The 72,089-nt window shown below is 38.8% G+C and overlaps 3 protein-coding genes and 1 pseudogene across 3 annotated transcripts; all 4 read right to left on the reverse strand.

The window, feature by feature from the left end:
- Nucleotides 1–11,004: 11,004 nt before the first annotated feature.
- On the reverse strand, nucleotides 11,005–14,281 carry LOC134845242 (fructose-bisphosphate aldolase C-like). The gene is made up of 5 exons (XM_063862171.1): nucleotides 14,212–14,281; nucleotides 13,517–13,892; nucleotides 12,764–13,022; nucleotides 12,337–12,539; nucleotides 11,005–11,361 (listed from the first exon to the last, which is right to left on the reverse strand). Exons 1-5 carry the CDS (start codon nucleotides 14,235–14,237, stop codon nucleotides 11,275–11,277), a joined length of 951 nt encoding a protein of 316 aa, XP_063718241.1. The 5' UTR covers nucleotides 14,238–14,281; the 3' UTR covers nucleotides 11,005–11,274.
- A 5,079-nt stretch (nucleotides 14,282–19,360) lies between these two features.
- Nucleotides 19,361–22,209, reverse strand: LOC134857707 (fructose-bisphosphate aldolase C-like). The gene is made up of 5 exons (XM_063873749.1): nucleotides 21,939–22,209; nucleotides 21,223–21,598; nucleotides 20,462–20,720; nucleotides 20,035–20,237; nucleotides 19,361–19,651 (listed from the first exon to the last, which is right to left on the reverse strand). The coding sequence occupies exons 1-5, from the start codon at nucleotides 22,133–22,135 to the stop codon at nucleotides 19,361–19,363; spliced, it is 1,326 nt and encodes a 441-aa protein (XP_063729819.1). The 5' UTR covers nucleotides 22,136–22,209.
- Nucleotides 22,210–28,882: 6,673 nt separating this feature from the next.
- On the reverse strand, nucleotides 28,883–30,531 carry LOC134857723 (fructose-bisphosphate aldolase C-B-like; annotated as a pseudogene).
- Nucleotides 30,532–46,454: 15,923 nt separating this feature from the next.
- On the reverse strand, nucleotides 46,455–47,639 carry LOC134857739 (uncharacterized). The gene has a single exon (XM_063873750.1). The coding sequence runs from the start codon at nucleotides 47,637–47,639 to the stop codon at nucleotides 46,455–46,457; it is 1,185 nt and encodes a 394-aa protein (XP_063729820.1).
- Between the last annotated feature and the right edge of the window lie 24,450 nt (nucleotides 47,640–72,089).

Consider the following 72,089-nt stretch of genomic DNA (forward strand, 5'->3'; position numbering starts at 1 on the left):
TTTCTGCCGTGCTCGAGGTATGTTTCGACCGTGCTCGAGGTATGCTTTAACCGTGCTCGAGGTATGTTGAAACCGTGCTTGAGCTATGCTTCGAAGCTGCACGTGGTTTGATTCAACTGTCGCACGAGGTATGTTGTTAGCATGCTCGAGGTATGCTTCGACCTTGCACGAAGTATGTTTCGATCGTCGCTCGAGGCATGTTTCGACCGTGCTCGAAGTATGTTTCGACCATGCACGAGGTTTGATTCAATTGTCGCTCAAGGTATGTTCCTACCGTGCTCGAGGTATGCTTCGACCGTGCACGAAGTATGTTTCAACCGTCGCTCGAGGTATGTTTCGACCGTGTTTGAGGTACGTTTCGACCGTCGCTCGAGTTATGTTTCTGCCGTGCTCGAGGTATGTTTCGACCGTGCTCGATGTATGCTTTAACCGTGCTCGAGTTATTTTTAAACCTTGTTTGAGCTATGTTTCGACCCTGCACGTGTTTTGATTCAACTGTCGCACGAGTTATGTTTCTAGCGTGCTCGAGGTATACTTCGACCATACACGAAGTATGTTTCGATCGTCGCTCGAGGTATGTTTCGACCGTGCTCGAAGTATGTTTCGACACTGCACGAGGGGTGATTCAACTTTCGCTCAAAGTATGTTCCTACCGTGCTCCAGGTATGATTCGACCGTGCACGAAGTATGTTTTGACTGTCGCTCGAGGTATGTTTCGCCGTGCTTGAGGTATGTTTCGACCTTGTTTGAGAAAAACTTCGACCATGCTCGATGTATGTTTCGATCGTGCTCGAGGTATGTTTCAACCGTGCTCGAAATATGTTCCGACAGTGCACGAGGTAGGGTTCGACCGTCGCTTGAGGTATATTTCGACCGTGCTGAGGGATTGTTTTGACCGTGTAAGGTTAAATTTCGACCGAGCTCGAGTTAATTTTGACCGTGCATGAGGTATGTTTCGACCGGATTCGAGGTATGTTTCAACTGACTTCAGGTATGACAATACACGAGGTATATTTCGACCACCGCTCAAGGTAGGTTTCTACCGTGCTCAAGATATGCTTCGACCGTGCACGAAGTATGTTTCGAACGTCGCTCGAGGAAGGTTTCAACCGTGCTTGAGATGTGTTTCAACCGTGCTTGAGGTTGCTTTCGACTTCCTTCGAGTATATTTGACCAACGCTCAAGGTATGTTTCTACCGTGCGCAAAATATGCTTTGACCGCGCACGAAGTATTTTTGGACCGTGCATGAGGTATGTTTCGACCGAGTTCGAGGTATGTTTCAACTGACTTCAGGTATGTTTTGACGATGCAAGAGGTATATTTTGACCACCGCTCAAGGTATTTTTCTACCGTGCGCAAGATATGCTTTGACCGTGCACGAAGTATTTTTGGACCGTGCATGAGGTATGTTTCGACCGAGTTCGAGGTATGTTTCAAGTGACTTCAGGTATGTTTTGACGATGCACGAAGTATATTTCGACCGTCGCTCGAGGTATGTTTCGACCGTGCTCGAGCTATGATTCAACCGTGCTTAAAGTATGTTTCGACGGTGCACGAGTCAAGTTTTGACCGTGCTCTGCTCGGGGTATGTTTCGACCGTGCTCGAAGTATGTTTCGACGGTGTTCGAGAAAGTTTTCGACCATGCTCGAGGTATGTTTTCGACCGTGCTCGAGGTGAGCTTTAACCGTACTCGAGGTATGTTTAAACCGTGCTTGAGCTATGTTTCGAACCTGCACGAGGTATGTTTCGACCGTTCCGATGTATGTTTTGACCGTTTTCGAGGTATGTTTCGACCATGCACGAGGTATGTCTCGACCGTCGCTCGAGGTTTATTTCTGCCGTGCTCGAGGTATGTTCCGACAGTGCACGAGGTAGGGTTCGACCGTCGCTTGAGGTATATTTCGACCGTGCTGAGGGATTGTTTTGACCGTGTAAGGTTAAGTTTCGACCGAGCTCGAGTTAGTTTCGACCGTGCATGAGGTATGTTTCGACCGGGTTCGAGGTATGTTTCAACTGACTTCAGGTATGACAATACACGAGGTATATTTCGACCACCGCTCAAGGTATGTTTCTACCGTGCTCAAGATATGCTTCGACCGTGCACGAAGTATGTTTCGACCGTCGCTCGAGGAAGGTTTCAACCGTGCTTGAGATGTGTTTCAACCGTGCTTGAGGTTGCTTTCGACTTCCTTCGAGTATATTTGACCAACGCTCACGGTATGTTTCTACCGTGCGCAAGATATGCTTTGACCGTGCACGAAGTATTTTTGGACCGTGCATGAGGTATGTTTCGACCGAGTTCGAGGTATGTTTCAACTGACTTCAGGTATGTTTTGACGATGCAAGAGGTATATTTCGACCACCGCTCAAGGTATTTTTCTACCGTGCGCAAGATATGCTTTGACCGTGCACGAAGTATTTTTGGACCGTGCATGAGGTATGTTTCGACCGAGTTCGAGGTATGTTTCAAGTGACTTCAGGTATGTTTTGACGATGCACGAGGTATATTTCGACCACAGCTCAAGGTATGTTTCTACCGTGCTCAAGATATGCTTTGACCGTGCACGAGGTATGTCTCGACCGTCGCTCGAGGTTTATTTCTGCCGTGCTCGAGGTATGTTCCGACAGTGCACGAGGTAGGGTTCGACCGTCGCTTGAGGTATATTTCGACCGTGCTGAGGGATTGTTTTGACCGTGTAAGGTTAAGTTTCGACCGAGCTCGAGTTAGTTTCGACCGTGCATGAGGTATGTTTCGACCGGGTTCGAGGTATGTTTCAACTGACTTCAGGTATGACAATACACGAGGTATATTTCGACCACCGCTCAAGGTATGTTTCTACCGTGCTCAAGATATGCTTCGACCGTGCACGAAGTATGTTTCGACCGTCGCTCGAGGAAGGTTTCAACCGTGCTTGAGATGTGTTTCAACCGTGCTTGAGGTTGCTTTCGACTTCCTTCGAGTATATTTGACCAACGCTCACGGTATGTTTCTACCGTGCGCAAGATATGCTTTGACCGTGCACGAAGTATTTTTGGACCGTGCATGAGGTATGTTTCGACCGAGTTCGAGGTATGTTTCAACTGACTTCAGGTATGTTTTGACGATGCAAGAGGTATATTTCGACCACCGCTCAAGGTATTTTTCTACCGTGCGCAAGATATGCTTTGACCGTGCACGAAGTATTTTTGGACCGTGCATGAGGTATGTTTCGACCGAGTTCGAGGTATGTTTCAAGTGACTTCAGGTATGTTTTGACGATGCACGAGGTATATTTCGACCACAGCTCAAGGTATGTTTCTACCGTGCTCAAGATATGCTTTGACCGTGCACGAGGTATGTCTCGACCGTCGCTCGAGGTTTATTTCTGCCGTGCTCGAGGTATGTTCCGACAGTGCACGAGGTAGGGTTCGACCGTCGCTTGAGGTATATTTCGACCGTGCTGAGGGATTGTTTTGACCGTGTAAGGTTAAGTTTCGACCGAGCTCGAGTTAGTTTCGACCGTGCATGAGGTATGTTTCGACCGGGTTCGAGGTATGTTTCAACTGACTTCAGGTATGACAATACACGAGGTATATTTCGACCACCGCTCAAGGTATGTTTCTACCGTGCTCAAGATATGCTTCGACCGTGCACGAAGTATGTTTCGACCGTCGCTCGAGGAAGGTTTCAACCGTGCTTGAGATGTGTTTCAACCGTGCTTGAGGTTGCTTTCGACTTCCTTCGAGTATATTTGACCAACGCTCACGGTATGTTTCTACCGTGCGCAAGATATGCTTTGACCGTGCACGAAGTATTTTTGGACCGTGCATGAGGTATGTTTCGACCGAGTTCGAGGTATGTTTCAACTGACTTCAGGTATGTTTTGACGATGCAAGAGGTATATTTCGACCACCGCTCAAGGTATTTTTCTACCGTGCGCAAGATATGCTTTGACCGTGCACGAAGTATTTTTGGACCGTGCATGAGGTATGTTTCGACCGAGTTCGAGGTATGTTTCAAGTGACTTCAGGTATGTTTTGACGATGCACGAGGTATATTTCGACCACAGCTCAAGGTATGTTTCTACCGTGCTCAAGATATGCTTTGACCGTGCACGAAGTATATTTCGACCGTCGCTCGAGGTATGTTTCGACCGTGCTCGAGCTATGATTCAACCGTGCTTAAAGTATGTTTCGACGGTGCACGAGTCAAGTTTTGACCGTGCTCTGCTCGGGGTATGTTTCGACCGTGCTCGAAGTATGTTTCGACGGTGTTCGAGAAAGTTTTCGACCATGCTCGAGGTATGTTTTCGACCGTGCTCGAGGTGAGCTTTAACCGTACTCGAGGTATGTTTAAACCGTGCTTGAGCTATGTTTCGAACCTGCACGAGGTATGTTTCGACCGTTCCGATGTATGTTTTGACCGTTTTCGAGGTATGTTTCGACCATGCACGAGGTATGTCTCGACCGTCGCTCGAGGTTTATTTCTGCCGTGCTCGAGGTATGTTTCTACCGTGCTCGAGTTATGTTGCAACCATGCTCGAGGTATGCTTTCGACCGTGCTTGAGGTATGCTCTAACCGTACTGGAGATATGTTTAGATCTAGATTGAGCTATTTTTTGACCCTGCACGAGTTATGATTCAACTGTCGCACGAGGTATGTTTCTACCGTGCTCAAGATATGCTTCGACCGTGCACGAAGTATGTTTCGACCGTCGCTCGAGGAAGGTTTCAACCGTGCTTGAGATGTGTTTCAACCGTGCTTGAGGTTGCTTTCGACTTCCTTCGAGTATATTTGACCACCGGTCAAGGTATGTTTCTACCGAGTTCGAGGTATTTTTCAACTGACTTCAGGTATGTTTTGACGATGCACGAGGTATAGTTCGACCACCGCTCAAGGTATTTTTCTACCGTGCTCAAGATATGCTTTGATCGTGCACGAAGTATGTTTCGACCGTGCATGAGGTATGTTTCGACCGAGTTCGAGGTATGTTTCAACTGACTTCAGGTATGTTTTGACGATGCACGAGGTATATTTCGACCACCGCTCAAGGTATGTTTCTACCGTGCTCAAGATATGCTTTGACCGTGCACGAAGTAAGTTTCGACCGTCGCTCGAGGTATGTTTCGACCGTGCTCGAGCTATGATTCAACCGTGCTTACAGTATGTTTCGACGGTGCACGAGTCAATTTTTGACAGTGCTGTGCTCGGGGTATGTTTGGACCGTGCTCGAAGTATGTTTCGACCGTGTTCGAGGAAGGTTTCGACCATGCTCGAGGTATGTTTTCGACCGTGCTCGAGGTGAGCTTTAACCGTACTCGAAGTATGTTTAAACCGTGCTTCAGCTATGTTTCGAACCTGCACGAGGTATGTTTCGACCGTGCTCGAGCTATGATTCAACCGTGCTTACAGTATGTTTCGACGGTGCACGAGTCAATTTTTGACAGTGCTGTGCTCGGGGTATGTTTGGACCGTGCTCGAAGTATGTTTTGACCGTGTTCGAGGTATGTTTCGACCATGCAAGAGGTATGTTTCGACCGTCGCTCGAGGTTTGTTTCTGCCGTGCTCGAGGTATGTTTCGACCGTGCTCGAGTTATGTTGCAACCATGCTCGAGGTATGTTTTCGACCGTGCTTGAGGTATGCTCTAACCGTACTCGAGATATGTTTAGACCTTGATTGAGCTATTTTTCGACCCTGCACAAGGTATGATTCAACTGTTGCACGAGGTATGTTTCTACCGTGCTCGAGGTATGCTTCGACCATGCACCAAGTATGTTTCGAACCTGCACGAGGTATGTTTCGACCGTGTTCGAGTATGTTTCGACCATGCACGAGGTATGTTTCGACCGTCGCTCGAGCTATGTTTCTGCCGTGCTCGAGACATGTTTCGACGGTGCTCGAGTTATGTTGCATTCATGCTCAAGGTATGTTTTCGACCGTGCTCGAGGTATGCTTTATCCGTACTCGAGATATGTTTAGACCTTGATTGAGCTATTTTTCGACCCTGCACGTGTTATGATTCAACTGTCGCACGAGGCATGTTTCTACCGTGCTCGAGGTATGCTTCGACCATGCACCAAGTATGTTTCGAACCTGCACGAAGGTAGGTAACGACCGTGTTCGAGTATGTTTCGACCATGCACGAGGTATGTTTCGACCGTCGCTTGAGCTATGTTTCTGCCGTGCTCGAGACATGTTTCGACCGTCGCTCGAGCTATGTTTCTGCCGTGCTCGAGACATGTTTCGACCGTGCTCGAGTTATGTTGCATTCATGCTCAAGGTATGTTTTCGACCGTGCTCGAGGTATGCTTTATCCGTACTCGAGATTTGTTTAGACCTTGATTGAGCTATTTTTCGACCCTGCACGTGTTATGATTCAACTGTCGCACGAGGCATGTATCTACCGTGCTCGAGGTATGCTTCGACCATGCACCAAGTATGTTTCGAACCTGCACGAGGTATATTTCGACCGTGTTCGAGTATGTTTCGACCATGCACGAGGTATGTTTCGACCGTCGCTTGAGCTATGTTTCTGCCGTGCTCGAGACATGTTTCGACCGTCGCTCGAGCTATGTTTCTGCCGTGCTCGAGACATGTTTCGACCGTGCTCGAGTTATGTTGCATTCATGCTCAAGGTATGTTTTCGACCGTGCTCGAGGTATGCTTTATCCGTACTCGAGATATGTTTAGACCTTGATTGAGCTATTTTTCGACCCTGCACGTGTTATGATTCAACTGTTGCACGAGGTATCTTTCTACCGTGCTCGAGGTATGCTTCGACCATGCACCAAGTATGTTTCGAACCTGCACGAGGTATGTTTCGACCGTGTTCGAGTATGTTTCGACCATGCACGAGGTATGTTTCGACCGTCGCTCGAGCTATGTTTCTGCCGTGCTCGAGACATGTTTCGACCGTGCTCGAGTTATGTTGCATTCATGCTCAAGGTATGTTTTCGACCGTGCTCGAGGTATGCTTTATCCGTACTCGAGATATGTTTAGACCTTGATTGAGCTATTTTTCGACCCTGCACGTGTTATGATTCAACTGTCGCACGAGGCATGTTTCTACCGTGCTCTAGGTATGCTTCGACCATGCGCGAAGTATGTTTCGACCGTCGCTCCAGGTATTTTTCGACCGTGCTCGAGTTTTGTTTCGACCGTGCTCGAGGTATGTTCCAACCGTGCTCGAAGTATGTTCCGACCGTGCACGAGTTATGGATTGACCGCCGCTCGAGGTATGTTTTGACCGTGTACGATGTATATTTCGACCGTGCTCGATGTATGTTTCAACCAAGCATAAGACAGTTTCGAACGTGGTTGAGATATACTTCGACCATGCTCGATGTATGTTTCGATCGTGCTCGAGGTATGTTTCAATCGTGCTTCAGGTGTGTTTCGAGCGTGCACGAGGTATGTTTCGACCGACACTCGAGGTATGTTTCGACGTGCTCAACTGTGTTTCTACCGTGCTCGAGGTATGCTTCGACCATGCACCAAGTATGTTTCGAACCTGCACGAGGTATGTTTCGACCGTGTTCGAGTATGTTTCGACCATGCACGAGGTATGTTTCGACCGTCGCTTGAGCTATGTTTCTGCCGTGCTCGAGACATGTTTCGACCGTCGCTCGAGCTATGTTTCTGCCGTGCTCGAGACATGTTTCGACCGTGCTCGAGTTATGTTGCATTCATGCTCAAGGTATGTTTTCGACCGCGCTCGAGGTATGCTTTATCCGTACTCGAGATATGTTTAGACCTTGATTGAGCTATTTTTCGACCCTGCACGTGTTATGATTCAACTGTTGCACGAGGTATGTTTCTACCGTGCTCGAGGTATGCTTCGACCATGCACCAAGTGTGTTTCGAACCTGCACGAGGTATGTTTCGACCGTGTTCGAGTATGTTTCGACCATGCACGAGGTATGTTTCGACCGTCGCTCGAGCTATGTTTCTGCCGTGCTCGAGACATGTTTCGACCGTGTTCGAGTTATGTTGCATTCATGCTCAAGGTATGTTTTCGACCGTGCTCGAGGTATGCTTTATCCGTACTCGAGATATGTTTAGACCTTGATTGAGCTATTTTTCGACCCTGCACGTGTTATGATTCAACTGTCGCACGAGGCATGTTTCTACCGTGCTCGAGGTATGCTTCGACCATGCGCGAAGTATGTTTCGACCGTCGCTCCAGGTATTTTTCGACCGTGCTCGAGTTTTGTTTCGACCGTGCTCGAGGTATGTTCCAACCGTGCTCGAAGTATGTTCCGACCGTGCACGAGTTATGGATTGACCGTCGCTCGAGGTATGTTTTGACCGTGTACGATGTATATTTCGACCGTGCTCGATGTATGTTTCAACCAAGCATGAGACAGTTTCGAACGTGGTTGAGATATACTTCGACCATGCTCGATGTATGTTTCGATCGTGCTCGAGGTATGTTTCAATCGTGCTTCAGGTGTGTTTCGAGCGTGCACGAGGTATGTTTCGACCGACACTCGAGGTATGTTTCGACGTGCTCAACTGTGTTTGACCGTGCGCGACTGTGCTTTGCTGTGCTCGAGACCGTGCTGGAGGTATGTTTCGAAATTGTGCTTGACTCAAACTCGTGTCTCAACTCTTCTTTTTCCGTCGAGCACTGACATGTGCTCGTCTTTGAAATTCGAAACATAAAGTGGTGAGCGCTTCGACCCGGGTAAGAGTGAGAACCTCGACCCTAATAAAATTGAATGGTCGTATGTAAACCAGCCGAAAAATAAACGAGCTACCATATAAACAAGCCAATAGAACATAATTATTTAATAATATATATGTAACAATACTGTAACAGTTACAAGTATCATGCAAATTTCATTCATATACTCATTTATAACTTTTCGGCTGGCTTATGCACTCTGGCTCATAATTCAGCTGGTTTATATGCACTCTAATGAAGTTTATGAAATTTGCTTCAATTAAAAAAAAATTCTAGCAGCTAGTTTTGGATAGCGAGAGGAGATTAAATTCATTAATTTAAAAAAACTAGAACGAAGAAAGCAAAATTACACAAAACTTAGGCCATATTTCTTGAGAACGTTAAGATAATTAAGTGGCTATTCATGTAGCCCAGCTAGCCACGACGAGTGTTCATTGAAAACCTTGGTTGACAAAAAGTGCTACTTATACAATTGTCATGAATAAAAAAAATGCTTATCATACAGTTCCGAACCATTTCATAGAACAAATACATCGCATGACATTTTTTAACTAATGAAATCATTAGCATAATTTCTACTAATGAAATTGCATGTTTAAATGTTTTTCCATATTTGGACTGGTATGATAAGCGATAATTAAAAACAGTGTTTTTCAACATCTGAAGATTGATTTTGTTTTTGTTTCGCGTTGCAATTTCATGCTGTTTTATACACAACAAACGAGAGTTTTCTCAAATGGTTAATCACTTCAAGGCGACAAACTTAGGAAAATTAAGCGTATGATCAAAAATAGCTTGTAACTTTGCAATATTTATGCGCTCATGGAAAACGGAAATAAGAAAGAAACCTGAATCATTGATAACAATAGAAAAAAATGAAGGAAATTGAAAATCAAACTATCCGAATTCCGAAAAAAAGTCATTCCAAACTTTATTGCTGCTGAAGTGATCGCGTCTATCTTTTGATTTTTAACGCATTTCCTGCTAATTATCAAGCTTCACCGAGAACTACTGATACGAAAACAAATGTTTTGAAAAAAATCTATATCAAAATCTGACCATTCTCTGATGATCAAATGATTGAAACTCTATAACGATTTAATAGAAAAATTTTCCTGTGCGTTTTTGGTGATTCGTAATTCAAAGATATTCGTTATTCCGATGTAGATGAAAATTTAGTGCTGTGATTATCTTAAGTGCTGTGGCTTTTTAGCTGATTCTAGGATATCGCTTTTGAATAACCAGAAGTTTTTTAGGGATAAATTACGTTGATTAGGCTGATACATTCTTCCAAAACTCACAACGCAAAATATCACGAGCGTTTGCTTTTTTCTCTTTTTCTCTTTCTTTTTCATTTTTTTTGCTATTTTATAACCAGAGAGTCAAAAATTAGCATTTCAACCGTAGTTGCAACAATAGTTTTTCATCATTTCACCCAGCAAATGTACCTAGTTACTATAATAGTCTTTGAACATGTTTAAAGACTTGCCTCTGGAATCCAGGAGCATACAGACACAAAAAAGTGAGCCTATTCAGTGCACATTTCGACCTCGTAATGACAAAAAGCCCTTGAATTTCATAGCTTAGGGTATCATAAAGGAAAGTATAACTAGAAGAAAAGTCAAAAGAGCCAGCGGGAATCGAGTCGACCAGATTGAGAAAATTGGCACCTAAACAGGCAAACCGGATATTAACAAAAACTCAAAAATAATTTACCAGGATTGAGGCTACGGGTCTATGAGATACATACCTCTATTGGCTGCGTTTACGTTCCCTTGGCTCTTAGAAAAAAATATAATGGTTTTAATAGTTCCGAGTAAGAAGGCAGCGTTAGCAATTAGTGGTTACCAGGGAAAATATCTGTTTAAGAAAAAAAACCTGCTCTGGGTTCATAGGTATATTTGCGTAAAATGTTACTAAAATTAACTAGAAAAATTTTATTGCAAGGGTTGGCGGCACCCTGAATTTCAAAAGCTATCGGTTAAAAAAGATATCCATCAAAAATTAACTCCCTATTTTTGTCAGTTTGTGCCGTATTCCGCCTCGGCCGTCCCCGTTCCGGGGTTACAAACCAAGCCTGTGCATATTCTAGTAGTAGCCAGGGAGTCAAGAACCGTTATATCTACCGTTATATCCCACAGGAGCTGCCTACTAACAGCCCACGCAAATTGCTTCGAGATATCTATTTTTGTTTTTGAACAGGTACTTTTTTTGCCGATATTAAAAGGAACAATTTGGCAAAAATGTATGTCTTTAGTCGTTTAGGAGAGCTCGTAAAACGGTGAAAATGTTTTTGGCCGACTTAAAAAGTTGAGTTGACGAAATTATCAAAAAAAAATTTCACTTTTCAAGTTGTCTATTTCGGCTTGTCTAACATGCAACCCCTCCAAAGAACATTAACTAAACTTCAATATTCACAATGTAACGCCTTGAGTAACGGTCATAATCATTAAAAAATGGGAAAATGCAAAAAGTAGCACCCACAGCCATGATGAGTTTTGAGTTGTGATGTGACTTTTGTAACGAATCTGATAATGCAGCTGGGATGATGTCAAACACCACGCATATATTTGAGAAAATGAGAAGAAACAGTTGTTGAATGTATTCAATAGACATGATTGGGCACAAAGAGCGAGTCAGTGCTGGCCTCCCCACTGCCCTTGTACATGCCATGACACGCTTCCCCGTTCGCCTGAATCAGCAGATTTTCGACATTTTTGGTTCACTATGATTATTGGCTTAAAAAACGACAAATTTTGACTTCACAAAAACAATTGCGGAGACCTAATGCAAAGTCATGCGCTAAAATTTGCGACCGAGTGCAATTTCTAATCATGCATGACTTTCAGATTTTGGCTAATCATCTCGAGACACCTTCCTTTTCAAAAAAAATATTAAATACTTTCGGTCTTAGTTCAGGGGCGGATCTAGGATTTTCTCGAGGGGGGGCGGATTTTCAAAAAATTTTCCAAAATTTTGACAACTTTTTTTTTTTTTAGGTCGACCAAATTGATTTTCCGAGCTCTCTCAAAGCACTGTTTTGCCCCTACTTTGGCAAAATTTTCTGCGCCGCAGGCAAACTTTTGAAAAAACAGTCAAAAAAGCCGTTTTTGGGCAATTTTTGAAAAATTTTGACAAAAAAATCGCGTTTTTTTGGCGCGCGCTCCCCCTCAAAGTTAGTATATATTGGCGCCAAAGGCGCCTTTAGAAAAATTTTAGGGTCGGTCGGCCAAAAATTGATTTCTGAAAAAGTATCAAAGGGGGGACCCTTTGGGTCGGCAGGGGGTCGAATCCCTGAACGGGGAGGGGGCGTCCGCCCCCCCCCGCCCCCCCTCCTAAATCCGCCCCTGTCTTAGTTTCAAGTTTTTTGTTTTTGTTTGTGGTTACTATGTTTTAAAATTTACCAAGCGATTATTTTAACCAAACGATAATTTTTTTTTTAATATAACGAACATTTGCCAAACGATAATTTTTTTGATATTGAAGTTTTTTTTTGATATTCGCAACATTTGCCAAACAATATTTTTATAATAATATGATAATGCTTTTGTATTATTCGACACAAGCTCTCAGCTAGATGCGATACAAGCGTGTTATTTATTGTTTCACAAGCGTGTTATTTATTGTTTCATGGCAAGAATTTGAAATGTTATGTAAAAAAAGGAACCTTGGCCCTTTGGAAGAATGCCTCTCCACATGCAGCCCTATTTTCCTCTTTGCCACCCCATGCTTTGATGGAACTGGCCTGGAGAGCCCTGCCGAAGCTGAAGCTCAACTTCCAGGGCTTCTTCACATTCTGCAAACCATTCATTGCATTCAGATTCAGAGAGGCGTCCTCCTCCGACATCCCACCAGAGAGAAACACGACACCTGCAAGTTTGATACGAAAACGAACAGTAACATAAAAAGAACAGATCAATAAAATTAGAAAACAAGGATAAACAAGAAATCAAAATCATCGAAGTTGCATTGTCACATCTGATTTCAGTGACGTGGCTTAATAATTCACGCTGGAAATCAGGGGCCGAGGGCGGAAAACGCTTAACTATATAACTAGTTGCTGCATCTCTTAGTATTTGTATAATGAAAGGTACCAGGCATTGCAGGCGGCACCACCCTGTTGAAGGCAGTGACAGTCCTCAGGGCTATCTCCTGGTGACTGGCCCTCGTGGCACAACTCTGTCCGGGGGTGACCATGTTCGGTTTGAGCAGTGTGCCTTCTATGTAGACATCGTGCTCTATTAACTCCCTGTACTGAGCACTCAGCACCCTCTCCGTCACTCTCTGACACACCTCGATAGAGTGATCTCCGTCTGGCAGGATTTCCGGCTCAACTATCGGCACCAAACCGTTCTACAAAGCAGCGCAACGATTCAATATATAATGTTTAAAAAAACCTATTAGAAGCTTCGAACGTTGCCTTTAAATTTGTGATATAATGGAAATGCAAAAAACACAACATAATGGAACCTAAGAGCCTCTTACTTAGAGACTCGACCCTCGCCACTCAAAGCCCCTCCTTTGGTACTAATTGACGACATCCATTTTCAGCTGACCGACCCTAAACTTTTACTAAAGCGTCTTCGGCGCTAACCTATACTAATTTGAAATGAGCGCGCCGAAAAAAAAAAGTTTCTTGGTCAAAACTTTCCGGCGTGTTTTTGTTTTGAAAATTGTCAGGGGTGCACAATTTTTTTTCAAAATAAGGTTCCTATGGTGTTATGAGAAAGCTCATGAAGTTAGTATGGTCTGGTCGACCTTAAGAAAAGAAAAAATCTTAAGAAATCCACAACACCCTAAAGAAAATACTAGATCAGCCCTTAGCTCAGATGTAAATACTTCCACACCTGCTGGCAAACTCGTGCATATTTGGCCAGATCGGAGGTCACAGCCTTGATATTAACATCACTTGGGGTTCCATCGGCCGTTATCTTCAGCACTCCTCTCCACTTTGCAAAATCACACCCAGCCTTCTTGTACCTTTCACATCTCTCGTCTAGACCTTCAAGCCCTCTGGTCACCACTTCTCCTGGACATCCGTCTTGGCTCACGGTTCCCTGGTCCACTTTGATGCCTAGGGTGATATGGTGGTCCTGTAGCAGCTTCACAATTCGCCCGCCTGTTTCCGGGTCAGTTTGGTACAATGTTTCCTCAAACAGAATGACACCGCCAATGGATGCTTTCACTCTTTCTGCTTCTTCAAACAAAGTCTGCCGATAGACTCTTAAATAAGAATTGAGACCTTCACAATGCTTCAGTTTTATGTTTCACAATCTATTGAACCTTTTGTGAAAATCTATTATAATGTAGAAAACTATATATTGAATTACCGTAAAACTATCTCATTTTTTCTCTTCAGATTTATAAAAATCTATTGGAAAAGCAGGCGAACAGCAACCAAATTTAGGCCAAATTTTGTGGTCCTATAATCGCAGCCATAGTATAATGAGCAATATTTTATGGTTCAAGCGTATCAAATACTATTGAGTCGGTTACAAAACACTAGCTCACTGATTATCACTGAAACCAATATTTACAAAACTTGAATGAAGAAAAGAATAACCTCATAATATTTTCTGTGTTCTCCTAGCCAATAGTCGCCATGCGCTTCCCGAAAATGGCCGTGAACTCATCGAGAGCCAAGATGTCCCTCCCACCAGCTACAAAATTGCTGGCAATGTCTCTCAACTCTTTCTTTTGTTCCGCCGAAAGTGCGTTTGAGGTCTGTGTCCATTTTGAACTGCGCCACGATTCTCCCATTTCGTTTTTCCGAAGTCAAGTTTGTTCCAAAGTCAAAGAAATTTAGAATTATTGCCAAAATTATACTGACCACTTAAAAAGAGACCGAAGTATTGCGAATGACAATTTGGCGAGGTAAGAAGAGAAAATTAAGGGGGTGTAATTGAAGAAGGTGGTGGTGCTTACGTTTGCACAACTGGCGTGTTCAGACGCGCTGTTCTAGAAATAGAGTCAATTTTGAATGCTTCGAGCTAGAAGAAGTTATTGAATTTATGATAAGAATTCGAGCAGTAAAGCGATATCGCCACTAAGACTGAGATTGAAACAAATATGAACCGTCCAATTGAACAGATGACTGGCTGTGGGGGCGTTCAACAGGGGTCTAGGACAACAAGCCGAAGGGACTTCAAGCCGAAATTAAAACTTTACAAGCACCAATATATATGAATTGTCAAATTGAAAAGATGACTGGCTTTGGGGGCGTTCTACAGGAGTCAAGGACAACAAGCCGAAGGGATTTCAAGCCGAAATTAAAACTTTACAAGCACCGATAAATATGAGCCGTCCAATTGAACAGATGACTGGCTTTGGGGGCGTTCAACAGGTGTCTAGGACAACAAGCCGAAGGGATTTCAAGCCGAAATTAAAACTTTACAAGCACCAATAGAGACGCTGTGTCTGTGGCCAAGCTTCCCCAATTAAGTCAATTATCTCGCGATTCGTCAAGAAAACTATCAACTTCAGTAACACAACATTCTAAAACAGCGGCAAAACAAAGATTTACGCGCACAATAACACTCGTGTCGAATTTAAGCGCAGCGGAGCAAGCGGTCGCTAATCGCCAATGCCGCGTTTGAAGTTAGCTATCACAGTTCACAGTTTGTAATTGTTCTGAGTCAGCTAAAAAACCGGTCTGCTAAAATCCCTAGCACCAAGGCAGATAGAATGGTGAATTCCCATAGGTTCCAATATTCATAGCGCCCAAAAAAAAATCAGTCGGATAAGTTAAAAAGTTTATCTTTTTGAGTTCTGATTGGTTGAAATTTGAGCCAATGAATTTTTGGATTGATTGTATACTGTTCAAGTGGCATAAACTCAAGCTGCAGAATAGTGACCGCCGCAGCCGCGCCAACGTGTTGCGAACTTGGCACCAAAGGGTAGGACTCTTAAAAAAATTTTGAGTCCCTTATCGCCGCGAAGCGGTGAGGCGACAATAAACCGAGACTCAACTAATTTTAGTCTTCTGACCAATTGAAAAGATTTGGGACTTATACGACTGCTTTTTTATTTTAGAACCTATGGGACTGATTTTTGATTTTGGGACATATGAATACGCACCGATAGAATCAACGCGTGATTCATGAAAAAAAAAACGTGTTATACAAAGATAGAGGAGTGCGGTCTTTATTTAGACAACCGCGTATTCATACTCGTCAGTAAGCAGACAATTACCATAACTGCGTTTTTAATCAACACGAGTGTTATTGTGCGCGTACATCCTTGTTTTGCCGCTAATTTAGACTGTTATTTTTGTGAAGTTGATAGTTCAATCAATCATCCATCACTTTATTATGTTGGTCTGCTAAAAGTCTCATTTTTCATTTTTATGCTAACAGATTGGTCTGCTAAACGATCGGTCACCCAAAGATAGCACAACGGCTACATACCTATATATACAAACAAACTGAACACAAGACCGCTCGTATCAGGGCGAAGCCCTGAAATTTCCGACTGCCTTTTAAGGTTTATGGAGCAGTAATAACATAAAAAAAAATTAAAAGCTATAAAACAAAATGAAATTTTTTTTTTAATTTAAATTTTTCTTAAATAAAAATCATCACCCCACACGCCATATAAAGTACAAAAGGATAGATTTCGCTACTTGTAACAAATCAACTATGGCTAATAAGCTTCGTTAATCCAATTTGGAACAATTTCTAAGACGGATTAACTCTCCGCTTACGCGTTAATAGCGCGAACTATATCGCGCGTTAATTGTCCCAAAATGGCCAAAATGGCAAAATTTAAACCCCCATAACTTTGCAAAAAAAGAGCACCTGTGAAATATCTTTTCAAATTTGAGCTCAGGACAACCATATAAAAAATTTTGAGCTCAGGACAACCATACCTTTCGAAAGATATAAAAAAATTCCGTCAAAAATGGCTAGTTAAAAAGTCGAAATTTGTCTGAAGGAAAAAAACCCATCGCGAGCACAAATATTCCGTTACTTTCGTATCGAAAATCGGAACAATAACACGCAACCGTTTTATCAACTCATAAGTATAGGACTCCAAATAGATAGCGCCATAGCTCTATATCCTTATTCAATATTCAATGCCTCTTAGAGATTGACGGAGGAATTCAACTTTTGTCGCGATCGAAAACGGTCGCTCAAACGGCACGACATGCGGTCTATGTTACGCAGTCACATGTTAAAAAACGCATCTTAAAAAAAGACCAGCTCAACCCAAATTTGGTAATACCAGAATGATGCCACCAAATAGAAAGTAATTCCATATAGCCGCGACCTATTTTGATCATTCGAGACGGAGTCGAACGAAAAAAAAACCACAATCGGAATGACTCAAAAACCAGAAGCAAATTGGTACTTCTTCACCATCAAAAATTTTCGCAGCAATGCCTCAAAAGCGTTTATGAGACTTGATATTAAATTCCCCGGGCGGAGGTGCTCGACTCATGATTCGACCGAAACAGTCGAACGATGTTCGTTTTTGACTTTGCTCGATTTTACCGGGCATTGTTCGACTTTGTTCGGCTTTACCGGACATTGTTCGATTTTTTATTCGACATTGTTCAATTTTTTATTCGACTTTGTTCGATTTATTGGGAATTTTTTGTATTTACCGAGAATTAGCTGAAGCGTCCAGAACTACAACAAAATCCGACATCATTTGTAAAATACCTCAGCCTGGGCAGCCGCCAAATATAACAGAAAATACCACGAACTTGAGCATAGTAGTTTTGTATAGTCCGTATAGATTCGTAGAGAGTTTAGTTGTGGGACTTTCAGTCAACCAGACCAAAAATGGCTTTGTATCGATGTATGTAAAATGTTAATTCAATTTTTGGAGAGAGCCAAAAGCCCGAAAAAAATTTTGATTTTAATTTAAAAAATTAAATGATCACATTCACTTGGATCTCAGGAACGCTTCAAATATCAATTTAAGCTATGTTTTATTCTTCCGAAAGCTATACAAGTGAAGCAAAAAAATGTTTCTCAAATGGTTAATCACTTCAAGGCGACAAATTTTGGAAAATTATGCGTGTCGACAAATATAGCTGGTAACTTTGCAATATTTATGCTCTCATTGAAAACGGAAATAAGAAGGAAACCTGAATCATTGATAACAATAGAAAAAAATGAAGGAAATCGAAAATCAAAACATCCGAGTTCCGAAAAAAAACTCAATTCAAACTTTATTGCTGCTGAAGTGATCGCGTCTATCTTTTGATTTTTAACGCATTTCCTGCTATTTATCAAGCTTCACCGAGAACTACTGATACGAAAACAAATGATTTGAAAAAAGTCTCTATCAAAATCTGACAATTCTCTGATGATCAAATTATTGAAACTCTATAACGATTCAATAGAAAAATTTTCCTGTGCGTTTTTGGTGATTCGTAATTCAAAGATATTCGTTTTTCCGATGTAGATGAAAATTTAGTGCTGTGATTATCTTAAGTGCTGTGGCTATTTAGCTGACTCTAGAATATCGCTTTTCAATAACCAGAAGTTTTTTTAGTGATAAATTACGTCGATTAGGCTGATACATTCTTCCAAAACTAACAACGCAAAATATCACGAGCGTTTGCTTTTTTCTCTTTTTCTCTTTCTTTTTCATTTTTTTTTGTAATTTTATAACCAGAGAGTCAAAAATTAGCATTTTAACCGTTGTTGCAACAAAAATCTTTCATTATTTCACACAGCAAATGTACCCAGTTACTAAAATAGTCTTTGAACATGTTTAAAGACTTGTCTCTGAAATCCAGGAGCATACAGACACAAAAAAGTGCGCCTATCCAGTGCACATTTTGACCTCACAATGAGAAAAAGCCCTTGAATTTCATAGCTTAGGATTTTTTAAAGGAAAGTATAACTAGAAGAAAAGTCAAAAGAGCCAGCGGGAATCAAGTCGACCAGATTGAGAAAATTGGCACCTAAACAGTCAAACCGGATATTAACAAAAACTCAAAAATAATTAACCATGAATGAGGCTACAAGTCTATGAGATACATTCCTCTATTGGCTGCGTTTACCTTCCCTTGGCTCTTAGAAAAAATTATAATGATTTTAATAGTTCCGAGTACGCAGGCAGCGTTAGCAATTAGTGATTACCAGGAAAAATCTCTGTTTAAGAAAAAAAACCTGCTCTGGGTTCATAGGTATATTTTCGTAAAATGTTACTAAAATTAACTAGAAAAATTTTATTGCAAGGGTTAGCGGCACTCTGAATTTCAAAAATTATCGGTTAAAAAAGACATCCATCAATAATTAACTCCCTATTTTTGTCAGTTTGTGCCGTATTCCGCCTCGGCCGTCTCAGTTCCGGGGTTAAAAACCAAGCCTGTGCATATTCTAGTAGTAGCCAGGGAGTCAAGAACCGTTTTATCTACCGTAATTTCCCACAGCCACAGGAGCGGCCTACTAATAGCCCACGCAAATTGCTGTTTCTTCGAGATATCCATTTTTGTTTTTGAAAACGGTTTTGTACTTTTTTTTGCCCATATTAAAAGAAACAATTTGGCAAAAATGTATGTCTTTAGTCGTTTAGGAGAGCTCCTAAAATGGTGAAAATGTTTTTGGCCGACCTAGAAAGTTGTGTTAACGAAATTATCAAAAAATGTTTTTTCACTTTTCAAGTTGACTATTTCTGCTTGTCTAACATGAACACCCTCAAAAGAACATTAACTAAACTTCAATATTCACAATTTAACGCCTTGAGTAACGGTCATAATCATTAAAAATGGGAAAATGCAAAAAGTAGCACCCACAGCCATGACTTGGTCCAAAATTGTTATGATGAGTTTTGAGTTGTGATGTGACGTTTTGTAACGAATCTGATAATGCTGCTGGGATGATGTCAAACACCACGCATATCTTTGAGAAAATGAGAAGACACAGTTGTTGATTGTTTTCAATAGACATGATTGGGCCCAAAGAGCGAGTCAGTGCTGGCCTCCCACTGCCCTTGTACATGCCATGACACGCTTCCCCGTTCGCCTGAATCAGCAGATTTTCGACACCTTTGGTTCACCATGATTATTGGCTTAAAAAACGACAAATTTTGACATCACAAAAACAATTGCGGAGACCTAATGCAAAGTCATGCTCTAAAAATTGCGACCAAGCGATTTTTTTAACCAGACGATGATTTTTTTTAATATGACGAACATTTGCCAAATGGTAATTTTTTTGATATTTAAGTTTTTTGATATTCGCAGCATTTGCCAAACAATATCTTTTAGAATAATATGATAAGGCTTTTGTATTATTCGACACAAGCTCTCAGCTAGATGCGATACAAGCGTGTTATTTATTGCTTCACAAGCGTGTTATTTATTGTTTCATGGCAAGAATTTGAAATGTTATGTAAAAAAAGGAACCTTGGCCCTTTGGAAGAATGCATCTCCATATGCAGCCCTATTTTCCTCTTTGCCACCCCATGCTTTGATGGAACTGGCCTGGAGAGCCCTGCCGAAGCTGAAGCTCAACTTCCAGGGCTTCTTCACGTTCTGCAAACCATTCATCGCATTCAGATTCAGAGAGGCGTCCTGCTCCGACATCCCACCAGAGAGAAACACGACACCTGAAAGTTTGACACGAAAACGAACAGTAACATAAAAAGAACAGATCAATAAAATTAGAAAACAAGGATAAACAAGAAATCAAAATCATCGAAGTTGCATTGTCACATCTGATTTCAGTGACGTGGCTTAATAATTCACGCTGGAAATCAGGGGCCGAGGGCGGAAAACGCTTAACTATATAACTAGTTGCTGCATCTCTTAGTATTTGTATAATGAAAGGTACCAGGCATTACATGCGGCACCACTCTTATGAAGGCAGTGACAGTCCTCAGGGCTATCTCCTGGTGACTGGCCCTCGTGGCACAACTCTGTCCGGGGGTGACCATGTTCGGTTTGAGCAGTGTGCCTTCTATGTAGACATCGTGCTCTATTAGCTCCCTGTACTGAGCACTCAGCACCCTCCCCGCCACTCTCTGACACACCTCGATAAAATAATCTCTGTCATGCAGGATTTCCGGCTCAACTATCGGCACCAAACCATTCTACAAAGCAGCGCAACGATTCAATATACTCAAATATAATGTTTAAAAAAATCTATTAGAAGCTTCGAACGTTGCCTTTAATTTTGTTGTATAATGGAAATGCAAAAAACATATCATAATGGAACCTAAGAGCCTCTTACTTAAGGACTCGACCCTCGCCACTCAAAGCCCCTTCTTTGGCACTAAATGACGACATCCATTTTCAGCTGACCGACCCTAAGCTTTTGGTAAAGCGTCTTCGGCGCTAACCTATACTAATTTGAAGTGAGCGCGCCGAAAAAAAACAGTTCTTTGGTCAAAACTTTCCGGCGTGTTTTTGTTTTGAAAATTGTCAGGGGTGCACAATTTTTTTTTCAAAATAAAGTTCCTATGGTGTTATGAGAAAGCTCGTGAAGTTAGTATGGTCTGTTCGACCTTAAGATAAGAAAAAACCTTAAAAAATCCACAAACCCCAAAGAAAAGACAAGATCAGCCCTTAGCTCAGATGAAAATATTTCCACACATGCTGGCAAACTCGTGCATCTTTGGCCAGATCAGAGGTCACAGCCCTGATATTAACATCACCTGGGGTTCCATCGGCCGTTATTTTCAGCACTCCTCTCCACTTTGCAAAATCACACCTAGCCTTCTTGTACCTTTCACATCTCTCGTCTAGACCTTCAAGCCCTCCGGTCACCACTTCTCCTGGACATCCGCCTTGGCTCACGGTTCCCTGGTCCACTTTGATGCCTAGGGTGATATGGTTGTCCTGAAGCAGCTTCACAATTCGCCCGCCTGTTTCCGAGTCAGTTTGGTACAGTGTTTCATCAAACAAAATGACACCGCCAATGTATGCTTTCACTCTTTCTGCTTCTTCAAACAAAGTCTGCCGATAGACTCTTAAATAAGAATTGAGACCTTCACAATGCTTCAGTTTTATGTTTCACAATCTATTAAACCTTTTGTGAAAATCTATTATAATATAGAAAACTATATATTGAATTACCGTAAAACTATCTCATTTTTTCTCTTCAGATTTACAAAAATCTATTGGAAAAGCAGTCGAACAGCAACCAAATTTAGGCCAATTTTTGTGGTCCTATAATCGCAGTCATAGTATTATGAGCAATATTTTATGGTTCAAGCGTATCAAATACTATTGAGTCGGTTACAAAACACTAGCTCACTGATTATCACTGAAACCAATATTTAAAAAACTTGAATGAAGAAAAGAATAACCTCCTAATATTTTCTGTGTTCTCCTTGCCAATAGTTGCCATGCGCTTCCCGAAAATGCCCGTGAACTCATCGAGAGCCAAGATGCCTCTCCCACCAGCTACAATATTGCTGGCAATGTCTCTCAACTCTTTCTTTTGTTCCACCAAAAGTGCGTTTGAGGTCTGTGTCCATTTTGAACTGCTCCACGATTCTCCCATTTTGTTTTTCCGAAGTCAAGTTTGTTTCAAAGTCAAAGAAATTTAAAATGGTTGCCGAAATTATACTGACCACTTAAAAAAGAGACCGAAGTATTGCGATTGACAATTTGGCGAGGTAAGAAGAGAAATTTAAGGGGGTGTAATTGAAGAAGGTGGTGGTTCTTACGTTTGCACAACTGGCGTGTTCAGACGCGCTGTTCTAGAAGTAGAGTCAATTTTGATTGCTTCGAGCTAGAAGAAGTTAATGAATTTATGATAAGAATTCGAGCAGTAAACCGATATCGCCACTAAAACTAAAATTGAAACAAATATGAACCGGCCAATTGAACAGATGACTGGCTGTGGGGGCGTTCAACAGTGGTCTAGGACAACAAGCCGAGGGGACTTCAAGCCCAAATGAAAACTTTACAAGCACTAATAAATATGAATTGTCCAATTGAAAAGATGAATAGCTTTGGGGGCGTGAGTCAAGGACAACAAGCCGAAGGGATTTCAAGCCGAAATTAAAACTTTACAAGCACCGATAACTATGAACAATCCAATTGAACAGAAGACTGGCTTTGGGGGCGTTCAACAGGGGGTCTAGGACAACAAGCCGAAGGGGTTTCAAGCCGAAATTAAAAGTTTACAAGCACCGATAAATATGAACCGTCCAATTGAACAGATGACTGGCTTCGTGGGCGTTCAACAGGGGGTCTAGGACATTAAGCCGAAGGGACTTCAAGCCGAAATTAAATTTTTACAAGCACCGATAACGATGAATCGTCCATTTGAAAAGATGACTGGCTGTGGGAGCGTTCAAAAGGGAGTCAAGGGCAACAAGCCGACGGGACTTAAATCCAAAATTAAAATTTTACAAGCACCCCACTTGATAAGAATTCGAGCAGTAACTCGATATCGCCACTACAACTGAGATTGAAGTAACTATGAACCGTCCAATTGAACAGATGACTGGCTGTGGGGTCGTTCAACAGGGGTCTAGGACAACAAGTCGAATGAACTTCAAGACGAAATAAAAACTTTACAAGCAACGATAAAAATGAACCGCCCAATTAAACAGATGACAGGCTTTGGGAGCGTTCAACAGGGGTCTAGGACAACAAACCGAAGAGACTTCAGGCCGAAACTAAAACTTCACAAGCACCGATAAATATGAACCGTCCAATTGAATAGCTGACTGGCTGTGGGGGCGATCAACAGGGGTCATGGACAACAAGCTGAAGAGACTTCAAGCCGAAATTAAAACCTTACAAGCACCCAAAACGCTAATTTATCATCTGTAAAACGTGGCGTTTTTAAAATTTTGGCAAGTTTAGTCAATAATAAGCGTTATTCATGACAACGCAGCACTTGTGGTTCGCATCCGTTAATAACAACAGCCGGTTTTTGAAATGCATAAACTTTAAAAATGAAAAAGGTTTTCAACCATGTTCTAGTTCTCAATTTTCCGAAAGATCATTTGGGGGCTTAAATTTTATGCAAACGCCAATAACTAGTAAAGAAAGATCACGAAATTTAAAAATTCTTCAAAAAAATTTTCAAATTATTCATGTTTCACGACTTCATAAGGAACTATTTGGTTTGAAGTACCTAATTTTACGATTCGGCATGAAGTCCCGTCGGCTTGATATCCGGCCCTCATTCAACAATGCCGAAGTACAACAGTGCCGTAAAAGGCGGAAAAAACTTCAGAATAACTTAAACGCTTTTTCTGAAGAGCGATTAATTACTGACTATAATTATCAAAGTAAACTACTCCAATTTTGGCGCTAAAATGTCAGCAACTGCAAAATAAACAATTATTTTGGCGCCAAAACGTCTAAATTGAAAAATTTCTCTCTGAAAATCTGATTATGTAGCAGTATTTAGATAACCGCGTATTCACACACGTCAGTAACAATTTTTTAACTGTTTAACATTGTTAATCACTGTTTAACAAGGTTTTCATTTACGGCACTGTTGAACTAATTTTTTTTCGGCACTGTTGTACTTCGGCATTGTTGTACTGCCCTTAGGCTGTCGATTATTGAACTCGAATATTGTGATAAGTTGGAAGGCGAGGCAGATGGGGACCAATCGTTTAGCAGACCAATCTTTTGGCATAAAAATTGAAAAATGAGTCTGTTAGCAGACCAATGTAATAGAGTGATGGATAATCGATTGACAGACTCAGAGAGACACTGTGTCCGTGGCCAAGTTTCCCCAATTAAGTCAATTATCTCGCAATTCGTCAAGAAAACTATCAACTTCAGTAACACAACATTCTAAAACAGCGGCAAAACAAAGATTTGCGCGAACAATTACACTCGTGTTGAATTAAAGCGCAGCGGAGCAAGCGGTCGCTAATCGCCAATGTCGCGTTTGAAGTTAGCTATCACAGTTCACAGTTTGTAATTGTACTGAGTGAGCTAAAAAACCGGTCTGCTAAATTCCCAAGCACCGAGGCAGATAGAATGATGAATTCTCATAGGTTCCAATATTCATAGCTCACAATAAAAATCAGTCGGATAAGTTAAAAAAAATTTTTTTTATCTTTTCAAGTTCTGATTGGTTGAAATTTGAGCCAATGATTTTCTGGATTGATTGTATACTGTTCAAGTAGCATAAACAAAAGCTGCAGAATAGTGACCGCCGCAGCCGTGCCAACGTGTTGCGAGCTTGCCACCAAAGAGTAGGACTCTTAACAAAATTTAAAGTCCGTTATCGCCGCGAAGCGGTGACGCGCGCGTAGCGCACCCAACGACGACCTTAAGCCGAGACTCAGCTATTTTAAGTCTTCTGACCAACTGAAAAGATTTGGGACTTATGCAACTGCTTTTTTATTTTAGAACCTATGGGACTGATTTTTCATTTTGGGACATATGAATACGCACCGATAGAATCAACAGGTGATTCATAAAAAAAACGTGTTATACAAAGATAACGGAGTGCGGTCTGTACTTAGACAACAGCGTATTCATACTCGTCAGTAAGCAGACAATTACCTTAACCAATCAGAATCGAGATGAGAACGCAAATTTACTAAATAAATAGTTATTAATTATTCATTTCTTCCTTGTCACGAGTCTGGTTGGTTAATACAGTATTTGTCTAATTACTGACGAGTTTGAATCCGCGAATGTCGCAATACTAGTGCGTAACCAAAGATAGGGTGCTAGGCATTTTAGAAGACCGGTTTTTAGCAGAACGGTTTTCTAGTAGACTCAGAACAATTATAAATTGTGATATCTAACTTCGAACGCAGATTTGGCAATTAGAGACGCTTGCTCTGCTGCGTTTTTAATCAACACGAGTGTTATTGTGCGCGTACATTTTTGTTTTGCCGCTAATTTAGACTGTTATTCTTGTGAAGTTGATAGTTCAATCAATCATCCATCATTTTATTTTGTTGGTCTGCTAAAAGTCTCATTTTTCATTTTTTATGCTAACAGATTGGTCTGCTAAACGATCGGTGCCCCAAAGATAGCACAACGGCTACATATCTATATATACAAACAAACTGAACATAACACGCAATCGTTTTATCAATTTATAAATATAGGACTCCAAATAGATAGAGCCATAGCTCTATATCCTTATCAATATTCAATGCCTCTTAAAGATTGACGGAGGAATTCGACTTTTGTCGCGATCGAAAACGGTCGCTCAAACGGCACGACATGCGGTCTATGTTTGCAGTCACAAGTTTAAAAAAGGCATCTTAAAAAAAGACCAGCACAAACCACATTTGATAATACTAGAATGATGCCACCAGATAGAAAGCAATTCCAAATAGCCGCGACCTATTTTGATCATTCGAGACGGGTGCGAACAAAAAAAAACCGCAATCGAAATGACTCAAAAATCAGATGCAAATCGGTACTTCTTCACCCTCAAAACTTTTCGCAGCAATGTCTCAAAAGCGTTTATGAGACTTGATATGGAATTCCCCGGGCGGAGGTGCTCCACTCATGATTCGACCCAAACAGTCGAACGATGTTCGTTTTTGACTTTCATCGACTTTACCGGGCATTGTTCGACTTTGTTCGGCTTTACCGGACATTGTTCGATTTTTTATTCGACATTGTTCAATTTTTTATTCGACTTTGTTCGATTTATTGGGAATTTTTCGTATTTACCGAGAATTAGCCGAAGCGTCCAGAACTACAACAAAATCCGACATCATTTGTAAAATACCTCAGCCTGGGCAGCCGCCAAATATAATAGAAAATACCACGAACTTGAGCATAGTAGATTTGTATAGTCCGTATAGATTCGTAGAGAGTTTAGTTGTGGGACTTTCAGTCAACCAGACCAAAAATGGCTATGTATCGATGTATGTAAAATACCCTAAATGAGTTAAGGTAAAAAAGATTGAGGTAAAATTTACCTTAACATAACTTTAATTTGACCATAATTTTACCACATCGAATAATGGGAAGTTTTCTATACCCAAAATAAACTATGTTATTTTTCTTCCGAAAGCTATGAAAAAAAGAGAAAAAAAGGTTAATACAAAACTTAAGCTAATCTTAAGAGCGGGCCAGAAGCCCGAAAAAAGTTTTTGTTAACTTAAAAAAATTATATCGTCACATTCACTTCGAATTTAGAATTTTTTTATTTATCAAAATCAAACTTTTTTCGTTTCCTCGATAGCTATCAACAAAGTGCAAAAAATTTTAAGGTAAGACAAAAATTTAATCCAATTTTTGGAGAGAGCCAAAAGCCAAAAAAACTTTGATTTTAATTTTAAAAATTGAATGATCACATTCACTTCAATCTCAGGAACGCTTCAAATATCAATTTAAGCTATGTTTTTATTCTTCCGAAAGCTATAAAAGTGAAGCAAAAAAAAATCTTTCTCAAATTGTTAATCACTTCAAGGCAACAAATTTCGGAAAATTATGCGTATCGACAAATATAGCTTGTAACTTTGCAATTTTTATGCGCTCATGGAAAATGGAAATAAGAAGGAAACTTGAATCATTGATAACAAAAGAAAAAAATGAAGGAAATCGAAAATCAAACCATACGAATTCCGAAATAAACTCATTCCAAACTTTATTGCTGCTGAAGTGATCGTGTCTAGTTTTTGATTTTTAACGCAATCCCTGCTAATTATCAAGCTTCACCGAGAACTACTGATACAAAATCAAATGTTTTGAAAAAAACTTATATCAAAATCTGACTATTCTCTGATGATCAAATTATTGAAACTCTATAACGATTCCATAGAAAAATTTTCCTGTGCGTTTTTGGTGATTCGTAATTCAAATATGTTCGTTATTCCGATGTAGATGAAAACTTAGTGCTGTGATTATCATAAGTGGCTATTTAGCTGATCGCTTAGGATATCGCTTTTCAATAACCAGAATTTTTTTTAGGGATAAATTATGTTGATTAGGCTGATACATTCTTCCAAAACTCACAACGCAAAATATCACGAGCGTTTGCTTTTTTCTCTTTTTCTCTTTCTTTTTCAATTTTTTTTTGCTATTTTATAACCAGAGAGTCAAAAATTAGCATTTTAACCGTAGTTGCAACAAAAGTCTTTCGTCATTTCACCCAGCAAATGTACCCAGTTACTAAAATAGTCTTTGAACATGTTTAAAGACTTGTCTCTGGAGCCCAGGAACATACAGACACAAAATAGTGCGCCTATCCAGTGCACATTTTGACCTCTTAATGACAAAAAGCCCTTGAATTTCAAGCTTAGGGTTTTATAAAGGAAAGTATAACTAGAAGAAAAGTCAAAAGAGCCAGCGGGAATCAAGTCGACCAGATTGAGAAAATTGGCACCTAAACAGTCAAACCGGATTTTAACAAAAACTCAAAAATAATTACCATGAATGAGGCTACGGGTCTATGAGATACATACCTCTATTGGGTGCGTTTACCTTCCCTTGGCTCTTAGAAAAAAGTATAATGGTTTTAATAGTTCCGAGTACGCAGGCAGCGTTAGCAATTAGTGATTACCAGGAAAAATCTCTGTTTAAGAAAAAAAACCTGCTCTGGGTTCATAGGTATATTTTCGTAAAATGTTACTAAAATTAACTAAAAAATTTTTATTGCAAGGGTTAACGGCACCCTGAATTTCAAAAGTTATTGGTTAAAAAAGACATCCATCAATATTTAACTCCCTATTTTTGTCAGTTTGTGCCGTATTCCGCCTCGGCCGTCTCAGTTCCGGGGTTAACAATTAAGCCTGTGCATATCCTAGTAGTAGCCAGGGAGTCAAGAACCGTTATATCTACCGTTTTATCCCACAGCCACAGGAGCGGCCTACTAACAGCCCACGCAAATTGCTATTTTTTCGAGTTATCAATTTTTGTTTTTGAACAGCTACTTTTTTTCGCCCATATTAAAAGGAACAATTTGGCAAAAATGTATGTCTTTAGTCGTTTAGAAGAGCTCCTAAAATGGTGAAAAAGTTTTTGGCCGACCTAGAAAGTTGTGTTAATAAAATTATCAAAAAAAAATTTCACTTTTCAAGTTGACTATTTCAGCTTGTCTAACATGAACACCCTCCAAACAACATTAACTAAACTTCAATATTCACAATTTAACGCCTTGAGTAACGGTCATAATCATTAAAAAATGGGAAAATGCAAAAAGTAGCACCCACAGCCATGACTTGGTCCAAAATTGTTATGATGAGTTTTGAGTTGTGATGTGACGTTTTGTAACGAATCTGATAATGCTGCTGGGATGATGTCAAACACCACGCATATCTTTGAGAAAATGAGAAGACACAGTTGTTGATTGTTTTCAATAGACATGATTGGGCCCAAAGAGCGAGTCAGTGCTGGCCTCCCCACTGCCCTTGTACATGCCATGACACGCTTCCCCGTTCGCCTGAATCAGCAGATTTTCGACACTTTTGGTTCACCATGATTATTGGCTTAAAAAACGACAAATTTTGACATCACAAAAACAATTGCGGAGACCTAATGCAAAGTCATGCTCTAAAAATTGCGACCGAGTGCGATTTCTAATCATGCATGACTTTCAGATTTTGGCTAGGGCTAATCATGTCGAGACACCTTCCTTTTTAACAGCCCACGGCTTTTTAACACCTCCTTTTTAACGACCGAGTGCGATTTCTAATCATGCATGACTTTCAGATTTTGGCTAAGGCTAATCATGTCGAGACACCTTCCTTTTTAACAGCCCCTCCTTTGGTACTAATTGACGACATCCATTTTCAGCTGACCGACCCTAAAATTTTAGTAAAGCGTCTTCGGCGCTAACCTAGACTAATTTGAAGTGAGCGCGCCGAAAAAAAAACAGTTTTTTTGGTCAAAATTTTCCGGCGTGTTTTCGTTTTGAAAATTGTCAGGGGTGCACAAATTTTTTTTCAAAATAAGGTTCCTATGGTGTTATGAGAAAGCTCGTGAAGTTCTCGTGTTCGACCTTCAGATAAGAAAAAATCTTAAAAAATCTACAAACCCCAAAGAAAACACAAGATCAGCCCTTAGCTCAGATGAAAATATTTCCACACATGCTGGCAAACTCGTGCCTTTTTGGCCAGATCAGAGGTCACAGCCTTGATATTAACATCACTTGGGGTTCCATCGGCCGTTATCTTCAGCATTCCTCTCCACTTTGCAAAATCACACCTAGCCTTCTTGTACCTTTCACATCTCTCGTCTAGACCTTCAAGCCCTCCGGTCACCACTTCTACTGGACATCCGTCTTGGCTCACGGTTCCCTGGTCCACTTTGATTCCCAGGGTGATATGGTTGTCCTGTAGCAGCTTCACAATTCGCCCGCCTGTTTCCGAGTCAGCTTGGTACAGTGTTTCCTCAAACAAAATGACACCGCCAATGTATGCTTTCACTCTTTCTGCTTCTTCAAACAAAGCCTGCCGATAGACTCTTAAATAAGAATAGAGACTTTCACAATGCTTCAGTTTTATGTTTCACAATCTATTGAACCTTTTGTGAAAATCTATTATAATGTAGAAAACTATATATTGAATTACCGTAAAACTATCTCATTTTTCTCTTCAGATTTATAAAAATCTATTGGAAAAGCAGTCGAACAGCAACCAAAATTAGGCCAATTTTTGTGGTCCTATAATCGCAGCCATAATATAATGAGCAATTTTTTATGGTTCAAGCGTATCAAAGACTATTGAGTCGGTTACAAAACACTAGCTCACTGATTATCACTGAAACCAATATTTACAAAACTTGAATGAAGAAAAGAATAACCTCATAATATTTTCTGTGTTCTCCTAGCCAATAGTCGCCATGCGCTTCCCGAAAATGGCCGTGAACTCATCGAGAGCCAAGATGTCCCTCCCACCAGCTACAAAATTGCTGGCAATGTCTCTCAACTCTTTCTTTTGTTCCGCCGAAAGTGCGTTTGAGGTCTGTGTCCATTTTGAACTGCGCCACGATTCTCCCATTTCGTTTTTCCGAAGTAAAGTTTGTTCCAAAGTCAAAGAAATTTAAAATTATTGCCAAAATTATACTGACCACTTAAAAAAGAGACCGAGGTATTGCGAATGACAATTTGGCGAGGTAGGAAGAGAAATTTAAGAGGATGTAATTGAAGAAGGTGGTGATGCTTACGTTTGCACAACTGGCGTGTTCAGACGCGCTGTTCTAGTAAGAGAGTCAATTTTGATTGCTTCGAGCTAGAAGAAGTTATTGAATTTATTATAAGAATTCGAGCAGTAACCCGATATCGCCACTAAAACTAAGATTGAAACAAATATGAACCGTCCAATTGAACAGATGACTGGCTGTGGCGGCGTTCAACAGGGGTCCACGACAACAAACCGAAGGGATTTCAAGCCGAAATTAAAACTTTACTTTCACCGATAAAAATGAACCGTCCAGTTGAACAGATGACTGGCTGTGGGGGCGTTCAGCAGTGGTCTAGGACAACAAGCCGAAGGGACTTCGAGCTCAAATGAAAACTTTACAAGCACCAATAATTATGAATCGTCCAATTGAAAAGATGAATGGCTTTGGGGGCGTTCAACAGGAGTCAAAGACAACAAGCCGAGAAGGGATTTCAAGCCGAAATTAAAAGTTTACAAGCACCGATAAATATGGACCGTCCAATTGAACAGATGACTGGCTTTGGGGGCGTTCAACAGGGGTCTAGGACATTAAGCCGAAGGGACTTCAAGCCGAAAATAAAATTTTACAAGCACCGATAAAGATGAATCGTCCAATTGAAAAGATGACTGGCTGTGGGAGCGTTCAACAGGAGTCAAGGGCAGCAAGCCGAAGGGACTTAAATCCAAAATTAAAATTTTACAAGCACCCCACTTGATAAGAATTCGAGCAGTGACTCGATATCGCCACTACGACTGAGATTGAAATAAACACAAACCATCCAATTGAACAGATGACTGGCTGTGGGGTCGTTCAACAGGGGTCTAGGACAACATGCTGAAGGGACTTCAAGCCGAAATTAAAACCTTACAAGCACCCAAAACGCTAATTTATCATCTGCAAAACAAGGCGTTTTTAAAATTTTGGCAAGTTTAGTCCATAATAATGTCATTCATGACAATGCACCACTTGTGATTCGCATCCGTTAATAGCAACAGCCGGATTTTGAAATGCATAAATTTTAAAAATGAAAAAGGCTTTCAACCATGTTCTACTTCTTAATTTTCCGAAACATCATTTGGAGGCTTAAATTTTATGCAAACGCCAATAACTAGTAAAGAAAGATCACGAAATTCAAAAATTCTTCAATAAAATTTTTCAAATTATTCATATTTCACGACTTCATAAGGAACTATTTGGTTTGAAGTACCTAATTTTACGATTCGGCATGAAGTCCCGTCGGCTTGATATCCGGCCCTCATTCAACAATGCCGAAGTACAACAGTGCCGTAAAAGGCGGAAAAAACTTCAGAATAACTTAAACGCTTTTTCTGAAGAGCGATTAATTACTGACTATAATTATCAAAGTAAACTACTCCAATTTTGGCGCTAAAATGTCAGCAACTGCAAAATAAACAATTATTTTGGCGCCAAAACGTCTAAATTGCAAAATTTCTCTCTGAAAATCGGATTATTTAACAGTATTTAGCGTATTCACACACACGTATTCACACACATCAGTAACAATTTTTTATCTGTTTAACATTGTTAAACACTCTTTAACAAGGTTTTAATTTTCGGCGCTGTTGAACTAATTTTTTTTCGGCACTGTTGTACTTCGGCATTGTTGTACTGCCCTTAGGCTGTCGATTATTGAACTCGAATATTGTGATAAGTTGGAATGCGAGGCAGATGGGGACCAATAGTTTAGCAGACCAGTCTTTTGGCATAAAAATTGAAAAATGAGTCTGTTAGCAGACCAATGTAATAGAGTGATGGATAATCGATTGACAGACTCAGAGAGACACTTCCCCAATTAATTCAATTATCTCGCGATTCGTCAAAAAAACTATCAACTTCAGTAACACAACATTCTAAAACAGCGGCAAAACAAAGATTTACGCGCACAATTACACTCGTGTTGAATTAAAGCGCAGCGGAGCAAGCAGTCGCTAATCGCCAATGCCGCGTTTGAAGTTAGCTATCACAGTTCACAGTTTCTAATTGTTCTGAGTGAGCTAAAAAACCGGTCTGCTTAATTCCCTAGCACCGAGGCAGATAGAATGGTGAATTCTCATAAGTTCCAATATTCATAGCTCCCAAAAAAAAATCAGTCGGATAAGTTAAAAAGTTTTTCTTTTTGAGTTCTGATTGGTTGAAGTTTGAGCCAATGATTTTCTGGATTGATTGTATACTGTTCAAGTAGCATAAACTCAAGCTGCAGAATAGTGACCGCCGCAATCGCGCCAACGTGCTTAACAAAATTTAGAGTCCGTTATCGCCGCGTAGCGCGCCCAACGGCGACCTTAAACCGAGACTCAGCTAATTTAAGTCTTCTGACCAATTGAAAAGATTTGGGACTTATGCAACTGCTTTTTTATTTTAGAACCTATGGGACTGATTTTTCATTTTGGGTTCATATGAATACGCACCGATAGAATATAGAATCAACGCGTGATTCATGAAAAAAACGTGTTATACAAATATAGCGGAGTGCGGTCTGTATTCATACTCGTCAGTAAGCAGACAATTACCATAAACAATCAGAATCGAGATGAGAAAGAAAGTTTACTAAATAAATAGTTATTAATTATTCATTTCTTTCTGGTCACGAGTCTGGTTGGTTAATACAGTATTTGTCTAATAACTGACGAGTCTGAATCCGCGAATGTCCCAATACTAGTGCGTAACCAAAGATAGGGTGCAAGGCATTTTAGAAGACCGGTTTTTAGCAGAACGGTTTTTTAGTTGACTCAGAACACTTATAAATGGTGATATCTAATTCGAACGCAGATTTGGCAATTAGAGACGCTTGCTCTGCTGCGTTTTTAATCAACACGAGTGTTATTGTGCGCGTACATCTTTGTTTTGCCGCTAATTTAGGCTGTTATTTTTGTGAAGTTGATAGTTCAATCAATCATCCATCACTTTATTTTGTTGGTCTGCTAAAAGTCTCATTTTTCATTTTTTATGCTAACAGATTGGTCTGCTAAACGATCGGTCCCCTAAAGATAGCACAACGGCTACATACCTATAAATACAAACAAACTGAACATAACACGCAATCTTTTTATCAATTTATAAGTATAGGACTCCAAATAGATAGCGCCATAGCTCTATATCCTTATTCAATATTCAATGCCTCTTAAAGATTGACGGAGGAATTCAAATTTTGTCGCGATCGAAATCGGTCGCTCAAACGGCACGACATGCGGTCTATGTTTGCTGTCACAGGTTAAAAAAAGCATCTTAAAAAAAGACCAGCACAACCCACATTTGATAATACCAGAATGATGCCACCAGATAGAAAGCAATTCCATATAGCCGCGACCTATTTAGATCATTCGAGACGGGTGCGAACGAAAAAAAAACCGCAATCGGAATGACTCAAAAACCAGAAGCAAATTGGTTCTTCTTCACCATCAAAACTTTTCGCAGCAATGCCTCAAAAGCGTTTATGAGACTTGATATGGAATTCCCCGGGCGGAGGTGCTTGACTCATGATTCAACCCAAACAGTCGAACGATGTTCGTTTTGACTTTATTTGACTTTACCGGACATTGTTCGACTTTGTTCGGCTTTACCGGACATTGTTCGATTTTTTATTCGACTTTGTTCGATTTATCGGAAATTTTTCGTTTTTACCGAGAAATAGCCGAAGCGTCCAGAACTACAACAAAATCCGACATCATTTGTAAAATACCTCAGCCTGGGCAGCCGCCAAATATAATAGAAAATACCACGAACTTGAGCATAGTAGATTCGTATAGTCCGTATAGATTCGTAGTGAGTTTAGTTGTGGGACTTTCAATCAACCAGACCAAAAATGGCTATGAATTGATGTATGTAAAATACCCTAAATGAGTTAAGGTAAAAAAGATTGAGGTAAAATTTACCTTAACCTTACCTTAATTTTACCATAATTTTACCACATCGAATAATGGGAAGTTTTCTATACCCAAAATAAACTACGTTATATTTCTTCCGAAAGCTATAAAAAAGAGAAAAAAAGGTTAATACAAAACTTAAGCTAGTCTTAGGAGCGGGCCAGAAGCCCAAAAAACGTTTTTGTTAACTTAAAAAATATATGTCGTCACATTCACTTCGAATTTAGAGTTTTTTTAATATCAAAATTAAACTTTTTTTGTTTCCTTGATAGCTATCAACAAAGTGAAAAAAATTTTAAGGTAAGACAAAATGTAATCCAATTTTTGGAGCGAGCCAAAAGCCCGAAAAAATTTTTATTTTAATTTAAAAAATTAAAAGATCACATTCACTTTGATCTCAGGAACGCTTCAAATATCAACTCAGGCTCTGTTTTTATTCTTCCGAAAGCTATAAAAGTGAAGCAAAAAAATGTAAAACAAAAATTTAAACCAATCTTTGGAGCGAGAGAGAAGCCCGAAATAAAGAGTTTTCTTTACTTTAAAAAACTGGATAACCTTTTTCACTTCAAAAATAGCAACGTTCTATATATCAAATTTAAGCTCTGTTATGGTTCTTCCGATAGCTATCAACAGTTTGCAAAACAATAAAAAATAAAAAATAAATATGTTAATCTTTGGAGTGAGCCGAAGCCCGAAAAAAAGTTTCATCATTTTAAAACCTTATATTGTCACCTTAAATTCAATTTTAGGAGCGTATTTTACGTTTAAAAGTAACACATTTAAAGTTTCAACGATTGCAGTACTTGGAGTACTTATGGATAAATAGGGCAGAAGACTTTTTGAAGCGAGTTTTTAGGCCAAATCTAGCCCCTCAAACTGACATTAAGTTTTTTTTTCATCCAAACAAAATTGCTGTTAATGCATTTCTATAACAGTACTGACCACGTATCAAACAATTGCGACAATTTTTTCTGGATAGTTTCATCCGTGAAAGTTTTTTGTATAAAAACTCTCAATCGTTTTTTTTGCGTAGGCAAACACAAAAAGCTCACACCCAATTTTTCAGTTAAAGTTAATGTTAGGTTAGGGTAAATTTCAACTTAATAACTTTTTAAGTTGAAGTGAAGGTAAAATTAAGATAATTTCAAGGTAAATTTTACCTTAATTTTTTTTCTTAACTCATATATTGTAATTTAAATACATCGAAACATACCCTTTTTTTGTCTGGTTGATTGAAACGTAAGTCCAACAACTGAACTCGGGATATACGAATCTGCGAAACACAAGTTTGTGGAACTTTCTATTATATTTGGCGGCTGCCCAGGCTGACGTTTTTCAAACATGATCTGACAAATGATGTCCGAGTTTCGTTGTAGCTCAGGACGCTTCGGCCTGTTCCCGGTAAAAATAAAAAAATTCCGATAAAGACAAACAAAGTCAAATAAAGTCGAAAAATGACCGGTAAAGTCGAACAAATTCGACCAAAGTCGAACAAGTCCCGGTAAAGTCGAACAAAGTAGAAAAAGGACATCGTTCGACTCAAAAAGTCGAAGTCAGACATCGCTTGACTGTAAAAGTCCAAAACGAACATCGTTCAAGCCTCAATCATGGGTCGAGCACCTCCGCCCGGGCATTCCATATCAAGTCTCATAAACGCTTTTGAGGTATTGCTGCGAAAATTTTGGAGCGCGAAAAAATACTGTTTTCTTTACTTTAAAAAAATAGATAGTATTTTTACTTCCAAAATAGCAACGTTCTATATATCAAAATTAGGCTCTGTTTTTGTTCTTCCGATAGCTGTAAGCAGATTGCAAAATTGTACAACTTTGTTCAGCTTTACCGGACATTGTTTGACTTTATTCAACTTTGTTCGACTTTATTGGAAGTTTTTTGCTTTTACCGGGAATTAGCCGAAGCCTCCTGAAATACAACGAAACTCGAAAAAAGCAACGTCAAAAATAGAAACGACTTCGAAAATAGCAACATTCTATATATCAAAATTAAGCTCTGTTTTTGTTCTTCCGATAGCTATAAGCAGATTGCAAAATAATAAGGTAAGTTAAAAAAATTAAGCCAACCTTTGGAGCGTGCCCAAAGCCCAAAAAAAGCGGTTTTTCATTTTCATTTGTCGTCACATTTGTCGTGAATATATCGTCACATTCATTTCGAATTTACGAGCGTATTATACATTCAAAAGCAACCCATTTAAAGTTCTAAGGATTGCAAAAATCTGCAGAAAAAAACGTAGTACTTATTGATATATAGGCAGAAAATTTTTTGAAGCAAATTTTCAGGCCAAAAATAGTCCCCCAAACTGAATTCATGATTTTTTTTTCAAAAAAAAAAATTGCTGTTAACGCATTTCATTAACAGTACTGAACACGTATCAAACAATTGCGACAACTTTTTTCGGGATGTTTTCATCCGTGAAAGATTTTTGTTTAAAACTCTCAATCTTTTTTTGGGGTAGGCAAACACAAAAAAAGGCACACCCCATTTTTCAGTTAAAGTTAAGGTTAAGTTGGGGTAAATTTCACCTTCATAATTTTTAATGTGAAGTTAAGGTAAAGTTAAGATATTGTTAAGTAATTTACCTTAGTTTTTTTTGACCTTTACTCGTTTAGGGTGTTTTACATATATCGAAACATAAACATTTTTGGTTTGGTTGATTGAAAGTTCAACAACTCAACTCTCGACGAATCTATACGGGCTATACGAATCTACGATGCTCAAGTTTCTGGCATTTTCTATTAAACCTGGCGGCTGCCCAGGCTGAGGTATTTGACACATGGTCTGACAAATAATGTCGAGTTTCGTTGTAGTTCAGGACGCTTCGGCTTTTTCCCGGTAAAAAAAATTACTGATAAAATCGAACAAAGTCGAATAAAGTTGAGCAATGCCCGGTAAAGTCGAACAAAGTTGACCAAAGTCAAACAAGATCCGGTTAAGTCGAACAAAGTCGAAAAAGGACATCGTTCGACTCAAAAAATCGAAATCGGACATCGTTCTACTGTAAAAGTCGAAAATGAACATCCATCTACCGTTTCGGTTGAATTATGAGTCGAGCAGTTGCACCCGGGAATTCCGTATCAGGTCTCATTAACGTTTTTGAGGCATTTCTGCGAAAAGTTTTGAGCGTGGAAAAGTACCAATTTGCCTAAGGTTTTTGAGTCGTTCCGATTGCGTTTTTTTTCCTTCGCACCCGTCCCGAATGATCAAAATAGGCCGCGGCTATATGGACTTGTTTTCTATTTGGTGGCGCCATTCTGGTATTACCTAATGTCGGTTGTGCTGGATTTTTTTTAAGTTGCTTTTTTGAACCTGGGACTGCGTAACATAGACCGCATGTCGTGCAGTTTGCGCGACCGTTTTCGGTCGTGACTAAAGTTGAATTCATCCGTCAATCTTTAAGAGGAATTGAATAATGAATAAGGATAAAGAGCTATTGCGCTAACTATTAGGAGTCCGATACTTAGGATGATGAAACGATTGCGTGTTTTGTTCAGTTTGTTTGTATATATAGGTCTGTAGCCGTTGTGCTATCTTTGGGAGACCGATCGTTTAGCAGACCAATCTTTTAGCATAAAAAGTGAAAAATTAGTCTTTTTGCAGGCCAACGTAATAAAGTGATGGACGATTGATTGATAGACTCAACACGATGCTTAGTCTGAGGCTAAGCTTCCCTAATTCAGACAATTATCTGGCAATTTGTAAGCAAAACTATCAACTTCAATAATACAACAGTCTTAATTAGCAGCAAAACAAAATTTTACGCGCAAAATAACACTCGTGTTGAATAGAAGCGCTGTAGAGCAAGCTGTCGCTAATCACCAATTCTGCGTTTTTGAAATTATATATCACATTTTATAATTGTTTTGAATCTGCGATGCTAACAACCAGCCTGCTAAAATTGCTAGCACCCTTATCTTTGGTTACGTAGCAGCATTTAGACGACCTTGTATTCAGACTTTTCATTAGTTAGACAATTGCTGTATTAACGAATCAGAATCGAGACAAGGAAGAAATGAATAGTTAATAATTATTTATTAAGTAAATTTGGCTTCTCATCTCGATCTGATTTGTTAATATGGTAAATGTCTGCTTACTGGCGAGTATGAATACACGATTGTCTAAATGCAGACCGCATTCCGCTATCTTTGTATAACACGCTGCTATTTTCATGAATCACGCGTTTATTCTATCTGCGCTTGAATTCAACACGAGTGTTCTTGTGCGCGTAAATCTTAATTTTGCCGCTAATTTAGACCGTTGTATTTTTGAAGTTGATAGTTTTTATTATAAATTGCGAGATAATTGTCTGAATTGGGGCAGCTTGGCCCCAGACTAAGCGTCTTTATGAGTCTGTCAATCAATCATTCATCATTTTTCTTCGTTGGTCTGCTAAATGACTCATTTTCACTTTTTATGCTAAAAGATTGGTCGGCTAAGCGATCGGTCCCCCAAAGATAGCACAACGGCTACAGACCCATAATTACAAACAAACTGAACAAAACACTCAACTTAAGTAGAGGACTACTAATAGACAGCACCATAGCTCTCTGTCTTTATTCAAAATTCAATGCCTCTTAAAAATTGACGGAGAAATTCAACTTATGTCACGATCAAAAACGGTCGATCAAACGGCACGACATGCGGTCTATGTTACGCAGTCCCAGGTTAAAAAAGCATCTGAAAAAATGACCAGCACAACCCACATTTGGTAATACCAGAATGGTGCCACCAAAAAGAAAGCAATTCCATATAGCCGCTGCCTATTTTGATCATTCAAGACGGGTGCGAACGAAAACAAACCGCAATCGGAACGACTCAAAAGCCAGATGCAAATCGATACTTTTTCACCTTCAAAACGTTTGAGACTTGATATGGAATGCCCGGCCTGAGGTGCTCGACTCATGATTCGACCGAAACGGTCAAACGATGTCCTTTTTGGACTTTTACAGTCGAACTATGTCCAATTTCGACTTTTTGAGTCAAACGATGTCCGTTTTCGACTTTGTTCGACTTTACCGGGCCTTATTCGACTTTGTTCGGCTTTATCGGAAAACTTTCGTTTTTACCGGGAATTATCCGAAGCCTCCTGAATTACAACGAAAATCGGACATCATTTGTCGGATCATGTGTCAAAAACCTCAACCTGGGCAGTCACCAAAAACAATATAAAATACGGCGAACTTGGGCATCGTAGATTCGTATAGCCCGAGTTGAGTTGTTGGACTTACGTTTCAATCAACCAGACCAAAAATGGCTGTTTCGATGTATGAAAAAAAACACGAAATGAGTTGAGGTAAAAAAAATTCAAGGTGAAAATTAACATAAAATTACCATAACTTTACCTTAACTTCAACTTAAAAAATATTGGGGTGAAATTTACCCTAACTTAACCTTAACTTTAACTGAAAAATTTGGTGTGCTCTTTTTGTAATTGCCTACCCCAAAAAAGATTGAGAGTTTTATACAAAAATCTTTTACGGATGAAATTGACCGGAAAAAAACTGTCGCGATTGTTTTATACGTGTTCAGTTTCTGTAATAGAAATGCATTAACATCATCTTTTTTTGAATGAAAAAATCATAACGTCAGTTTTGGGGGCTAGATTTGGCCTGAAAACTCGCTTTAAAAAATTTTCTGCCCTATTTTTTTCTCCATATTTTTTTCTGCTGTTTTGCAATCGTTAGAAATTTAAACGGGGTAGTTTTTAATCTATAATGACTTCCGATATTCGAAATGAATGTGATGATATAACTTTTTAAAATGAAAAAAAAAACCTTTTTTTCGGGCTTCGGGCTTGCTCCAAAGATTAGCTTAACTTTTATTCTTAACATAGTTTTTTTTGCTTCCCGTTTATAGCTTTTGGAAGAATAAAAACAGATCTTAAATTAATGTTTCAAATGTTCCTGAGTTTGAAGTAAATGTGGCGATATAATTTTCTTAATTGAAAAAACTTCTTTCGGGCTTCCGGCTTGCTTCAGGGAAAGACCTAAGTTTTTGATTTACCTCGAAATTTTTTGCAATTTGCTGATAGCTATCAAGGAAACAATAAGAAAGCTTAGTTTTGATATATAAAAAGTTTCTTTTTTCAAAGTGAATGTGACGAGATAGTCTTTTTAAGTAAAAAAAAGTCTTTTACGGGCTTCTGGCCCGCTCCTAAGATCAGCCTAAATTTTGTTTTATCAATTTTTAAAAATCTTTTCATAGCTTTCGGGAGAAAAATAAAGTAGTTTATTTTGGGTATACAATAATTCGATGTGGTTTATTTTTTGTGGTCACGATTTTTTATTTCTAGTACAGAACAATTTTGGGGCGCCTGGGTCCTCTCGTTTATGAGCTGGTTTAAGTTTTTGTAAACAGTTTTTTTTGCAATCTATTTGTTGATATGGGTATAAGAAAACATCATTTGATTTTCCTACTGTTTGGATTACGTTTTTTTCCTCTTAACTTCAAAAAATTTACATTTTAAGTCAATGTTGTGCCAATATTTTGGTTTGGGTGTTAAACTTGCTTTTGTTTTTTTCTGGTTTTTTTCAAAATCAGTTTTGCTGAGACATGTTTACATGAGTAGTTTCAGTGTTTAGATTGTGTTAGGATAGGCCTAATTTCTTCGTACTTCTCAGATTTAATTGACATGAAGTAGCATTACCTTAAATGCATAGAATTGGAAATCGCTGACCCTATCCATCCGTTTATATCGAGTTATTTTACAAATACCTAAGTCATTACGCATCAAGAAGAAAATCGAATAACAACAACAGAAGAACCTGCTTTGGAGGAATTGTACTATGAAGGATAGCGTTTTATTTAGTCATTTTTGATGAATCTACTCAATTGCTGAGCAGTAGCCTTCAAGATGATTCGTATCTGTCTATCCGGTTTGTAAGGTCAGTAGTGTATTCGCGGTTTTTTCGGCTTAAATCTTAATCGGCAAAAAGGAATGAAGTTGCAAAGTCTCGAGAATGAGTGTCTGCTTACACGTATTGAATGCGTTCTATTGTTTATATTTAACGGATACCTAAGTATAATGAGTTTCGATCACACCTTGTTTTAATAGGCCTTCTCATTTTTGATTGTTTCCCCCATCACAAAACTCGGACGAGCACAATGTAATGCTATCGTGCGCCTTGCTAGGTTGAGTCATTGATGAATTTTCAGCTCATCAGCTTGCCTAGGGTAGCCCACAACTATCCGTGAGAATGAAAAAAAAAATCATGCGCAAAATTTTTACTTTGGGCATAAGTTTTATTTTAAGGGTTTTCAATGATAGTTTTGCGTTCCAACTAACAGGAGAACAAGATACGAAAAATATGAAGAAAAATCATCAAAACTACCAATCTTAATTATTTTCTATCAGTTGGAAGACCTAATGTTTAAACCACTAGAAATCATACTCACGCTTTTCTGCAATAGTCCAAAAATGCATTTAGATTCGGTATACGGCTTTTCTATAAAACAATTTATGTTTTTTTTTGTCGCTCTGTGTAACAATATTTTTGCGCATGATTTTTTTCTTTTTAACGGATACCTGTAGCCTTCCCAAGATAACTTGATCAGCAAAAACTCATTCATGAATCCTTTCGGCCTTGTAAACGACTATTTGGCATCCGTTTTTTGAAAAAAGCTTTTTACCTTACCTAACCTATGTCAACTCTGGTACTTTTGATTATTTTTTCCTCTGTTTTTCGAATGTATCTCAAGATTTGGCTTCTTTTTGAAAATAGTTTAGTTTTTCTAACGCTCTTTGGAACCAAATTTCTGCGCATGCTTTGTTAATTTTCACGGATACTTGTAGACTACCCTTTAAAGCTTGATGAGCTCAAAAATTACAACCGAAACAACCGAGCCATTTTGAAAACCAGTTGGTGTCAGTTTCCAGAAAAAAGATTTATACGCTAGCTCTGACCATTTTTTCCCTTGATTGGTATTTTGATCAATTTTCTCTTTTATTCATGAATCTATCTTGTTCTTCTATAAATTTGAAGACATATGCCTGAAAACCCTAAAAAACTTTTTCAAGATAGACTAAAAAACGCTAGAAAGCCTTTCGGCTAATACAGGGTTTTCTTTAAAAAAGTGGGGTTTTTTCTGTCGACATGTGTAACAGTATTTTTGCGCATCGTTTTTTTCTCCCTTTCTAGATACTTTGATGAGCTCAAAGGTTTTTCCTGAATCAACCCGGTCATGTTGACGACCGATTTGGCGTCAGTTTTTAGAAAAAATCTATTTACCTTAGCTTAATTGTCATGTCAACACTGGTACTTTTGATGACTTTTCCCTCTAAGTTTTTGACCGTATCTTGGTTTTCCTGTAGTTAGGCTCAATACGTATGCCTGAACCCCCTAAAATCATATTCATGTTGTTTTTTTTAGAACGCAAGAAAGTTATTTGGCTAAAATAGAGCTTCTCTTTAAATAGAAGTGGGGTTTTTTCTGTCGCTCTCCGTAACAGTATTATTGCGCATGATTTTTTTTCAGTTTCACGGATCTCTGTAGGCTACCCTAGATAACTCGATGAGCTCAAAGTTCATTCAAGACTCAATACAGTCATCTTTAAGATCAATTTTGCATCCGTTTTCAGAAAAAGGCTATTTACTCTAATTAACTTGTCAAATCATCTCTGATACTTTTGATGCTTTTCCCCCTTGTTTTTCGAACTTATCTTGGTTTCTCTATAAGATGGAACTGTGACACATCTGTAACATCCCTAAAAATTAAAATCACGATAGTTTGAAGTACGCTAGAAAGCGTTTTGTTCAACATAAAGCTTCTCTTTAAAAGTATTTGGGTTTTTTCTGTCGCTCTCTGTACCAAACTTTTGCGCAGTTTTTTCTTAACTTTCATGAAGACTTGAAAGCTACTCTAGACAAATTTATGATCTCAAAGTTCATTCCTGAATCAACCCAGTCATGCTGACGACCGATTTGGCATTAGTTTCTGGAAAGAGTATTTTCAGCTTAGCTTAATTGTCATGTCAACTCTAGTACTTTTGATGATTTTTCCCCTGTTTTGGAACAGAGACATATGCCTGAAACCCCCAAAAAACCTTGTTCACAATTTGATGCTGTACAGTAGAAACATTTTTGGCTAATAAGGGGCTTCTCTTTAAAATGGTGGGGTTTTTTCTGTCGCTTTCTGTAACAGTAGTTTTGCGCATGATTTTTTATATTTTCACGGATACCTCGATCTTGTTAGAGTTAAAAGTTTGAGCCTCGATGCAGTCACACTTGATATTTATTTCCAAGAAAAATGTCGTGAGCTTTCTAAGCCATTGGCATCAAAAACCTTATGAACTAACTAAATCTTGAATTTAAAAAAGTGCCTACTGACTGTTTATCTGATTACACATCTGCTTCACTTCTCTCGGCTTACAAGTTTGATTTAATAGTATGATTTTTATGGGAAAACCATTGAAATCTTGTGATTTTTAGAGATTGATCAATAATCCTTCAAACACGCAGTACCTGTCATTTAAACGTTGCCCGCGTATCGTCTTCAGCTCTACCAGCAGCATGTCATTTTCTACCATTCTTCTATCAATGGCGTTCATCTGCCCGGTCACTGATTCACCTCAATAGACCAATTTTTTTCTGACATTTTGATTATCAAAATCATTATTTCTATGAGCAACAATTCATCAAATACTTTGAACTCCAGGCTGCTGCCCTGCAGTTGGTCTTGTTGCTTGCTGTTTCTATCGACAATTTTTTTGGAAATCTTGAAAACTGATCTTTTCTGTTACACTTTTAGTACTTTTTTCGTGATCATTGACTGCATTAGATTGAACAAAAAAAATAATGCTGCATATGCCACTTTTCAACTTGATGTGTTCTTACTTCCAAAAAGCTTTCAGGTTGTTTTGAAAATCAAGAAAATGAGAAAGACGATCATGATAGTATCTGATTGATTTTTATAGACTATTCTAAGCTTTTAAGAAGGAAGATAAAAAAAGATTTGGTTACAGTAAAACATAAGTTTTCATTTAAAACAATGAACGACTACAAATATACTCAAACATACATACACCCACAAAACATATAAAGTTACGTACTTGTTTACACATAAAAAGACAAACAAATCGGCATTAATTATAAACCTACATGTATACTTACAAAATAGAGTCATACATAATCTCCTACATACATACATACATACATACATACATACATACATACATACATACATACATACATACATACATACATACATACATACATACATACATACATACATACATACATACATATATACATACATATATACACATATAATTACTTCAAAGAGGACGTTCATACAAACTTACATTCAAAAACACATACATACACACATAATAAATACATACATACATAAATATATACTAAACACAAACATAAAAACACAAATACATACATACATACATACAAGTATACATACTTACATAAATACATACATACATGAATACATACATACATACATATAAACATACATACAAACATAAAAATATAAAAGCAAACACAAATAGTTAACTAAAGACATTCATACAATCATACAAGCAAGAATACATACAAGAATACATACACACATTAATACTTACATACATTTTCATATAAAGACCTACTTGAAGACATTCATACAAACATACAACAATTTGTTCATGTACACATACTTAAATAGATACATACTTACATATATAAATACAAACATGCATACATACATACATACAAACATAAATACATACATACATACATACATACATACATACATACATAAATACATACATACATACATACATATATACATAAACGCAAACATAAAAATTTAAAAACAAGTATAAAGAGTTAGCTAAAGACATTCATACAATTATGCATCCAAGAATGCATACAAGAATACATACACACATTAATACATACATGCATTTACATATGATGTCTTACTCGAAGACATTTATACAAACATACAAAAATTTGTTGATGTACACATGCTTAGAAACATACATACTTACCTATAAAAAGAAAAACATGCATACATACATACATAAATACATGGTGCGTAGACATTTGTGTCCAAGACGTTTGTGTCCTTGACAAAACAGTCCGAAATGATAAAATTGTACCAGACATTTATGTCCCAGAAACAATTGTCCGAAATTGTTTTGCGAAATTAATTTCTTTGATTTGACCTTGTGATCTTTAATGCTTTGTTTCTTTTGAGGTTGTTTGATCGTTCTTTCAGTAGATTTTATGGGTACCAATTAACCATAGAACAGTCAAAGTGAGACAAAACGTTCAAGAAAATTTTGAAATTTAAAAGCGCATTTGGCCGAGTGATGAAGTCATAAGTCTCAAGGTCAAAAGGTTTGAAGTTCAAATCTCGGGCTCGACAAAAAATTTTCGTAATTTAGTCAATTTTTGCAATTTAAAAACCCAAAACGGATACACTACGGCAAAGTTGAAATAGATTGACTTGATTAAGCCAAAAGTGAAGAGGATGGGAAAAGCTTGATTAAATTGATCATTTTGCCGTTTTCAAATCGGTTCTAGCTCAATTTTGAAATTTTCTGGAAAAAAATTCAACTTAGAAAAATTCATTGAAAACTATTGCTTCGCAATCTCAACTTTGGAAAATAAATTGACTTTAAATTAAAGTTTGATGTTGCTGCTGCACCATTTTAGGAAACTCAGAAGTTTATTTGGGTCGTAGGCTGCAACTAACTCTGAAAGGTTTTGTCAAGTTTGACATAAAAAGGTTTCTTATAACGTGACACTTTTTGCCCGGCACACATTTTTTCGATCAAGATTTCAGCGTTTGACTGTTCATCTTGAAATTTTTCTATGAGTTTGGGAAATGATGGGTACTTGCCATTCACGAGTTTGACGAAGTTGCTATTCCAACCTTAAACAGCATTGTTGGTTCTGGGTCGCCCGGTTATTACACGTTGATGACAACTCCAGCTTTCAACGTCAAATCTGGGGTTTTGACGAGTTCCATTTGCCGCCGAGAGCCGACCAAAGTAATTGTCCTCAAAGTAATTGAAGATTGGGTGGGCAGTCTCAGGGCATGTCTTCTGAAGAGTTTCGAAAGCAGTAGAAACATCACTTACAGGCACGAAAGCGATACTCAGCAGCATTCGGACATGCTCTCGGAATTCCAGATCTAGTCTGTAGTTGTTTGTGTTCCCAGTAGTCTGAATGGGACGCCAGACGCTTTGGCTCAAATGGAAATAACAGTATTGAATTTGTACATTTTTGAATACTGAATTGAACGCATTTTTGACCGCTATTTCGAAATCAATGGTGGCTCGTTTAGGGCATTCGATGTCGAAGCAGCTCAAAAAGCGAAAATACGTTTCTTCTTTCTTGTCTGGAAGCAATGCATACACAATAGGAATCAGAATTCCCTCGACTGAAGCATGGATGGTGTATATCTGAAAGAACACACTCGGGGCCGTAGAAAAGGTGCCATCGCAGAAACAATCATCAGCGCCACTGAGAAGGTCGAGTCCCGGAAGAGCGGTGGATACCATTATTCGCTTGGTATCATTAGGTCCAGAGTCAAAATGAAGGAAACGCTTGCCGCTGTGTGTCACTTTCAGCAACTCTGCCAGCTCAAAGTCAGTTAGGGATTGGGGTTCCTGCATTCTGAGCCGTTTTTCCTGTTTGACTCTGTTAATTGTCCTCTGGTTGTCAGAATAGCTCGGGATTACTGCTGCAGTCTCTCTGTTGATGTCTCTTTGGACGGAAAGAATTGTTTGACGGGGTGGCTCATCTGAAACAACTGCTCCTGTTTTGAGAGCTGTCCTAAATTTTCGTTTTTCAATATCGGCTGGATCGGGAAAATGACTGTGTTCATTTATGATAGTGACGTTATCTTGGAAAGTGCGCACACGGCCATTACATTTAGATAAAACACATCGCCACGAAATTGAGCTTTCTGTTAGAATCCGATGTTTGAAGTTTGCGTATGCATCATAAACTAGCATTTCGTTGTTTTTAATTGTCATAAGAATTTCCAGTGTCAACACGAACTCCAGAGCAATAACAATGAAATTATGATCTTTCGTGTCTACGTTTGGCAACATTATCAATCAAGCAATAATTGTGAAGGTATGTGTAAATGTTTTGAGTCCTGTGTTAATTTCGTCTCTAATTGGCTGCGCGAAGTAATTTCTGGTCTAATTGCTCAGTTGCATGGCCTCATCGATTTAATCCTCCTATTCAGATCTTATCAAATTAATCCGGTCATTAACTAGTGTGGCAATAGCCTGGACAATTTTGGGACAATTTTGTCTGGGAACCAAATGTCTTGGACACTTTTTGCATTTTGGACTGTTTTTGCCGGGACATAAATGTCTGGGACACAAATGTCCTGACACGTAAATACATACATACATAATAACATAAACACGTCGTTACATACATACACACCAACATATAAACAACAAATCATATATTCATAAAAACATACATATACAAATAAATAAGTAGAATGCAAACAAACTACCATACATACATAAGTATGCGCATACATACAAAAATAAAGATAAGTTTTAAATAATTGCTTACATACTGCTAAAGCTACAATCAATTATACGAAATTTTTTTACCTACACAAATGCAAAGATTTTAGTTATTTTTTCTTCTGACTGATAATATACAAGCACATGAAACACACAACTATCGGCATACATTCAATTCACACTTGCCAGACGAATACATTCAAACATTCAGACAAACAGAAGCACGCATTACAGACATTCCCTTCTTCCTCGCGTACGATTATGCCTAAGTGCTTACCTACAAACAGACCTGGATCGTACTTTAAGAGCAAGCAGCTACTGATGTGTTCACACTCTTCTTCTAAACAGACATACAATTTCAATCATAAACTCGTACAAATTCACAAACAAGCAAGTTTTTAAATGTTTTTAGTCTTAGGTCATACATTCATCCAAAAATAGTTTTATACTCATCCACTCAGTCAAGCGGACAAGCAATCAAGAGTTCTTACTTACATAAAAACATACAAATAAACATAAAAATATAATTACTCAAATGAATACACACGACAAGTATGTACAAATATGCGTAATTACATACATACATGCAAAAGCTGCACACTTGTACATAGATACAAAATCTGTCCTTGGTACCCACACACGCACAGCATATATTCGTACATATATACTATGTATAATGTGTCTTGTCAAACTTCCAAGAAAAACTAGAAACAATAGAACAAATCAAGTTGGGTTATCGTTCCTCTTCTAGTTATACTTAATTTGGTTTCACAAGCACACAAAAAACACACTTATACATACAGACACATCAAACTGCATACAAACACGCACACATAAAAATCATTTACAAGCATTTTTTAATAGATAATTATATACATTCACACAAAATTGTTTCTATTACTTTTTTATGTATAATCATAATCAAATACAGTTAACCTACTGACATACTTTTAATTTTACAATGCAAACTTTAGAAGCAGAGTTTTGCAAAAAAAGGCCAGCTTTTGATTTTCAGCCAATTCACCTACACAATTTAGAATTTCTTTTCCTCTTGGAAAAAAATGGCAATTTTGTACTATGTCTGTTGATCTCCCAAACTAATTGTCCAACAGTATCAAATTCAAGCTCAAAATTGACTAGTCACAGTGAGTCGACAGAAGCATTTTTATTGGTCGAGAAGAAAAAACCCGTCCTACTCATTTGCATAGGATGGGAAAATTTCAAAGCAAAATGTTGAAAATTTTAGTTTGACGGCCCAAATAGTATCGTTCACAAATCAAGAAACACAGATCGTTTCACAGATCAATTTCTAAAATCACAAACTTTCAATGCTTTTTATTCGAAAAATCATATTATTAAATGAAACTATTGAACCGAGAGAAGTGAAGCGTTTCTGCAAGCAGATAAACAGTCAGTAGTTTGAAGTTCGATGTTTTAAACTGTTGGCCTGTTTTTTGAACAAAATTTGGTTTAGTTTTCGTTATCTATTTTTTAAAAGTTCAAAATCCACCACTATGGAAAACCTTCGATGTCACCCTTTATGTCAACTGCAGATTACGTTTTATGTGAAAGCTTAAAATTTACACCAACTACTTGATTGATCACTGAAATGTTCATATCAAAGTGAACCTTTTACGTGGCCCAACAAACTTCAAGTTGAGTATACTTTCCAAAGCATTATTTAATTTTTTTCCGTTTGATAGACAAAAGATCGTTATTACAATATGAAGCAAATTTTATAAATTTAAAAATTTTTTTTAAACATTTTACGCAAGTTTTTGGAGGGTACACTCGTGTTAAAGCTTGTCTGGCTACGTACGAGGCTCACTTTGATATAACTTTGACAGTAATTGACCACGTAGTTTTTTGGTAACTTTGGATTGAACAAAAAAACACAAAAATGATCCGTTTTGGAGATAAAAAAATGGGCCCGAATTTCGCAAAACAAATTGCATCATTATAAATTTGCTAGAACTTTAAGTAAGTTTTCTCTTTTTCATTTTGTTACTAAAAATCGACGCAATTTGAGAAAAATTGTTTTAAATTTCTAGTTTGATGCCTTTCGTCCGGATAATTTGAATCAGCACTATAGCGAGGCAAAACAAATTTTGCACAAGGCAAGTCTATTTTTTAACAGACAGCTAAAAACTGAGGAGCATATAATAGAGGTGAAAGCAGATACAACAAAATGATGGCGCCAAAAAACGCGTTGGAAATAAATTCAGACTCCTACAACCTTCCTTTGACTTGAAAGGATTAGAGACCTAGAATTCCGCTGGAGAATCTTTTTAACAAAGTTAAAACTCTAGAAAAACGAACGCGAGAGCAATTTTTGACTCCTGTGATTTGTCTAACCGCTAAGTTTTTCCCGAGTATTGGGTAGAGTATAGATGTTCTCATTTTAAAACCCGAACGTGCGGGATTTAAATGAGAACATCTATGTTTTATTCAATATTCGGCAACACTTAGCGGGTAGATAAATCAAACGAAAGTGCAGTTTTGCTTTCTCTAAACAAGATTCCCTTCAGTTGTGATTTTCCCGGGGAAATTTATGCCTCCATACATTGCTTAAACCTAATAAATGAAATAATTACAAAGCAATTGAGAAACACAACTTTGAGGAAGATAAACTCCGCCGAAATGGAATTGGCAGAACTTGTGAAGGGGCCCATTAAGAGGGCTTCACCCATCAGAAAACAACCTGACTGGCAACATCAGACAACTCGACAAGGACACAAACATTAAAATTCAGACAAAATCTGATAAACTATTCCCTACAAAAACAGACAAGTTCACAAAAAATCCGCTCGATTAAATAGTACCGACAAAACCTTATTCAAAAAGTTGCAAAACTTTTGCGAGGCTAAATAAACTGCAAAACATTTTTGGTTATGGCAATCAACTGGAGTAACGAGTCTACATTAGACAGATATAGAGGTGAAACTTCGAAAAAAAATTGGAACCAGTCTCTCGGAAAAACCCGGGTCTAGGTCATAACTTTTTGTTCGCACCGTGTGGACCAATACTTAGCATGTTCGATCCTGTATTAAAAGAACAAAAAATCATTGTTTCCATCTGAAAAGGATTTCGTTAGATCAGATCAAAACAAGAAGCGAGAATCAACAAAACTGTAACTTCCCAAGATTTTTAGCATAACCGTTTGCTGAAAACGAGAAGTTTAGATATTGACAATGAAAACGCAAAACAGAATTTGATGTGTTTCAAATCCTTTGCCACCAATTGCTTAAGATATTTGTGCTGCTGAGTGCACGCACCTAAAAAAACTTTGTTGAGCTAACAAAACCCTGCCAAAATCGATTTTAGAGCTTGTGGACCGAAAGGTTCCGGTCTCATACCGTGTAGAGCAATTAATTGACTTAAAGGCTAAGGAAATTAACAAAATTTTGACTTCGCAGACTTAATTACATACTTTGCAGACTTATGTTCAGACTTTGCAGACTAATGCGCAGATTTTGCATATTTATGTCTAGACTTTGCAAACTTTGACCTGCGTTGGGTCCCAACCCGGATCGCTTCAAACTTGTAATTTATTCATAAAACCACGACCGCGTGCCGATTACCAGTAACTTTTTGGAATTTTAACACTGTAGCGCTAACTTTTTTTTCAGAAATTTACAATTTTTTGTCTTCAGATAATTATAATCCGCTACCAGCGCAGTATGTTGATCTAATCAAATTTGAGAGAGGCAGAAGAAAAGCTTCATGAAAAATTCAGTTCGTTCTTTCACGGAAAGAAGGGGATCTAATGCACTAAACGGTTCGGATACATCATTTCTACATCTTGAACAGAAGTGAATGTGGTTGAATCTGACTGGCAAAGTAGGCTTGGATGATATATGCAATGGGTCTAGGACAAGAAGCCGACGGGACTTCAAGCCGAAGGGACTTCTAGCCGAAAATAAAACTTTACAAGCACCTCAAAACACTATTTTATCATCTGTAAAACTTTGTTTTTAAAAAATTTTGGCAAGTTTAGTCCATAATAAACGTTATTCATGACAATGCACCACTTGTAATTGACATCCGTTAATAACATCAGCCGGTTTTTGAAATGCATAAATTATAAGCATGAAAAATGCCCTCAACCATGTTTTACTTTTCAACATTCCGAAACATCATTGGAGGCTTAAATTTTATGAAATCGACAAAAGCTTGTGAAGAAAATCATGAAATTCAGAAATTCTTGAAAAAAGTTTGCAAATTTATCATTTTTCACGAGTTTATAAGGAACTATTCGGCTTGAAGTCCCTAATTTTACGATTCGGCTTGAAGTCCCGTCAACTTGATGTCCGGCACCCATATGCAATAATAGTCAATCAATTTTAGCCAATCAGATTTGACCGCTTAAATTATAGGGCAAAATTAGTCAATCAATATAAGCCAATCAGATTCGACCTTGTAAGTTTTACCGCAAGCTATAGAGTACAGAAGCGAAGCGGAGCTTCGCACCAGTTGCGATACAACACGGGGGCGTTCAACAGTGCCGAATTACAACAGTGCCGAAAAAGGCGGGAAATTTCAGAATATTTTTATCGCATTTTCTAAAGAGCGGGACTACTGTTGCTAATTATCAAAGAAAATCACTCCAATTTTGTCGCCAAAATGTCTGCAACTGCAAATTAAACAATTATTGCAATTGGGGCCAAAACGTCTAAATTGCAAATTTTCTCGCTCAAAATCTTCAAGTTTCACTTAGGATTATAAAGGTTCGCCGTTTATTTTTTGATTGCCGCACTTATTATGTAGTAACTTGTTCATATTTTCGGCACTGTTGAACAAAGTTTTCAATTTCGGCACTGTTGAACTATTTTTTTTCGGCACTGTTGTACTTCGGCATTGTTGGGGCAGTACAACAGTGCCGAAAATGAAGAAGTGTTTAACAGAGCCGAAAATTGTTAATTTTTGGCACTGTTGAACTATTTTTTTTCGGCACTGTTGTACTTCGGCATTGTTGGGGCAGTACAACATTGCCGAAAATGAAAAAGTGTCCAGCAGTGCCGAAAATTGATAATTTGTGGCACTGTTGAACATTAAGTTTATTTTCGGCACTGTTATACTTCGACACTGTTGTGATGCCCTTAGAGGGCTGTTCAACAGTGCGGAAGTACAAGAGTGCCGAAAATAAATTTATTGTTCAACAGTGCCGAAAAGTATCATTTTTTGGCATTGTTGAACACTTTTTAATTTTCGGCATTGTTGAACGCGCCCGCACTTTTGTATTGCCCCTACAACATTAACATAGAATAAAAACATAAAAAAAAGGAAATGAAAATTTTTGAAAGAACTTAGGTCATATAAATTTTCATTGTTCCGATAGATCAATCCAGGCAAACATGCCAGAAATTTGAATTTTAAATGAGCAACAACGGAAAACAGTTTAAGAAAACCAAATCCGACAATCTTTGAGCAGACACAAGTAAGCCGAAAAAATTATGATTTTATTTTAAAAAATTTGAAGTCACACAGCACCCTAAACAAGAATGGACAACAATTGCACTTGCAACTGCAAGGAAATTTGTTAACAGCACAAGAAAAATTAGTGATGTGGCATTTATGTCAACAATCTTAGAGCTGAATATGCCAATAATCGTTGAGCTTAATATGCAACAATCTTTGAAAATCTAATATACCGGAGTAAAACAAACTGGTTAATAATTGAAGTAGATTCAGTCTAGCTTCCAAGGCTCAAATAAAAGCTTACGGTTTTATCACTAGCCTGCTAGCTGACTTCATTTGCTCTAAATTAGACTAAAAAGCTAAAATTTCAAACCAGTTCTTAACGTCGTTCGAATCACGATCTAACTACTGAAATGGTATTAATCCGCGATATAACTCGAACACCAGTGCCTATTTGTGCCCTTTCTGTGAGTTGTACCTTCTACATTTCAGGTTTGATCCCTCTCAACTGTTCTTACTTTTTTCGAAAAAAAAATGACGGAATGTTTGTGCACCTGAAGGTTTTTTCTTCTATGGACAATTCTTAAGAATCGTTCCAACTTAGATTATTCAGGCATTTGCTCCTTGTTCGACCTAATACTTTGTGCTCGGGGTCGGAATATTTGTGCTCGGGGTGGGTTTTTTCTTCAGACTTTTTAACTAGCCATTTTTGACGAACTTTTTATAACAACCAAAAGAAATTGTTATTCTGAGCTTCCAATTGAAAAGATATTTTACCTGTGATCATTTTTCGTAAAACTATGGGGGTTTAAAGGTTACCATTTTGGTCAATTTGGAAGATAAACAGTTTTGTAATATGTCTCTTGATCTCCCAATTTAATTGTCCAACAGTATCAAATTCAAGCTCAAAATTGACTAGTCACACTGAGTCGTCAGAAGCATTTTTATTGGTCGAGAAGAAAAAACCCACGCTTACTCATTTGCATAGAGTGGGAAAATTTCAAAACAAAATGTTGAAATTTTTTTTTTGACGGCTCAAATAGTTTCGTTCACATATCAGAAAACACAGATCGTTTCACATATCAATTTCTAATAATCACAAATTTTCAATGCTTTTCATTCAAAAAATCATATTATTAAATGAAACTTTCAAACCAAGAGAAGTGAAGCGTTTGTGTAAGCAGATAAACAGTCAGTAGTTTGAAGTTCGATGTTTGAAACTGTTGGCCTGTTTTTTGAACAAAATTTGGTTCATTTTTTGTTATCTAATTTTTAAAATTTCAAAATCTGCCACTATGAAAAACCTTCGATGTCACCCTTTATGTCAACTGCAGATTACGTTTTATGTGAAAGCTTTAAAATTACAACAACTACCTGATTGATCACTGAAATGTTCATATCAAAGTGAACCTTTTACGTGGCCCAACAAACTTCAAGTTGAGTATACTTTCCAAAGCATTATTTAATTTTTTTCCGTTTGATAGAAAAAAGATCGTTATTACAATATGAAGCAAATTTTATAAATTTAAAAAATTTTTTTAAACATTTTACGCAATTTTTTGGAGAGTACACTCGTGTTAAAGCTTGTCAGGCTACGTACGAGGCTCACTTTGATATAACTTTGACAGTAATTAACCAAGTAGTTTTTTGGTAACTTTGGATTGAACAAAAAAACCAAAAATGATCCGTTTTTGAGATAAAAGTTTGGGCCCGAATTTCGCAAAACAAATTGCATCATTATAAATTTGCTAGAACTTTAAGTAAGTTTTCTCTTCATCATTTTGATACTAAAAATCGACGCAATTTGAGAAAAATTGTTTTAAATTTCTAGTTTAATGCCTTTTGTCCGGATAATCAGCACTGTAGAATCACTGTAGAAGCACTGTTGAATCAGCACTGTAGCGAGGCAAAACAAATTTTGCACAAGGCAAGTCTATTTTTTAACAGACAGCTAAAAACTGGGGAGCAGACAATAGAATTGAAAGCAGATACAACAAAATGATGGCGCCAAAAAACGCGTTGGACATAAATTCAGACTCCGACATCCTTCCTTTGACTTGAAAGGATTAGAGACCTAGAATTCCGCTGGAGAATCTTTTTAACAAAATTAAAACCCTAGAAAAACGAATGCGAGAGCAATTTTCGACTCCTGTGATTTGTCTAACCGCTAAGTTTTGCCAAATATTGGGTAGAGTATAGATGTTCTCATTTTAAAACCCGAACGTGCTGGATTTAAATGAGAACATCTATGATTTATTCAAAATTCGGCAACACTTAGCGGGTAGATAAATCAAACAAAAATGCAGTTTTGCTTCCTCTAAACAAGATTCTCTTCAATACTTTTGCGAGGTCAAATAAACTGCAAATCAGTTTTGGTTATGGCAATCAACTGGAGTAACGAGTCTACATTAGACAGATATAGAGGTGAAACTTCGAAAAAAAAACTGGAACCAGTCTCTCGGAAAAACCCGGGTCTAGGTCATAACTTTTTGTTCGCACCGTGTGGACCAATACTTAGCATGTTCGATCCGGTATTAAAAGAACAAAAAATCATTGTTTCCATCTGAAAAGGATTTCGTTAGATCAGATCAAAACAGGAAGCGAGAATCAACAAAATAGTAACTTCCCAAGATTTTTATCATAACCGTTTGCTGAAAACGAGAAGTTTAGATATTGACAATGAAAACGCAAAACAGAATTTGATGTGTTTCAAATTCTTTGCCACCAATTGCTTAAGATATTTGTGCTGCTGAGTGCACGCACCTAAAAAAATTTTGTTGAGCTAACAAAACCCTGCCAAAATCGATTTTAGAGCTTGTGGACCGAAAGGTTCCGGTCTCATACCTTGTGGACCAATTAATTGGCTTAAAGGCTAAGGAAATTAACAAAAATTTGACTTCGCAGACTTAATGACATACTTTGCAGACTTATGTTCAGACTTTGCAGACTAATGCGCAGATTTTGCATATTTATGTCTAGACTTTGCAAACTTTGACCTGCGTTGGGTCCCAACGCGGATCGCTTCAAACTTGTAATTTATTCATAAAACCACGACCGCGTGCCGATTACCAGTAATTTTTTGGAATTTTAACACTGTAGCGCTAACTTTTATTTCAGAAATTTACAATTTTTTGTCTTCGGATAATTAAATTCGCTACCAGCGCAGTATGTTGATCTAATCAACTTTGAGAGAGGCAGAAGAAAAGTTTCATGAAAAATTCAGTTCGTTCTTTTACGGAAAGAAAGGGATCTTATGCACTAAACGGTCCAAATACATCATTTCTACATCTTGAACAGAAGTGAATGTGGTTGAATCTGACTGGCAAAGTAGGCTTGAATTATATATGCAATGGGTCTAGGACAACAAGCCGACGGGACTTCAAGCCGAAGGGACTTCAAGGCGAAATTAATACTTTACAAGCACCTCAAAACACTATTTTATCATCTGTAAAACTTTATTTTTAAAAAATTTTGGCAAGTTTAGTCCATAATAGACGTTACTCATGACAAGGCACCACTTGTGATTGGCATCCGTTAATAACATCAGCCGGTTTTTGAAATGCATAAATTATAAGCATGAAAAATGCCTTCAACCATGTGTTACTTTTCAACATTCCGAAACATCATTGGAGGCTTAAATTTTATGAAATCGACAAAAGCTTGTGAAGAAAATCATGAAATTCAGAAATTCTTGAAAAAAGTTTGCAAATTTATCAATTTTCACGAGTTTATAAGGAATTATTCGGCTTGAAATCCCTAATTTCACAATAAGGCTTGAAGTCCCGTCAACTTGATGTCCGGCACCCATATGCAATATTAGTCAATCAATTTTAGCCAATCAGATTTGACCGCTTAAATTATAGGGCGAAATTAGTCAATCAATATAAGCCAATCAGATTCGACCTTGTAAGTTTTAGCGCAAGCTATAGAGTACAGAGGCGAAGCGGAGCTTCGCACCAGTTGCGATACAACACGGGGGCGTTCAACAGGGCCGAAGTACAACAGTGCCGAAAAAAGCGGGAAATTTCAGAACATTTTTATCGCATTTTCTAAAAAGCGGGACTACTGACGCTAATTATCAAAGAAAATCACTCCAATTTTGTCGCCAAAATGTCTGCAACTGCAAGTTAAACAATTATTGCAATTGGGGCCAAAACGTCTAAATTGCAAATTTTCTCGCTCAAAATCTTCAAGTTTCACTTAAGATTATAAAGGTTCGCCGTTTAATTTTTGATTGCCGCACTTATTATGTAGTAACTTGTTCATTGTTTCTATTTTTTTTCGGCACTGTTGTACTTCGGCATTGTTGGGGCAGTACAACAGTGCCGAAAATGAAGAAGTGTTTAACAGTGCCGAAAATTGATAATTTTTGGAACTGTTGAACTATTTTTTTCGGCACTGTTGTACTTCGGCATTGTTGGGGCAGTACAACAGTGCCGAAAATGAAAAAATGTTCAACAGTGCCGAAAATTGATAATTTTTGGCACTGTTGAACATTAAGTTTTTTTTCGGCACTGTTATACTTCGACACTGTTGTGATGCCCTTAGTGGGCTGTTCAACAGTGCGGAAGTACAAGAGTGCCGAAAATAAATTTACGAAAACCAAATCCGACAATCTTTGAGCAGACACAAGTAAGCCGAAAAAATTATGATTTTATTTAAAAAAATTTGAAGTCACACCGCACCCTAAACAAGAATGGACAACAATTGCACTTGCAACTGCAATGAAATTTGTTAACAGCACAAGAAAAATTAGTGATGTGGCATTTATGCCAACAATCTTAGAGCTGAATATGCCAACAATCGTTGAGCTTAATATGCAACAATCATTCGATCTTTGAAAATCTAATATACCGGAGTAAAACAAACTGGTTAATAATTGAAGTAGATTCAGTCTAGCTTCCAAGGCTCAAATACACGCTTATGGTTTTATCACTAGCCTGCTAGCTGACTTCTTTTGCTCTAATTAGACTAAAAAGCTAAAATTTCAAACCAGTTCTTAACGTCGTTCGAATCACGATCTAACTACTGAAATGGTATTAATCCGCGATATAACTCGAACACCAGATCCAGTCCGTTTTTATTGGGAGTTGATTTTGCGTGGGAGTGTTCGAAACATTTACTGTGGTCCCAATGGAGGTTGTTATATTCTTGCCAAAATCACTTGTTAATGAGAAAAAATTCCAGTACCCAATAATGACACTTCCTGAAGTAAATTAAATCACACGAAACATACAAACTAAATCTGAAGTTTAGATTATAATTTTGAAGTTCTTTTATACTCCTCGGTTCTCATTTTGCAATACGTCTCAATCCTCTTTCCTTCAAATTCGTAGCCAGCTTTGGAAGACGACTAGTATGTCCCGCCCAGGCAACTTTTGAAGCCAAAAATCGTCGGATTTTCAAAAAAACGTCGGCTTTTTTTAGGTCGACCAAATTGATTTTCTGAGCTCTCCCAAACCACTATGAACACCCTAATTTGACCAAGGTAGAAAAATTTCAAGCAGGAAAAAAATTAAGGTCAGTCGACCAAAAATGCATATCTCAAAATAGTATAAATAGTACAAAATAGTACCACTCGATGTTGGAGGCGAACAACTCGGAGCTGTGCTGAGGCCTACTCGGGGCCACGCCACTGCCTCCAGCAGATGCCTATAGAGAAACGACCAGCTAGCAACAACTCACAGGAGACTTATATCCAAGTCAACAATCATTTGATCTCCAACTGCACTTTGAAAATCTTGCGCTAGACAGAAACCATGAGTTGGAGATAAAGCCACAGAATTGAAAATTCATATATTTTATTTCAGCAGTAGCAGCAGCCCTTAACCCTATAACTAACTTGGGAACTGCACAATGCGAGCAAGTTTTAGCGACCAAAAATTGACAGTGCCAGAAATGAATTAGGCATGACGGTCGACATTTAGTATTTTAGAATACTTACTTGCGAAGAATAACTGTTCTGTTGTGCCTCACTATGTTTTCTGTCCTTGAAGAACAAGAGTGCCCTTTCTGTGAGTTGTACCTTCTACACTTCAGGTTTGATCCCTCTCAACTGTTCTTACTTTTTTCGCGAAAAAATGACGGAATGTTTGTGCACCTGAAGGTTTTTTCTTCTATAGAAAATTCTTAAAAATCGTTCCAACTTAGATTATTCAGGCATTTGCTCCTTATTCGACCTAATATTTTGTGCTCGGGGTCGGAATATTTGTGCTCGGGGTGGGTTTTTTTCTTCAGACTTTTTAACAAGCCATTTTTGACAAACTTTTTATAACAACCAAAAGAAATTGTTATTCTGAGCTTCCAATTGAAAAGATATTTTACCCGTGATCATTTTTGGTAAAACTATGGGGGTTTAAAGGTTACCATTTTGGCCAATTTGGAAGATAAACAGTTTTGTAATATGTCTGTTGATCTCCCAGTTTAATTGTCCAACAGTATCAAATTCAAGCTCAAAATTGACTAGTCACAGTGAGTCGTCAGAAGCACTTTTATTGGTCGAGAAGAAAAAACCCACGCTTATTCATTTGCATAGAGTGGGAAAATTTCAAAACAAAATGTTGAAATTTTTTTTTGACGGCTCAAATAGTTTTGTTCACATATCAGAAAACACAGATCGTTTCACAGATCAATTTCTAATAATCACAAATTTTCAATGCTTTTCATTCAAAAAATCATATTATTAAATGAAACTTTCAAACCAAGAGAAGTGAAGCGTTTGTGTAAGCAGATAAACAGTCAGTAGTTTGAAGTTCGATGTTTGAAACTGTTGGCCTGTTTTTTGAACAAAATTTGGTTCATTTTTTGTTATCTAATTTTTAAAATTTCAAAATCTGCCACTATGAAAAACCTTCGATGTCACCCTTTATGTCAACTGCAGATTACGTTTTATGTGAAAGCTTTAAAATTACAACAACTACCTGATTGATCACTGAAATGTTCATATCAAAGTGAGCCTTTTACGTGGCCCAATAAACTTCAAGTTGAGTATACTTTCCAAAGCATTATTTAATTTTTTTTCCGTTTGATAGACAAAAGATCGTTATTACAATATGAAGCAAATTTTATAAATTCAAAAATTTTTTTAAAACGTTTCGAGGCTCGTTTTGATATAACGTTGACAGTAATTAACCAAGTAGTTTTTTGGTAACTTTGGATTGAACAAAAATTCAAAAATGATCCGTTTTTGAGATAAAAGTTTGGGCCCGAATTTCGCAAAACAAATTGTATCATTATAAATTTGCTAGAACTTTAAGTAAGTTTTCTCTTCTTCATTTTGTTACTAAAAATCGACGCAATTTGAGAAAAATTGTTTTAAATTTCTAGTTTAATGCCTTTTGTCCGGATAATTCGAATCAGCACTGTAGCGAGGCAAAACAAATTTTGCACAAGGCAAGTCTATTTTTTACTAAAAACTGGGGAGCAGACAATAGAATTGAAAGCAGATACAACAAAATGATGGCGCCAAAAAACGCGTTGGACATAAATTCAGACTCCGACATCCTTCCTTTGACTTGAAAGGATTAGAGACCTAGAATTCCGCTGGAGAATCTTTTTAACAAAGTTAAAACCCTAGAAAAACGAATGCGAGAGCAATTATTGACTCCTGTGATTTGTCTAACCGCTAAGTTTTGCCAAATATTGGGCAGAGTATAGATGTTCTCATTTTATAACCCGAACGTGCGGGATTTAAATGAGAACATCTATGTTTTATTCAAAATTCGGCAACACTTAGCGGGTAGATAAATCAAACAAAAGTGCAGTTTTGCTTCCTCTAAACAAGATTCTCTTCAATTGTGATTTTTTTGGGGAAATTTATGCCTCCATACATTGCTTAAACCTAATAAATGAAATAATTACAAAGCAATTGAGAAACACAACTTTGAGGAAGATAGACTCCACCGGAATGGAATTGTCAGAACTTGTGAAGGGACGCATTAAGAGGGCTTCACCCATCAGAAAACAACCTGACTGGCAACATTAGGCAACTCGACAAGGACACAAACATTAAAATTCAGACAAAATTTGATAAACTATTCCCTACAAAAACAGACAAGTTCACAAAAATCCGCTCGATTAAATAGTACCGACAAAACCTTATTCAAAAAGTTGCAAAACTTTTGCGACGCTAAATAAACTGCAATACAGTTTTGGTTATGGCAATCAACTGGAGTAACGAGTCTACATTGGACAGATATAGAGTCGAAACTTCGAAAAAAAATTGGAACCAGTCTCTCGGAAAAACCCGGGTCTAGGTTGTAACTTTTTGTTCGCACCGTGTGGACCAATACTTAGCATGTTCGATCCGGTATTAAAAGAACAAAAAATCATTGTTTCCATCTGAAAATGATTTCGTTAGATCAGATCAAAACAAGAAGCGATAATCAACAAAATTGGAACTTCCCAAGATTTTTATCATAACCATTTGCTGAAAACGAGAAGTTTAGATATTGACAGTGAAAACTCAAAACAAAATTTGATGTGTTTCAAATCCTTTGCCATCAATTGCTTAAAAAATTTGTGCTGCTGAGTGCACGCACCTAAAAAAACTTTGTTGAGCTAACAAAACCCTGCCAAAATCGATTTTAGAGCTTGTGGACCGAAAGGTTCCGGTCTCATACCGTGTAGAGCAATTAATTGACTTAAAGGCTAAGGAAATTAACAAAATTTTGACTTCGCAGACTTAATGACATACTTTGTAGACTTATGTTCAGACTTTGCAGCCTTATGTGCAGACTTTTTGCAGCCTGATGTTTAGACTTTGCAGACTAATGCGCAGATTTTGTATATTTATGTCTAGACAATGCAAACTTTGACCTGCGTTGGGTCCCAACGCGGATCGATTCAAACTTGTAATTTATTCATAAAACCACGACCTCGTGCCGATTACCAGTAACTTTTTGGAATTTGAACACTGTAGCGCTAACTTTTATTTCACAAATTTACAATTTTTTGTCTTCAGATAATTATATTCCGCTACCAGCGCAGAATGTTGATCTAATCAACTTTGAGAGAGGCAGAAGAAAAGTTTCATGAAAAATTCAGTTCGTTCTTTTACGGAAAGAAAGGGATCTTATGCACTTAACGGTCCAAATACATCATTTCTACATCTTGAACAGAAGTGAATGTGGTTGAATCTGACTGGCAAAGTAGGCTTGGATTATATATGCAATGGGTCTAGGACAACAAGCCGACGGGAATTCAAGCCGAAGGGTCTTCATGCCGAAATTAAAACTTTACAAGCACCTCAAAACACTATTTTATCATCTGTAAAACTTTATTTTTTAAAAATTTTGGCAAGTTTAGTTCATAATAAACGTTATTCATGACAATGCACCACTTGTGATTGGCATCCGTTAATAACATCAGCCGGTTTTTGAAATGCATATATTACAAACATGAAAAATACCTTTAACCATGTTTTACTTTTCAATTTTCCGAAATATCATTTGGAGGCTTAAATTTCATGTAAACGCCAATAACCTTTGAAGAGAATCATGAAATTCAGAAATTCTTCAAAAAAGTTTTCAAATTAATCATATTTCACGAATTTATAAGGAACTATTTGGCTTGAAGTCCCTATCTTTACGACTCGGCTTGAAGTCCCGCCAGCTTAATGTCCGGCACCCATGTGCAATATTAGTCAATCAATATTAGCCAATCAGATTTGACCGCTTAAATTATAGGGCAAAATTGGTCAATCAATATAAGCCAATCAGATTCGACCTCATAAGTTTTAGCGCAAGCTATAGAGTACAGAGGCGAAGCGGAGCTTCGTACCAGTTGCGATACAACACGGGGGCGTTCAACAGTGCCGAATTACAACAGTGCCGAAAAAGGCGGGAAATTTTCAGAATAACTTTATCGCATTTTCTAAAGAGCGGGAAACTACTGACGCTAATTATCAAAGAAAATCACTCCAACTTTGGCGCCAAAGTGTCTGCAACTGCAAATTAAACAATTATTGCAATTGGGGCCAAAACGTCTAAATTGCGAATTTTCTCGCTCAAAATGTTCAAGTGTCACTTAAGATTATAACGGTTCGCCGTTTAATTTTTGATTGCCGCACTTAATATGTTTTAACTTGTTCATATTTTCGGCACTGTTGAACAAAGTTTTCATTTTCGGCACTGTTAAACTAATTTTTTTTCGGCACTGTTGTACTTCGGCATTGTTGGGGCAGTACAACAGTGCCGAAAATGAAAAAGTGTTCAACAGTGCCGAAAATTGATGATTTTTGGCACTGTTGAACAATAAGTTTATTTTCGGCACTGTTGTACTTCGACACTGTTGTGATGCCCTTAGAGGGGTGTTCAACAGTGCGGAAGTACAAGAGTGCCGAAAATAAATTTATTGTTCAACAGTGCCGAAAAGTATCAATTTTCGGCACTGTTGAACACGTTTTAATTTTCGGCACTGTTGAACGCGCCCGCACTGTTGTATTGCCCCTACAACACTAACGTAGAATGAAAACATAAAAAGCCGGAAATGAAAATTTTTGAAAGAACTCAGGTCATATAAACTTTCATTGTTTCGATAGATCATTCCAGGCAAACATGCCAGAAATTTGAATTTTAAATCAGCAACAACGGAAAACAATTTACGAAAACCAAAGCCGACAATCTTTGAGCAGACACAACAAGTAAGCCGAAAAAATTATGATTTTATAAAAAAAATTTCAAGTCACACCGCACCTTAAACAAGAATGGACAACAATTGCACTTGCAACTGCAATGAAATTTGTTATTAGCACAAAAAATTAGTGATGTGGCATTTATGCCAACAATCTTGAGCTGAATATGCCAACAATCGTTGAGCTTAATATGCAACAATCTTTGAAAATACACTATACCGGAGTAAAACTAGTTACTAATTGAAGTAGATTCAGTCAGCTTCCAAGGCTCACATAAACGCTTACTGTTTTATCACTAGCCAGCTAGCTGACTTCAATTGCTCTAAATTAGACTTAAAAGCAAAAACTTCAAACCAGTTTTTAACGTCGTTCGAATCACGATCTAACTACTGAAATGGTATTAATCCGCGATATAACTCGAACACCAGATCCAGTCCGTTTTTATTGGGAGTTGATTTTGCGTGGGAGTGTTCGAAACATTTACTGTGGTCCTAATGGAGGTTGTTATTTTCTTGCCAAAATCACTTGTTAATGAGAAAAAATTCCAGTACCCAATAATGACACTTCCTGAAGTAAATTAAATCACACGAAACATACAAACTAAATCTGAAGTTTAGATTATAATTTTGAAGTTCTTTTATACTCCTCGGTTCTCATTTTGCAATACGTCTCAATCCTCTTTCCTTCAAATTCGTAACCAGCTTTGGAAGACAAATAGTATTTTCAAAAAAAAATGTCGGTTTTTTTTAGTTCGACCAAATTGATATTCTGAGCTCTCCCAAACCACTATAAACACCCTAATTTGACCAAGGTAGAAGAATTTCAAGCAGGAAAAAAATTAAGGTCAGTCGACCAAAAATGGATATCTCAAAATAGTACAAATAGTACAAAATAGTACCACTCGATGTTGGAGGCGAACAACTCGAAGCTGTGCTGAGGCCTACTCTGGGCCACGCCACTGCCTCCAGCAGATGCCTATAAAGATATGAGCAGCTAGCAACAACTCACAGGAGACTTATATCCAAGTCAACAATCATTTGATCTCCAGCTGCACTTTGAAAATCTTGCGCTAGACAGAAACCATGAGTTGGTGATAAAGCCACAGAATTGAAAATTCATATCTTTTATTTCAGCAGTAGCAGCAGCCATTAACCCTATAACTAACTTGGGAACTGCACGATGCGAGCAAGTTTTAGCGACTAAAAATCGGCAGTGCCAGAAATGAGTTAGGCATGGCGGTCGACATTTAGTATTTTAGAATTTTTACTTGGAAAGAATAACTGCTCTGGTGTACCTGAGCATGTTTTCTGTCCTTGAAGAACAAGAGAGCCCTTTCTGTGAGTTGTACCTTCTACATTTCAGGTTTGGTCACTCTCAACTGTTTTTACTTTTTTCGAGAAAAAATGACGGAATGTTTGTGCACCTGAAGGTTTTTTCTTCTATAGACAAGTTTTATTCGAAACTTTTTTCATATCGTCGGAGTGTTTTTGTCTTGAGCTCATTTTTGAAACAATATTTCACCTGTCGTAGGTTTTCGTTAAGTTATGAGGGCTTAAACACAGCCAATTTGGCCAATTTGAAACCATTGACGCGTGATATATTTCGTGCCATAAACGCTTAATTGGAAATATAATTATAATCCATCTTAAAAATCGTTCCAACTTAGATTATTCAGGCATTTGCTCCTTGTTCGACCTAATACTTTGTGCTCGGGGTGGGTTTTTTTCTTCAGACTTTTTAACTAGCCATTTTTGACGAACTTTTTATAACAACCAAAAGAAATTGTTATTCTGAGCTTCCAATTGAAAAGATATTTTACCTGTGATCATTTTTCGTAAAGTAATGGGGGTTTGAATATTGTCATTTTGGCCAATTTGGGACATTTAACGCGCGATATATTTCTCGATTTAAACGCGTAAGCGGAGATTTAATCCGTCTTTAAAATCGCTCCAAAATGGTTGAAGGAAGACTATTTGCCTTAATTTATATTTTACTATTCTGAATTTTGCATAATTGAACAAAAAAGTTACTACTTATGTTTGGCGGGGACAAGGGACAAACATGAAGTTGTAAAAACATTTTGAATTTTTTCCCAAAAAACCTGGAGTGTCAAATTTCACATAAAAGTAATGACGAATCATCAAACTTAGATTTTAATTAAAGGGAGCTTAAATATTATTCTATCGAGTATAAAATCAAACAGATATTAGCAAATAAACTTAATTCACTATTTAATCTTGCACTTCTTAGCAAACGATCTCGATTTAGCAATTTTTTTCCCTTTGGAAAGTCCTTCAGATTCATTCAAATACTCGCTGTTCGGCTACATGTCAAGAAAATATTGAAGACTGGTTTCGTTTTTTGTAGCACTGCATTTTAGTTGGACTGGCAGACTGCACTGTATTGTAGCCACTGTTCGTGCTCGTTCCATATGGTGCCACCAAAGTGTAGGGTCTGGCTAATTTTTCTGAAAAACCTTCCCTAGCTGACGACCTCGAGCTATCCGTGTACTCTGAGTCCCCGCGTCCACTACAAATTCGGACATCCGGACTAGCCGAGGAAAATTTTACCCCTCTATCTCTCTCACCCCAAGCTGTTTTAGTAGTGTTGATGCGAGGTGGCGTTGAGGGCACTGGGTTGTCATGCACTGCTTTCTTGTTGTTCCTGGGAGTCCCGGAACCTGGTCTAGGTTCAATGTACCTCGGATAATGACTTTGAGTGAAATTGCTGTGCCTTCCGAAGTTTGACGCCTGCTTAGGTTGTTCGATAGGAGTTACTGGCGTTAAAGTTCGGTGGTACGGGTCATTTGAAAGTTCGGAAACATTGGACTCCCTCTCCGAAAAGCTGCAATCAAGATCGGCTTCGTGGTCTGTCGATGTATTCAAGTCTAATTGCGGCACTCCATCTAGAGTCTGTGTTTGCCTGTAACTGGATGATGCTATTGTATTTGTGGCAGATGACTTATGCGCTGTTCCGTGCGTTTGAATTGAAGAATCGCCTTTAGATTTCCAGTAACTCGCCGGTCCCCCAAAAGTGAACTGTGAACTGCATACGTTCTGATCGTTCTTTAAGTTTTGAGGACGTCCTTTCTGTTTGCGGTCTTGAAGATTTGAGTCTAGGTAGAACGATTTGTCAATTCTACTGGGCCTTCTACTCATTGCAAAAAAACTCAGTAGTTTAACTCGTAAAATAGTTAATGAGCACGTGCATTCATTTTGAGATGATTTCGAAAGTCACTTCAAATAGCGACTTCTTTAGGCCTCTATTCAAATACGGCTACGAAACACATACAAATATGTCATACCGCAGAGTAGGTGCATTGAATGTTTCCTCGAATTTTACGGTTTCTAGATTCAATGCTTTTTAAAGAAATTTCTATTGTAATTTTGGCTCATGTAAGAGTGGCATACGGACTAAATCAGCTATTAAAAACATATCTGATCTCCTAGCCTAACCTTTGTAAAACCACTCGTTGCACTATAAGAAAACCTCTAGTCAAGTGTGAGGAAAGAAACACAGCCGGTTATTCTGCTACATTCAGCTGGTACCTCAAAAAAGCTTATTGGGGAGCTAATATGTTATCAGATCAAAACTATTTCAAGGTAATTTGACTGTTGTTGCTTCTTCTTCTGTGTGGGAGCTGAAGCGTGCTTAGAGGCAGCGCTTCGCCAGCTCGATCGCCTCGATCGGATAGTCGGTAAGGACTGAAAGCTCGGTGTTGGTGTCGCCAAAAATGGATTGTCGGGTGCTGAGAGTTGCTGCACATTCGAGTAACCAGTGTTCCAGGGTTTGGTTAGCTCGGAGGCATTTGGGCATCTTGGGTCTGTTGTTGGGTCCATAAGGTGCCGATACGCTGCCAGTTGCATGCTGTGCCCCGCTCTCAGTCTCGCTAACATGACCGCGTCTCTTCTATTGGTCAGCGTTTTCCCGTCCTTGGCGGTAGAGTGGTTGGCGTACACAGCTGCTGTCCTGGCGTGGGAGGACGGTTTGTCTTTCAGGGTTCGTTTGATTACTGCTTTGGCGGCTTTCAGGCTTGTAGGTTGGGCGTCGTCTCCGAGTTCTGTGGCTTCGTTGGCAAATTTGTCGGCGAGTTCGTTCTTGGGAATGTCCATGTGGCCGGGGACCCATTGGATATCAATGTGGCGGTCCATGGCATCCAGCCGACAGCACAAGGAGGCAACATCAGGGCTTTCATTGTTCAGAGCGGCGTTCAGAGACTGGGAGTCGGTGCAGATCAGTACCTTGTCGTGCTCTTCGACGGTGTTCTTTTCCAGCCACTTGATTGCGCTATCCATGGCCTCTTTCTCTTCTTCATAGGAAGATGTGAGGATCCTTTCTTTGGTTTTCTTCTTGTCAATCGTGACCAGATTCTCAGGGGTCGCATGGGGTCACAACCATCGCAGACCCGACAAAGTGGGTACCTTCAGAGGCTGACCCGTCTGTGTAGATCACCCACTTGGCCTCACTCTCACGGATGACTCGGATGGCGTCGGTCCTGGCATTGTCAGTTCTGTTGCCTCCAACCAGTGTGGAGCTCACGGTCCACTTCCTCGGGTTGGTGGTCCACAGGTGCTCAGTAGGGCCAGTAAGCGGTTCTCGGGGGCTAGTCATTCTGGGAGTGAGGCCTCTAACCTCTTGCTGCTCTCACGCCAGCTGTCGCGGCCGAGCCTGTGTCTCTGTTCGCCATCGAGAGCGAGGTATCTCGGGTGGCTCGGAGGACATCTGAACGCTTTCTCCCTGGAGGTGGCTATCAGCTGCCGGGAGACTGTCTCATAGCTGGGCAGATCCGCTTCGATGCGGAGGACTTCCACAGGAGAGGAGGCGGACTGGCCGGTGATGCGACGAAGAGCTTGGTTCTGCGCTATCTCCAAGCGGTCCATTTGCGTCTTGAGAATGCACGGCTGCAAGGCAGGGGTGGCTAGTCGAAGATGCTGCGCTGAGTTGCCAGGTAGACGCTGCGCATGGGCCGCCTCTTCCATCCCCAGCCAGTGTTGCCAAGGCAAATTAGGAGGTTGCAGCGTTTCTCGAATTTCCTAACAACATATTCAACGTGTTGTTGGAAAGAGAGGGTTGTTGACTGTTGTTGCTGTTAGCTGCCCGAAGGGCTCGTTGTCAGAACTAGGCTCCAGCTTGTTATCCGTACGGATAATATTATAAAACATCAATTAATGGTGACATTGATTTAGGTATTAGAACTACCAGTTGGTAACGTATACATATTATAGACTTAACTTACATTAATTACATATAGAAGTCTGATGATTAAATACGTATCTATTTCTATGTAATGACATTTGTACTAGTTCTTATGAGGCACTGTCTCTCAAATGATTCCAGGTCAGTGTCAGCCAGACTTAAACATGGAGAGTTGAATTTAATTTGTTATCTTTATCGTCTCATTCTCAACTAGCATAGAAAGTCTCAATTCCACATAGCTTATATCTCACCTAACGGACGAGGGTATAACATGGCGGAGCCAGCAGCTGCAAAAAACCAACTCGGTATTCCGCCATTTTGGCAAAAAGCTTCGGCGCAACCACCCACGGAGTGGGAAATTCGGAACCAGCAATTTTTCCTTAGGATTATTGCGAAAGACGGAATAAAATCACAAAATCTACTCGGACCACAACCACAATTTCGCAAACCACAAGAGGCGGGGTATGAATTACCTATAACAGGTGAAACAAACGTACAAGGCAGAGATCGTGAACTACGTAACCAAGAAGAACGACTTCAATGGGAGAATCAATGTCAACTCTTAGACAACCTCGGACCCACCGCGGACGGTGTGCCATGGGAGGAAGCAGTTTCGAAGTTATATTTATCTGTGCCTGGAGACGGAAGGCCAAAGACGAGTAAGTCAATACTACCCTAGTCTTAAAATACATGCTTGCTGGTGTGAACTCCTCCCCGTGGAGCAAGTTGGGACGCACGAATCATTCTGTGCGGCAAAGATTCAAACAGGGGCACCGGAAAAAGAAACTTATGGAAATTGGAAACGGAATTTGAAGCAACATCCCGAATGCCAACGGAGTGGAAAGGGCCTAGCCGACCCTTTCACCTCTCACAACAATCGAAGGCTTTGGCCACCCCAGACCAGGGAAGGTGCGAATCAAATGTGCCGAAGAGAGACCGGGTTTTTCTCTGCCGGACCAGTAAACCAGCCCACCTGGCCCGGCTGTTAGTTATGGACGTAGAACAAAACCCAGAACCGTACGAATGTGGGGTTTATCAAAAGAGAGTCAGTGGATGCAGCATCAAATGCACATGGTGCATGAAATGGATACACCAAGTATGCAGCGAAATGACACGTGGACAAATCCGACAGATCGCATGAAATGAACGCTACGCTTTTGAGTGTAGACAGTGCAGGAAACCCAGTAAAACGACGAGAACTATAGCTTCTAGGAAACCTGATGAAACTGTCCCCTGAGCTCCGAGGTCCCAGATAGAGCAGATAGATCTCACAGAGTCTGCAGGGGAAAACGAAGACAACCGACACAAGGAAACGCGCAGAAGGAAAAAAATACAATACGAGAGAACCGAACCCCAAACCCCAAAAAAACAAGGAGAATAGTGACGTGGAACCTACAAGGCATCTCCAACAGAGATCAAAACCGCAACCGCCTTAGAAGAGCAGTAGAAGTTGCAAGGCAGCAAAAAAGGAAGGCGGCACTGATTTTCGAAATACGCTCGGAGCAGGAAGGGATAATATGGCTAGGAGACAAACCAAACCACGCAGTAGCAATCCACTCACAGAAATGTGGAGTTCTCCTGTTAGGCGATATTCTGGAAGATTGGATAACCAGCGGACAATAGAAAAGTGGCGGGAGGCGATTGGAACGCGCAAGTAGGAAGAGGGAGTCAAAGACTTGGCATAAATGGGAAGTACGGCCTAAAGACAGAGACAAATGAAGCTGAAGAAAGTCTCCTGGATTGGTGCGAAGAACACCAGCTACAACATGTCAATTCCTACTTCCCAATACGCTCCCGAGGAACATGTTTCAACCAGATGCACAGACGTTGGTACGAGCTCGACAGTTTCTTAATGAGAGCATCTGATCGTCACCAAATGGCATTATCAGACCACAGACCCGTCTGAATAGACATTTGGCGCAAACAAACAAAAAACGGCGACCCAGAATAGAAAAAAAAGAACACCACAGATAGACTGGGAACTCATGAGAAACAAATAAATGGCAAAAACATACCGCAAGAACACGGAGGAAAAACTCAACAACGAGGAATACTGGGACTCCATATCACGGAAGCTCACAGATGCAGCGAAGGAAATATGTGACACAAAGAAACGACAGATAGCCAACCCGTGGACAGTGGGATAAGAAGAAGAACTGAAAAGCCTACACGTAAATCTCCACAGAAGTAATTCGCAGAAACAACCTGCTCAGTCAAACACTTGGAGAATCAGATGGCATACTCGCCGATGCCCTAACTGCATTAGGAGAAAGGCTGGTAGCCGCGCGCAAGAAAATGAAGAAACGCCTATGCCAAATAGAAAGACTATGGTGGGACGAAATCATCATCGAGTGTAAAAAGTCAGCGGAGAAAGGGGACATGAGTACCATGTACAAAACCATAAGGAAATCGGGAATAAGATTACAGAAACACCAGACAGGCACCACTATCTCCACTGACAAATTCAGGCCCACTTCAGCAACGTATCGAAGGACCGATATGAGAACGACCCGGGTACTTTGAAGAACGCATTCAAACAGATGCCAGATAAAAGCAAAGACGTCAAGTTCATAACAGCCAAACAGAAGCTGAACACCCCTCCGTCCGAGAAATCATGGAAACACTGGATGAGGTGAGAGAATCGACGCCAGGCAAGGACGGGTCCCCATTGTATACAATCGAACCGCATACTGGAAATGGAGGGAGAAAGTCATCCACCTGGTGATGAGAATTTTCACGACCAGAACAGACCAAATGGAAGAGTC

The sequence above is a fragment of the Symsagittifera roscoffensis genome, chromosome 1 (assembly GCF_963678635.1).
Source record: "Symsagittifera roscoffensis chromosome 1, txSymRosc1.1, whole genome shotgun sequence".
Classification (NCBI taxonomy): Eukaryota; Metazoa; Xenacoelomorpha; order Acoela; family Convolutidae; genus Symsagittifera; species Symsagittifera roscoffensis.

Coding starts and splice junctions, on each gene's coding strand:
- LOC134845242 (XM_063862171.1), bottom strand. CDS start 14,237: ATGAGGTTATTCTTTTCTTCATTCAA. Junction 12,540..12,763: donor GGTGCCGCCTGCAATGCCTG/GTACCTTTCATT, acceptor TCAAACTTGCAG/GTGTCGTGTTTCTCTCTGGT. Junction 11,362..12,336: donor CATTCTTCCAAAGGGCCAAG/GTTCCTTTTTTT, acceptor CTGCTGATTCAG/GCGAACGGGGAAGCGTGTCA.
- LOC134857707 (XM_063873749.1), bottom strand. CDS start 22,135: ATGGGAGAATCGTGGAGCAGTTCAAAATGGACACAGACCTCAAACGCA. Junction 20,238..20,461: donor GGTGCCGCATGTAATGCCTG/GTACCTTTCATT, acceptor TCAAACTTTCAG/GTGTCGTGTTTCTCTCTGGT. Junction 19,652..20,034: donor CATTCTTCCAAAGGGCCAAG/GTTCCTTTTTTT, acceptor CTGCTGATTCAG/GCGAACGGGGAAGCGTGTCA.
- LOC134857739 (XM_063873750.1), bottom strand. CDS start 47,639: ATGTTGCCAAACGTAGACACGAAAGATCATAATTTCATTGTTATTGCT.